The sequence below is a fragment of the Phoenix dactylifera genome, chromosome 17 (genome assembly GCF_051530095.1).
Source record: "Phoenix dactylifera cultivar Ajwa chromosome 17, Ajwa_hap1_PhDact_Kaust_v1.1, whole genome shotgun sequence".
Taxonomy (NCBI): Eukaryota; Viridiplantae; Streptophyta; class Magnoliopsida; order Arecales; family Arecaceae; genus Phoenix; species Phoenix dactylifera.
In genome coordinates, this window is record NC_143206.1 from 9,241,703 (window position 1) to 9,313,791 (window position 72,089).

Consider the following 72,089-nt stretch of genomic DNA (forward strand, 5'->3'; position numbering starts at 1 on the left):
CCATTTAGATCACATACATCTGAATGTATTAATTCTAATAAAGTTGAATTTCTATTTACTATTTTAAATGGTTTTCTAGGTTGTTTAGATTGAACACAAATTTGACACCTTTCCTTTTCATTTAATGAAACATTAGGCAATAAACCAGAGCTAATCATTCTTTTAATAGTATTATTATTCATATGTCCTAATCTAGCATGCCAAAGAGATGAAGAACATATTGAAAGCACAATTTTATTATTGAATTTCTATTTACTATTTTAAATGGTTTTTTAGGTTGTTTAGATTGAACACAAATTTGACACCTTTCCTTTTCATTTAATGAAACATTAGGCAATAAACCAGAGCTAATCATTCTTTTAATAGTATTATTATTCACATGTCCTAATCTAGCATGCCAAAGAGATGAAGAACATATTGAAAGCACAATTTTATTATTGTTATCAGAAGAAAAATCCAAAGATACATTATTTATTATATACAAGCCATCACACTCATAGCCTTTGCCTACAAATGTTCCATTCTTTGTTATAATCACTTTCTTAGATTGAAATAACAAAGAATAACCACTCCTATTTAGAAGAGATCCACTGATCAGATTTCTCCTTCCATCGGGCACATGGTACACATTAAATAGTGTAAGCACATTTCCAGACGTAAGCCTTAGAAGTACTTTTCCAGTTCCAAGCACTCGTGCCGAGGTGGAGTTCCCCATAGTTACTGTTAGGCCGCTCCGGACCTGATAAGTAGTAAAAAGGGTATGATCAGTACACATATGAACATTCGCACCTGTATCCACTAACCAATCGGTAGAGCAAATTGCCAAATTTAATTCTGGACTTAAAGTTACATACCGATCATCAGTACTAGTAGGACCAGTACTGGATAGCACCATGTTGGTTTGTGGATTTGCAGGTTGAGAAGGCGCATGTTCATAGTTCTGATACTTCTTCTTCTTCATCCGGCATACTCGAGCCATATGACCGAGTTTCCCACAATTGTAGCAAATCGGCTTCCGATCATTCTTATTGATATGGTGTTTTGGCTTCATAAGTTTTCTTTTGTTTCTAGGTCCACCCTTTTCAAATTTGGAGTTCTTGAACTTATGGGTCTTATTCTGGCCTTCTACAAAGTTCACCTTGGTTAGAAGCTCAGGATTCATGAGTTGCTCATTATCTTTCTCAAGGTGTTGTTCTTGGATCCTAATGGCAGACAATAGGGTTTTCATTGTCATATCCTCGGTTTTATGTTTCAGGGATAACCCAAAGTCTTTCCAAGAAGGTGGGAGCTTGTCAATGGTACAAGCAACTTGAAGGCTCTCAGTTATACCCATTCCCCTTAAGCCTAATTCATGATAAATTACTGTTAACTCGTGGGCTTGATCAACTACGGGCTTGGTGTCAACCATCTTATAAGACAGGAATTGACTAGCAGCATACTTGTCCATTCCGGCATCTTGGATACCATATTTCTTATTAAGATCATCCCAAATCTCCTTGGAGGTTTTAAAAGTGCAGTAGACATCAAAAAGGGGATCAGTAAGATAGGACAGAATCCTTCCCCTACACAGGTAGTCTTTCTTCTTAAATTCCTCCAAATTACAAGTTCTAGCTGGTTCATTCTCTTCCTCATTTGGAGGAGAGTCAAAGATTATGGAAAATAACCCAAGTGTGGTTAAGAAGATTTCCATCTTCTGTCTCCAACGTTTAAAGTTATTTCCATTAAATTTTTCAGGAGGAACCGGGTCACTTGCATTGGCCATTGGGGTAACTCTAAGTACTAGCCTATTATATGTAGGAAGAAATCTACTTCAAGAATGTTGGGAATATACTTTTCCACAAAATTTTAAATCTATAATACTCTACTTCAATAAATAATAGGCAGAAATAGGCTTAGAGAAAATAAATAGAGAAAGTGGAAAAATGGAATCCGAGATGCTGAGGCGTGGTATGTTGGTCACTTTCCTTGAAGTAGATTTCGCCGCCTTACAGTGCACTAGGCTTGGATGGCGTTCTACTCCTGAGATACAACAGCCTCTCGCACTGTTCCTTCTGCCTCAATGATTTGCACGGATCAAAGAAGCCTTCGAACCCAGAATCAGTATGCAGCAAGCCCGTTGATTGAAAGAAAAATAGCAAACAGGGAGAATAGTAGTTTTCTGCTTTCAAATTATATATGTCTCCTGTCTAATCCGAAGAGGTCTATTTATAGACGTCTTCCGGACAGACGCGACCCAAAACCGATCCAACGGTCAAAACCGGTAAGAAAGTTTGAAAGAACACTGGGAGTATGGCCAGCGGATGCGAGGTCGGTTGCGAAGAGGTGCTATCGAGGAAGCGACGTGGCTCCTCGTGCTAAGGGTGCGAAGCACGACTCATGCGCCTCTTGGCTCATCGCACCTGTTGTCCGACCTCGGCTCCTCTGGGCTCATTGCACCTGTGGTCCGACCTCAGCCTCGGCACCTCGGACGAGCACAGGCACAAGGAACCTCGGACGAGCAGGGCCGACGAGCAGAGGCACGAGCGCAAGGAAACTCGGACGAGCAGGGCACATGCGCAAAGAACCTCTGGTCGCACAGGCACAAGGAACCTTGGACGAGCAGGGCCTGTGAGGCGCAAGTAACCTCGGACGAGCAGGGCCGAGCGAGCACAGGCTCGAGCGCAAAGACCGTCGGGTCGGACGAGCACAGGCACAGAAGCGAGCCTTCACGTAAATAAATCCTCCATATGAGAGATTTAAAAAAGGAGGGAACAGAGATTCGAACCACCTACCTCAAGCACCTCAAGCGGGCACACCAACCATCCACACCACACTCACTTCTTAACATATATACATAATATATATGTTTTAAGTATGAAAACTTTTAATTATTATTTAATAAAAATCTAACATTAATAACCTATCAGATCAACGGCCGAGAATGGGCCTGAGCTCGGTGATGGAGGAAGACAAGGAGATGGGAAAGAGGAGGAGGAGAAACAATGCAGGATGGCCTGAGGGTTCGGCTCAAATCAACAATATGACTAAGTAGTGAGGTCTGACCACCATGCTAGCTCTAAGACAACCAAGTCTGCCGTCAAAAAGGCGTTCGACCAAAAAAACCAAGGATGCCCTATGTTGGAATAGGGCTCCTTGAGCTTGGCTCGAGATTAACTGCTAGCCAAGTGGCAGGACCTGGCGAGCACACTTTCGAGCAGCTCACATGGAGGATATAAGGGCTAGAGGAGAAATAAAGGCTAGAGAAAAGAGGAAAAATTACTTTGCTCGAACGAGGGCTCGATTCTTGAAACGAAGAAGGAAGGAAGGGGTTGATTCTGGCAAAGAGAAGGGCCAGTAATAATAATTGAGAGGTGCCACAATTAATTCATTGCTGGCGAGTCCGCCAGGCTAACTTGCCCAACTCAACTGAGTCGAGGTAGAGTTAAGAACTTGCCAGCACCTAGGCTTACCTTTCATCCAATCTAAATATTTCACTCTCCCATCTCGAAGCTTCTTCATGTCATTAGATAGTAAATATTCCATGGAAACAATGGAATAATATCTTTCAGTATAAATTGTCCATGAGATATCTCCTTGAAAAAGGCTTTGTACTCTATTCTTCTCTAAACTTTAGATGAATGGTATACTAAGTTTTTAGGGATGTTGCTATTACAGTAAAGGTTCTAACATCAAAAAAAAAATCTTTTCGACTAGCTTTATGCCCGTTTTGTAGTTGGCTAGGTAGCATGCGATGCATGTAAGATGATTAAGGACAAGATAGTACATCATCTCAAGAAACAAACCAAGCTGATTGATTTCATCAGGTTAGCTTGGTTGGTGTTTTAATATTAACTTGTTTAGTTTCAACTTTTGTTTGGAAAAAAAATTTATACGGTGACTTGACTTCGAGCAAAGAGGTTGTTCAACCAGATTAAACCCAAATCTTAGTGCTTTATATTATACAATATTCATCTAAAAAATTCAAAGTGCATAATTGTTGGGAAAAATTTAAATGCGCATGCGGCCCGAAATTTGGCCGCGTGCGCGTTTGAGAGAAAAAAAAAAGGGGTAACGCCCAGCGGGCGTTACGCTTTGGAAACGGCCGCGGCCGCGGCCGCGTGCTCGTTTGAAAACGAAAACGCCAACGGGCGTTTTCGTTTGCATTAAATGGGACGCGTGCGCCCGTTGGCGCACGTTGCGCGGACGCGTCCGCCGAAAAGACCATATTGCCTCCGATTAAATTCCTATATAAACCCCTCCATTTCATCTCTTTAGGAGTACGAAAAATTTCAGAAAAATAGTGAAAAAATTCTGAAAAAAATTCTTCTCCCTCTTAGCCACTTCCAAATTTTATTTTTACATTTTTATTCAGTTTATTTAATTATTTTCATTCCGTTCTTTGCTGGATCTGCAAGTTTGATCGGGTTCGCTTTGACTTCTTTCGAGACGTGCCGAAAAAGAAGTTGTAGGGTCGTCGTATCTCCGAGAAGGATTGCCGGGTGACCCGTACGTGGGGGCAAATACTTCTTTGGGACAGCGTCTACGCGCTTCGATCTGCCTTCAATCAGGCTACTTTCTTCTACTTTTATTTTTAATTTAATATTAGTAGATTTGTAGGATTTGAAATTCTATAATATAAATTTATTAAATGCATAGATTTATTTTGTGCTAGAATAGATTTATTTTGCATTAAAATAGAATTATTTGGATGCCGAATAATATGCATGTATATTATTCCCTTTAAGATTTTTTATTAATTGAATTTATAGATTTATTTATTTAGTTAGGAGATATATTGCTAACATTCCAAAGAAGTATATGTTTTTTGTTAGTAATATATAATTAATTAAATTCTTTATTACAATTGTGGCATATTAGATTTTAATTACAATAATTGTTTTTGCTAGCACATCATTAATAATAAATTATTCTAAAGAGTTAATAATTTGGTTAACCTCCAAGAGGTTTATTATACCTCCATTTGGACTCCTCAAGGAGTAATTTTCAGATCCCATTCAAACGGGAAATTCGGAAATTGGTTGATATATAATAATTAATCTATTGAATTGACTTATTAGATCTTAATCAATTATTCTAATAAAGAAATAAATCTTTTAATTCATCGAATTGACATCTTAATTACAATAATTGATTTGCTACAAAATTAGTAATTAATTATTCTAATAAGAAAATAAATCAATTCTACTATATATAATTTATTGAATTGATAAATTAGATTTCAATTACAATAATTGTTTTGCTAGAATTAAATTTAGTAATCAATTGTTACTAATTCGGAAAGGTCAAACAAAAAAAAAAAAATTCAAAAATTAGTTAATTCGTTTAAATTTGCATTTAGGTTATTTTAAATATTGAATTTGTGTGATTTCTAGTGATTATATCCACTAACTAATAGTGTCTAAGAAAAGCTTGTCAAAAAGGCATACGTGCCTAAGAAAGGCTGGTACTTAAGTGAGCCTAGTGCTCCACCACCGATCTGGAGCTGATCTGGCTATTAGTTTTTTGGATATATCAATTAGACATCCAAAGTTCAATATAAATATTAGTGCAATCTTTTGACATAGATTTTTTTTTTGCCTTCAATCAGGTTTCTGTCACTATTCTGTAACCCTGATCCTATGGCCTCAAACACTAGTGACCATCTTAGTGCCAAACCTGAAAAATTTGATGGCCATAACTTTAGGAGGTGGCAGAACCAAATGCGGTTCTGGCTCACCACATTAGGGTTAATCTCAGCCATAGGTGAAAGTACGACCGAAGTTGATAACGGGTCCAACCCAACTACCTCTTCCAACACTGAACATTCTGCCTCCACTAGCACACCCTCTAGGACACCTGATGAGATAGATTATCATTGTATCCATAGAATCCTAGGTGCTCTTTCTGAGAGGCTGTATGATATCTATTACACAGCCAAGAATGCCAAAGAACTCTGGGACACCCTAGATAGCAAATATGGTCTTGATGATGCTGGGGTAAAGAGGTTCAAGGCCTCCGATTTCAATAAGTTTAGGATGGTGGACTCAAAGCCTATGAATGACCAAATTCATGAATTTGAAACCCTGATCCACCAGCTTAGGGCTAATGGAACCAATTTGGATGAATCATTCCAGGTAGCCTGTTTGATAGATAAACTACCTACTTCCTGGTTTGATTTTGCTAAGACCCTGAGCCATACCCAAGGAATTCTCACCCTAACCCAAGTCTTAAACTCCATTAGGATTGAAGAGCAGCATAGGCTTAGAAATAATACCTCTACTGGACCTAAAAATAATGCATATAATGTAGAAGCTCCTCCTAAGAAAAATCAGAACCGACCCTTCCGTAAGAATTTCAAGAAGAAACCCTACAACCCTAGAAACCCTAACCACCACTACAATGGGAAGCCTATTCAATCCCAGGAGCAGAAGAAGAAGAAAGAGGAAGGTGGTGCTCGTTTCTGTTATGTGTGTGGTCGGACCAACCATTTGTCTCCACAGTGCTTCTATAAGAAGACTGCACCTCTTCAATCTAAGAAGAAGGGTCCACACACATCCAGTGCTCAAGTCAACATGGTGACTTCCGGCGCTGGCTCCTCTGAGACAGCTTTCAGGTCTGTTTCCTTCACTCCTGAAGTTAACATGACTTTACAATCACTAGATTGGTGGATTGATACCGGAGCTGGTATTCATATTTGTTCGGATCGTTCCTGGTTTTCTTCTTACCAGATCTCAAGTGGAGGAGCTGTGATCATGGCAAACAGCTCGGAGGCACGTGTGTTAGGAGTAGGACGTGTGGACTTAAAGCTTACCTCTGGAAAAGTCCTGTCACTGCACGGCGTCCAACATGTTCCAGTTGTTAGGAGAAACCTCATTAGTGGTTCTTTGCTTGTCCAGCAAGGCTTTCGTCTTGTTTTTGAGTCCAATAAGGTTGTAATTTCTCATGGTGTTATGTTTATTGGAAAAGGATTCCTTAGTGAAGGATTGTTCAAATTGAATGTAATAGCTCCTTCAATAAATGAAAATCCTTTGATTATGAATATAGAGCCTCCTTCTATTTGGCATGGTAGATTAGGTCATATAAATTATAATTCAATTAAGCAACTTATGAACCTAAATCTAATACCAAAAAGTGATCTCAAGAACCATGAGAAATGTCAAACTTGTGTAGAAGCCAAACTCCCTAGGAAGCCTTTTAAATCTGTTAATAGGGATTCTGATCTATTAGAGTTGATTCATAGTGATGTTTGTGACTCTGGTAGAACTTCTAGGGGAGGTAACAGATACTTTGTAACATTTATAGATGATCTATCGAAGTTCTGTTACATCTACCTAATTAAAACCAAGGATGAGGTGCTCAGCAAATTTAAAATTTTTAAGATTGAAGCTGAGAACCAACAGGAAAAGAAAATTAAAATTCTTAGATCAGATCGGGGAGGTGAATATACATCAAATGACATAACTCAATTCTGTGAAGATCATGGAATCATTCATGAAGTGACTGCACCCTATTCTCCCCAATCAAATGGAGTAGCAGAAAGGAAGAATAGGACTTTAATGGATATGGTGAACTCCATGCTTATAAGCTCAGGAGTGCCAGAAAATTTGTGGGGGGAAGCTCTTGTTTCAGCCTGTTATATCCTTAATAGGATTCCCTCTAAAAATAATGATCTAACCCCATATGAAGTTTGGAAACATAGAAAACCTAATCTTAGCTATTTAAGAGTATGGGGGTGCTTGGCAAAAGTAAAAATACCTGATTTTAAGAGAAAGAAAATAGGCCCTAAAACAGTGGATGCCATATTCATAGGTTATGCAGCCAATAGTAATGCCAATAGATTTCTGGTGATAAGTTCAGAAGTAAATGATATTAGTAACAACACTATCATAGAAGCTAGAGATGCAACATATTTTGAAGACACCTTTCCACTTAAGACTAGAGTAGATAGCGGTATAGCTAGTAGCTCTAGTAGAATAAGGACAAGAGAAATAGAAGTAGAAGCAGAACCTAGGAGGAGTAAAAGATCCAGGGTAGAGAAAACATTTGGAGATGATTTTTATACCTTCCTAATAGAAGACTCTCCAACTACCTTTGAGGACGCAATGAAATCTTTGGATTCACCTTTTTGGAGAGAAGCTGTGGACAATGAGATGCAATCAATTATCCAAAACCATACTTGGGAATTGACTGATCTTCCTCCTGGTTGTAAAACAATAGGATGCAAATGGATCTTTAAGAAAAAACTTAGGCCTGATGGCTCTGTAGATAAATTTAAGGCTAGATTAGTTGCCAAGGGTTTTACTCAGAGACCTGGTGTAGATTTCTTTGATGTTTATGCACCTGTAGCTAGGATTACTACTATTAGGGTCCTTATAGCATTAGCCTCCATTCATAAATTAGTGATTCATCAGATGGATGTTAAGACAGCTTTTCTAAATGGAGACTTAAATGAAGAAATTTATATGGACCAGCCAGAGGGATTTAAAATCCCAGGCCAAGAAAATAAAGTTTGCAGACTAGTCAGATCTCTTTATGGTCTTAAACAAGCACCCAAGCAATGGCACTTGAAATTTGATGAAACCATAATGACATTTGGATTTGAAATCAATAGCACAGACGAATGTGTATATCATAAGAGAGTTGGACACAAATTTGTGATCTTGTGCCTTTATGTAGATGATATACTGATCTTTGGGACAGATCTTCAGATAATTGATGAAGTAAAACAATTTTTAAGTAATAAGTTTGATATGAAAGACTTGGGACAAGCTGACTTAATTTTAAATACCAAAATAATTAGAAGTGCAAAAAGTATTGAGTTATCCCAAAGTCATTATGTTGACAAGATACTTAATAAATTTAATTATTCCGATTGTCAGCCTGTCTCTACTCCATTTGATCCCTCTACTCATCTTAAGAAGAACTTAGGAACTCCTGTCCTTCAAAGCCTATATGCTCAAATCATAGGCTCACTAGGATTCCTAACAAACTACACTAGGCCAGACATAGCATATGCTGTAAATAGACTTAGTAGATATACTGTTAATCCAAATAGAGATCATTGGACAGCATTAGAGAGAATTCTTAGGTATCTTAAGGGTACCAAGTCCTATAGTTTGCACTTTAGTGGGTTTCCTGCTGTTCTAGAAGGCTATAGTGATGCCAACTGGATCAGCGATACCTTAGATGTTAAATCCACCACAGGATACGTCTTTCTCCTAGGAGGTGCTGCTGTGTCTTGGAAATCCACCAAACAAACCTTAATATCTAGGAGTACCATGGAATCTGAACTGATAGCTTTAGACACTACTAGCACTAAGGCTGAGTGGCTCAGAGATCTACTTATAGACCTTCCTGTAGATGAGTCACCTTTACCACCTGTCTCCTTACATTGTGACTGTAAATCTGCAATAGATAAGTGCAACCAAGAAAATGCCAATGTAAAAATGAACAGGCACTTAAAAGTACGTCATAAATCATTGAGATATAAATTGAAAAATAATGTTATTGCCTTGAATTTTGTAAAATCAGAAAATAATTTGGCTGATCAGCTTACAAAAGGTTTATCTAGAACAGTGGTTCTAGAGTTGTCGAGGGGGATGGGGCTTAGCCCATAAAGATAGATCACCATGGTGGGAACCCAACCTTAAAAGGTTCAATGGGTAGAAACAAACCGAAGTGTGACTAAGAGGAGCACTATTTTATGTTGTCCTCATCCCTATGGCGCTAGTGCTCATAAAAGCAAGCGGTAGGATGAGTTCGTTTGTATAACTCTTAATGAGTCCGAGACCCAAGAGGCAGGAGCTTCCTTGCTAGCATCCTTATTAGGACTCACCTATATGTGCAGTCGTGAGGCCGCGATTATGGGAAATGGGTGATTCCCTAAAAAGCACATGAAAGATACCTGCGCATGGCCATAATAGCGCAACCCGCTTAGAACCTTGATCGGGCTATATTATGTGTGCTGTTGATTTAATCTGAGCCATGGACCGAGGTTCAAGGTTAAGACCACCTTGGCTCCACAGATGTAATCAATTGTCACTAAGTGAAGGTTCAAACCGAAAGGTACCTACACCTATTACATAATATAAGATATCCAGCATTTTATTTTGATTTTAAAATTATTTAAATTTTTGTGGGGGATTGTTGGGAAAAATTTAAATGCGCACGCGGCCCGAAATTTGGCCGCGTGCGCGTTTGAGAGAAAAAAAAAAGGGGTAACGCCCAGCGGGCGTTACGCTTTGGAAACGGCCGCGGCCGCGGCCGCGTGCTCGTTTGAAAACGAAAACGCCAATGGGCGTTTTCGTTTGCATTAAATGGGACGCGTGCGCCCGTTGGCGCACGTTGCGCGGACGCGTCCGCGGAAGGCGCGGACGCGTCTGCCGAAAAGACCATATTGCCCCCGATTAAATCCCTATATAAACCCCTCCATTTCATCTCTTTAGGAGTACGAAAAATTTCAGAAAAATAGTGAAAAAATTCTGAAAAAAATTCTTCTCCCTCTTAGCCACTTCCAAATTTTATTTTTACATTTTTATTCAGTTTATTTAATTATTTTCATTCCGTTCTTTGCTGGATCTGCAAGTTCGATCGGGTTCGCTTTGACTTCTTCCGAGACGTGCCGAAAAAGAAGTTGTAGGGTCGTCGTATCTCCGAGAAGGATTGCCGGGTGACCCGTACGTGGGGGCAAATACTTCTTTGGGACAGCGTCTACGCGCTTCGACCTGCCTTCAATCAGGCTACTTTCTTCTACTTTTATTTTTAATTTAATATTAGTAGATTTGTAGGATTTGAAATTCTATAATATAAATTTATTAAATGCATAGATTTATTTTGTGCTAGAATAGATTTATTTTGCATTAAAATAGAATTATTTGGATGCCGAATAATATGCATGTATATTATTCCCTTTAAGATTTTTTATTAATTGAATTTATAGATTTATTTATTTAGTTAGGAGATATATTGCTAACAATAATCTCATAATTTATTATTATACCATACACTAATGCTTATCTTAGTTTTAGTTTTGTCAAATAAAATATTAGATTTTCTTCTTTCGCTCTCTCTAATATGCTATGTCCAAAATCAACAATTTATATTTTGAAATTTATTATTATATACTTCTAGTGACTTGATATTCAAGTACAGTCTTGATGCATGCCCCGGCATGTAAAGTATTTTCTGGATTATTTTTTTTGAAATTCTTGTTATTTACACTTATTCTTAATATATTTTATTATGTCATCAAAAAAAAAATATTACATAAAATTAAAACATTATAATACTATAATTACTTTATAATTTTTAGATAATTAAAAAAATAAACTCACACCTTACTGTACTAAACCTGATGGTATGAAATGCACCGTATCATACCGATTCAATATCGACATATAGTACGGAAGGTTTATTGATCCTCAATACACTGAATCGACTTCATACCATACTGAGATAATGATAGTATGTAATTGATGGTATATCTTGGTCCCAAGCACTTTGATTTTGGTTGGGTTTTCTCAATTCAAAGTCAGCGCCGTTGCTTAAAATCTAATTCCAGAGGCTGAGAGAACCTACGGGAATCAGCTAGTGTTCGTCCTTCATCCCAGTCCACGTGGGGGGCGCGGAGCCTTTTGCGATTCTGTGACCAATTGATCCACCATTCTCAACGAACCCTCCCACGTGCTCCACGCTCGTGCATAACCGGGTTCGCGAAACTCGGATTCCATCGGTCTCTTATATCCAGCTGTCGTTATTTCCTGGATCTCAGAGATAGAGAGAAGAAAGGCGTGAAGTAAAGTGAAGAGGGAATGCGGGCGGCGTCGTGCCCGGCATCCTGCTGCGCGAGCTGCACCTGCGGCCTCTGCACCTCCGTCGCGTCCTCCATGTCCCGCCGCTCCGCCCGCCTCGCCTGCTGGGGCCTCTTCGCCCTCTCCCTCATCCTCGCCTGGATCCTCCGCGAGGAAGCCGCCCCCCTCCTCGAAAATATCCCCTGTAAGAAGCCCTTCCCCTTCCCCTTCCCCTTCCTCCTCTTCCTCCTCCTCCTCCTCCTCTAAATTTACTACTCCCCTTCCTCACTCTCTTCCTTAAAACCCCATACCTTCTTCCTTTCCTCCAAGATCTCGATAAATCTCTTCGATCTGCTCTTTGTTCCTCCCGAACTTGGAGTCATTTTACACCGTTTCCCAATCGCAATCGTATTCATTCACGATGGCATCTACTCTTCCGATGCTGATGATGAAACCGGCTGCACGCGTTCCGGACCGCGGCATCGCGGAGCTGATTCTTTTTTTTTTTTTTTTTTTTTTTTTTTTTTTTTTTTTTTGCTAAAACGGGGTATCATACCCGACGGAAACGGATACACCCAATAAGGTCAAAAAATAGGATACCTCGAAGTGCCAAAGGCAACTCCCCATCATCAATCCACAAGGTGCCTCCGGAGTGACAAGCTACATACGCAGCTACCCAATTCGCGGCGCCGTTACCTTCACGGTAAATATGCCTGGCCTGAAAGGCCCATCCATCCCTCGCCATAGCCCAAATGTCACGAAGCAAAGGATGATCACTACCACCACCCCTTGGACCCCTCTGGATCCAACTGATGACAGTGGCTGAGTCACCCTCCAGTATGATGGACCTAGCCTGTAAGACGCACCGGGCATGGCGAATATCCGCCCAGGCTGCTCTCAGCTCCGCACACGGAACCGAAGTGTCAAATAACTGACTGCCACCGGCAGCCACCACCCTGGCAGACGGGTCCCGAATAACAAAACCCGCGCCACCCCGTGTGCCACTATCCAGAACAGACCCATCAAAGTTGACCTTGAGGAAACTCGGAGCTGATTCCTTCGGTGCAAAAAAGATGTAGATATAGTGGAAAAGTTCCCATGAGTCTGCAGTTTGGATGTCTCTCAGTTTGGCTACCAATACCTTGGCCGTAGCGTTATACAATGTGGTACATAGACTAATCGGACGAAAGCAGCCCGGCTCCATAGCTTCTTGCCGCTTCGAAACTAAGGTAACACAAGTTTTCTTCCAGTTTATTGACATCACCCCTGAACTGAAGAACTACTGAATAGCCTCTATCACGTCCTGCCTGATGAGCATGCAATACCTCTTGAAAAATATCGGTTGAAAACCATCCGCCCCTGATGCCTTATCCTCCTTCAGGGACCACACTACCTCCTGGATATTCCTCTCCGATACTGGTCTAGTCAAAACTGCATTCTCCTCCTCATATACCACGACCGAAGGCGTCGGTAGGTCAAGAAGGCCCCCACACCCCGTCTGCTCCATCCATCTCGCTTTGAAAAACTGCTCTAATACTACCCTAATCATATCAAGGTTCTTCGAAATCTGACCCTTAGGCCCCTGATAGCTTTGATTCTGTTCGCTGCCTCTGAAATATCGTCGATTGATGAAAGAATTTGGTGTTACTGTCCTCCTTCAAATTCCACTGCACTCTTGACTTCTGTTGCCAAAAGGTCTCCTGCTGCCGAAGCAAGGAATCATGCATTGACAGAAGTAATCTGAGCTCCCCCATCTCTTCTGTCGATAAACCTCCCCTGCTAGCCTCCACAGGTTGTGAACTGGAAATGGCCTTCTCCATCTCCTCTATCCTCTTGAAGATGTTCTCTACCTCTTTTCGGTTCCATCTCTGCAACCATCTCCTAGTCAGCTCCAACCTAAGTGACACCCTGTACATGGCATCTTCCCTCACCGGTACACCTCATGCCTCTCGCATAATCTCCCAAGATCGAGGATACTGAAGCCAAAACTTCTCAAAATAGAAAGGGCATCGAACCAAAGTAGATGGAATAGTGCTTACCAGGATTGGGCTATGGTCTGACGCAAACCTGGGTAAATGCCTCACATGGTGATCTGAAAAACTCTGAATCCATCCTGCAGTAGCAAATGCTCTATCCAACCTCTCCCACACCCGGGCCTGTCCCTGTCGGTTATTACACCATGTAAACCTCGGGCCAGAGAACCTCAAGTCAATCAGCCCATTCATCATAATAAACTCTTGAAACTCTCTAACATTCCTCTTGTAAGTGAATGCCTTCCCTTCCATCTTTTCCTGCGGTCCATCTATGCAATTGAAATTTCCTGCCACCAGCATTGGATGTCCCTGGTTAACTAATTTGGACGCCTCTTCCCACAGAACTCTTCTCTCCCTGGAATCAGTACTGGCATACACCGCTGCTAAGACCCATGGGCTACCACTGCCCTCTGATATCACCATAACTATCTCCTAATTACAAACATTGAAGATGTCGAATTTGCAAGACTTCTGCTTCCAAGTTGCAATGATACCACCCGATAGTCCCTGAGATTCCACTGCATAAAACTTTCAGGATCTCGACACTGCCCTCTTAGCCTGCTGAAGACTCCCTCCAGAGAGCCTAGTCTCGAAAAGCACACAAATCTCCGAGTTATACTGCTACACCAACTTACAGAAACCCGAGATGAAAGAGGGCTTTCCAGCCCCTCGGCAGTTCCATAGGAGGATCTTCATGTATCCCTCAATGGATTGGTTCGGCCCTCTCCCTCGTAGCCGCCCCCCACAACTCCATTTGAGCTTCCATCATCCATAGACTCTCCTTGGTCAGCCCCCTTCCCTGCCTCCATCACTTTCTTAAGCAATTGAACATGGCTTATTTTACTATATTGGCGTGCCACTCACCACGCCTCATCCACTGAACCTCCTGTATCCCCAAAACCCATTTCACCACCATTCTGTACGGCCTCCTTAGGTACTCTGGCTTGAGATCCCGCTGAACAGGTCGTCGTTGGCATGATTCCGGCCATTGCCGCCGCTCCGGCCTTCATCAGGTCCCAGCCACCAACGCCGTGCGAGCCAGCCCACGCCGGGGCATCTCACCCTTCTCTTGCCGCTGGCCGGTCGGACCATCTTTTGCCCTCATCGCCGCCCCATCCTTGCGGTTGCGTGCCGCCCCCACTGTTCATTTCTTTCAATGCTAGTGCCCATCCGGAGAGCACCATCTTGCCCGAACAGTCAGAAGGAGTTGTTTGGCTTCGGTTGGTTGATACTTTTTTTTTTGCTAGGACGGGCGATTCATATTTGATGAGTACGAATACACTCGATAAAGTCAGAAAACAGAATATCTTGGAGTACCTGAGGCAGCTCCCCATCTCCAGCCCATATGGTACTACTGGCCACATAGGCGGCCACCTAATCTGCAGCCCCATTAGCTTTACGGAAGACATGCTTGGCCTGAAAAGCTACTCCATCCCTCGTTATGGCCCTGATGTCACGAAGCAGAGGGTGGTTGTCGCCCACACCCCTCGGACTCCTTTGAATCTATTTGATAACCGTGGCTGAGTCGTCCTCCAGGATGACCGAGCAAGCTCGCAAATCTAGCCGGGCATGTCAAAGGCCTAAACCACACGGCTCTCAACTCTGCACCAGGAATCGAAACATCGAATAGCTGACAGCCACCTACTGCCATCACCATGGCGTTCGGGTCTTTGATAACAAACCCCGCGCCACCTTGCATACCTTCGTCCGAGATAGATCCATCAAAATTGATCTTAAGGAAGCTCGAGGATGGAGGCTTTCAGGTGAAGAACACCGTACGGGATACTGCTGGAGCAGGATGGGAATCTCAGATATTCCGAGCTGTTAAAGGCCCTTCCGCTGATGTAATATGATTGATTTCTGCCACCTGCGCCCGGGCGCCCTCCACCACGAGCCTCGGCGACATGCAATACTTCCCGAACATTCGAGCATTTCTTGCCGTTCTTTTCAAGTGATACTTCCCTTCCAGGATTCTTTTCAAGTGATTCTGATCCCAATGTTCATCAGGCTGCAGGATTATCATCCTTTGAACTGAAGCCACACAGCTGTGTCTGATTTGCTACTAAGCGGCAGAATTTTGTTGATATTTCTATTCTCCTTGTCTATCTATATCTTGAACATCTCATCAAATAAGCATCTTTGTATCCTAATTTAGGATTTTGATTATAATAATATTTTTCATATCTTGTAATATGACCAGAAAGTTTATGTGTTCATTATTTTTCTGATTTTGTTTGTAATGTTTGTTAATATAGTCTTGTATGCCAAAAGAATGGCTCATTTTAATTTGTTGCTCATCTTCCCATGGGGTAGTCAGTAGGGCTGCAAATGGGTCAGGTCGGGTCGGGTCTTGAGTGACCCCGATTCGACTCGGTTTCTTTTTCGGTCCTAATTTTGGACCCAGACCCGATCCGGTTGAAAATCGGATCGGGTCGGATCCATGCCTACAAATTTTGACCCGACAGGTCATCCGGGTCGGGCCGGGTCAGATCCATGCCTACAAATTTTGACCATGATTAGATCTCAAGAAAAATATGCAAACTAGGTTAATTAAGAAGAATCACATATTGGTAGAAAATAAAACTAGTAGGTCTAAATGATGCTGTCACTCTCTAACTTCCGAGGCCCAAATGATGCTCCCCAAGTGTGGCACGTTGCTGAAAGGGGGAAGGGGGAGATCTACAGGGAACAGCGTCGTCACTCCTCACCATCGTCGTCCCCAAGGAGCTCATCCCTGCCAAGCCCAGAAATTTTGAGGCTCAAATGAGTCAAACGTCACCTCCTCGTCCTCTCCTCTTGGGTTTCTTCTTCTCCCGCTCCTCCTCCAAATCTCCCAGCTAACCCAGACAACCCCCACCTCTCCCTCTCCCTCTCCCTCAAGTCTGGCCTCATTGCCCTCTTACAAGATAAGCCCCCCTCGCCAGAACCTCCTCCCGGCCTATGCTAAAAAAACTCCGGAGGCGGAACATACCTTGGGACGTCGAAGAATAGGGAGAGGGAGATCTACAGAATGGGGAGCTGGAAGTCGGGAGATTTAGGGCACAAAAGCGGTCTTCTCTAGAAGTTCCTCCGCCGTAGCTCAAGATCTAGGGCACGGGAGCGAAAAAGGGATGAATCAGAAGTCGGAAGATATATAAAGCAGGCCATTTCCTTGTGGGCTGCGGGTCTAAAAAAAAAATCTGACCCCAAAAAAATGGCTTGGGTTGGGTTCGGGTCCGGGTCGAAATTGAGTGGATCCGATCCGATTCGAAAATAGAACGAATCCAAATTTAGAACTCGACCCGACCCTGCAGGTCTTAAAATTCGGGTCGGGTCGAGTCTTACGCAGGTCAGGTCAAGTCGGGTCAACCAGGTCAGGTCGGGTCATGGGGTTGACCCGATCCATTTGCAGCCCTAATAGTCACTGGCTGGTTGGCACTATTATCATGTTTATGCTTCAACATAAATGCTTTTAAAAATAAGAACTATCATAGTTTCAAGCATGGACAAAACACTTTTACCAAGCGGCTCCTGCAATATATATGAATGCCTTTCAACCTTCTCTTCTCTTCTCTTCTCTTCAAGGTGCTCATCTTACAATCAGATAAAAGTGAAAAGAACTCCCCACCCCCACCCCCACCCCCCCCCCCCCCCCCCCCCCCCCCCCCCCCCCCACCAAAACCAAAAAAAAAAAAAGAAAAGAAAAAAAAAGGAGGCAATAAGCAACCGTACGATAATTCATTGTTTGGCAAATCAGCCAGATCTCCATACCTCAGTTTATTAGCCATAGTGAAGATAACTGCAGATGTGGATCACTTGCAAGTGTACAACCAAAGTTTGCCGCACATAAGGCACGTAAGAATTGTGGTCCCTGCAACAAAATAATTGTTGCGATTCTTGTCGACGCGTAAATTGGAATTTTAAAGAGACGAGTTATCATGACAGCGTCAAGGCAAGAGTCACAAGAAGCACGAAGATTTTTTTTTTTATATACAAACAAATGCAAAAAGTTGGCGGGACCAAAAGACCACGAAGCAATATTTTTGCTTCAGATTTTTTTTAAAAAAAATATTATTATTATTATTTTAACAGAAGTGCACACACAATAGATATAAATGTGCCCAATAAAATAAAAAAAAAAGAAGACTATACAAAAATTCAGATGATAATACGTAATCATGAATGATACTAAGGATGGCGGTTAGACAAAAGCTCAAGCAATGACGCGTGATTATAAATGACACCAAAAATAGCTAAAAAAAGCTACTAGAAAGTTATTCTCCATAGTAAGCGGCGGCAAGAAGCGTTAACTATGGATGACAACAAAGACACATTGGATTCACGATTCAAAATAAAATGAGAATTAAAATTAAAATTAAAATAAACTAAAATAAAAATTAAAATAAATATATTTTTTGATATTATTGCGATTCTTATCGACGCGTAGGTTGGAATTTCAAGGAAAGGATCTATCATGACAGTGCCAAAGGAAGTTTCCCAGAAATTTCGTAGGGACGTGCGACTTCCGTTTTCCTTTTTCTTTTTTTTTTGGGATGGAAGCATCTTTCATCTTGTTGGATGATGAATAAATCCAACGGCGGCCCGCTGCCACTCCAGTGACATGTGGTTAGATCGCCTTTCTGGGCAGCTCTTTTGGCCGTTTTCGGACTATTGCCGGTGGTGGTGCCATGTCTTGTCACCTTCGCTTAAACAACATGGCAAGAATCGTGCTAAGAAGCACATTTTTTTTTTTTTTAATACAAACGAACGTGAAGACTTGACGGGAGAAAAAGACACCACCAAGAAATATTCTTCCTAGTTGGCGAGGGGAAGAAGAGTAATCATGCTCACACAAAATACATTTGGTTCGCAATCAAAAATAAAACTAGAATTAAAATCAAAATAAACTAAAATAAAAATTAAAATAAATATATTTTTCGACATATTTACTTCATCATTGAAATCAAAATTAAAAAAAATATTAGATTGAATATCAAAAAATCTAAGATTATATTTTGAAAAATTAAGATATTTTTATTTCTTTTTAAAACTGGAATAAAATTAAAATTTTCTCCAACGAAATAATAAAAATAAGAGCCATCTATTTCCGTTCCTATCAAATCTCTCAGCCAAACATCTTCCGATTATCTTTTCTAAAATACGTGATAGCAATTTAGTTTGGTAAGATAAGACTGAAATAATGGGTGGTTGTAATACTGTAGACTATATGCAGAGCAGTTGATTAAACAAGCAGGAAAGGAAAAAGCACAAACAAGAAAAGCTTCCAGAGCACCTACAGATCTAGCGGAAAGAGGGAGAGCATTTCCACTGGGTCACGTTCTTTGCCATTCGTCAACTCTTCTTCCCAAATCAATCGGAGAGACTCTTTGCAGCCTGGAGTAATGGCTGGCGTGCTTCTCTCACCCTTGCTATCGGTGGTGCTTGGGAAGGCGACCGACCATGTTGGAGAACAGTTTGGACGGATGTGGGGCATCCATGAGAAGCTAGAAAAGCTGAAAAGAACGCTGCTGGCAATCCAGTACAAACTTGGAGATGCAGAGGAGCGCCAAGTCAAGGATGCGGCTGTGAAGAGCTGGCTGGCTGCACTGAAGGATGCAGCCTACGAAGCAGACGACATACTGGATGAGTTCAATGTCGAAGCAATGCGGCGGAAGGCAGAGATTCAGATCGATATGACAAAAAAGGTGCGCAGCTTCTTTTCTCTTGGCAATCCAGTTTGGTTTCGCCTTAAGATGGGGCGAGAGTTGCATGCTAGTGCTGAAAAAATAGAGAAACTAGTAGACGAGGGAAATAAATTTGGTTTCGAGGTCAAAACCCAACCCCAAAACAGGGACAGGCCACAAACCCACTCTTATGTTGATGAATCAGAGGTCATTGGTAGGGAGGAAGATAAAGAAAAAATAGTGAAGTTGTTACTGGATCATGATAACATTAACCAGAATGTTGCAGTCCTTCCCATAGTTGGGATGGGAGGTTTGGGTAAGACCACACTGGCCCAATTGATTTACAAAGATGAGAGGGTGGAGAAACATTTCCAGCCGCTGCTCATATGGGTCTGTGTGTCGGATGAGTTCGATGTTGCAAAACTTGCTCAAGCAATAATAGCTTCAGCCACAGGGAAAGAGTGCGAGCTATCGACCATGGAGTTGTTACAACGCGGCCTTCGAGAAGTTGTAAGTGGGAAGAGGTACTTGCTTGTATTAGATGATATTTGGAACGAGGATCAGGCAAAGTGGGATCAGCTAAAAACTATACTAGCAACTGGTGGAGAAGGGAGTAGGATTGTTGTGACTACACGAAGTAAGCGGGCATCGTCGATAATGGGTACCCTCGGCACTTATCACCTACCGACTTTGACTGAGGATGATTCTTGGGCATTGTTTAGGAAGAGAGCATTTGAAGGGGGAGCAGAAGAGCCTCAAAATCTCGTAAGCATCGGCAAGGAGATTGTCAAGAAATGTGGTGGGTTGCCTCTGGCAGTGAAGACACTGGGGGGATTAATGCATTTCAAGAGCCAGGAAAGGGAATGGTTGTCCGTGAGGGATAGCGAGATTTGGGATCTGCAGGTCGGTGAAGATGAGATCTTACCAGCACTAAGGTTGAGCTACAGTCATTTGCCTTCCGATTTAAAACAGTGCTTTCCTTTTTGTGCCATATTTCCGCAGGATTATGTGATGGAAAAGGATCTGTTAATTCAACTATGGATGGCAAACGGATTCATTCCATCCGATGGAAGAAAGGAGTTGGAGGACAAAGGGCATGAGATTTTTAATGAGTTGGCTTGGAGATCTTTCTTTCAGGATAACAAAGATGCTGAGGAGCACAGTGCTCGCTCATACAGGCATGAACTTTATTATAGAACAACATGCAAGATGCATGACCTCATGCACGATCTGGCACGATCCATTATGGGGAACGAATGCCTTAGCATACTGGACCCTGCCAGGTGGGAAGATGTACCTCAGAAAACCCGTCACTTGTGTACACATGAGGAGTTTCGATCGTACATTCATAGGACCTTGAATAATTATCCAAATATTCGCACTCTCCTGTCCTCCGTACCAAAGAGACTCTATACTGATATCACAGTGACTGCGGGTTCGTCAAAGCCGAAGCCCTTGAGAGCATTGGATCTACATGGTACTATTATCACACGACTACCTATTGCAATTGCATATTTGAAACATCTGAGATACCTCGACCTTTCTGATACTCCTATTGAAATATTACCGGATGCCACCAGCACACTTTTCAATCTACAAACTCTGAAACTCTCTTACTGCCGGAATCTGCGTAAGCTGCCCAAAGACATGAGAAATATGAGTAGCCTGAGGCATCTCTACATTGACAGATGTGGTAATCTGAAGCAGCTGCCAGCAGGTATGGGGCAATTGAGCAGCCTGCGAACATTGACCAAATACATCGTAGGCAATGATGCTGGAAGGCGTATAGGTGAGTTGAATAGCTTAAATCTCAGTGGCCTTCTAGAGCTGTATAACCTGAGGAATGTGAGGGATGCAGCAGATGCTAAACAAGCTAATATTTGTTCCAAGCTAAACCTTTGCTTATTAATATTATGTTGGGATTTGATTCAGTGGTATCCCCCTCAGTGCTATGCAGAAAGTGCCCATAAATATTTTGAAGAAGATGTTTTGCCAGTAGAAAATGCTGAAGAGGTGTTGGAAGCCCTTAGACCTCATGATGGCTTAAATCTGCTGACAGTATGGCATTACGGGGGCGGTAGCTTTCCAATGTGGATGATGGACTCTCCATTGCTACAAAATTTAGTTGAGATCCATTTGGGATTTTGCACAGGATGCCAACATCTCCCGCCTTTGTGGCAGCTACCTTTTCTTAAATTTCTCTATATGATTAAGATGGATAGGATCAAGCATATTTGTAGCAGCACCATCTATGGCAATGCAAGTAATGGCATAGTGCGAGCATTCCCCTCACTGAAGAGACTGGTGTTGCATACGATGCATAGCTTGGAGAAGTGGTCAGAGTTTGAAGGAACTGCAGAGGTCACGTTAGTTTTTCCTCACCTTGCTAAGCTTGAGATCATTAATTGCCCAAATTTGATGACCATGCCAGAGCTTCCATCTCTCAAAAGTTTTAAAATGAAAGGAACTACTAATAAGCAGTTGGGCTTGATCTGTAGTCTGACGACACTCTCTTCCCTTAGCATTCATGTCTATAAAACAAGCGATGGTACAGAGTCGCCTCCTGTTGCTGATCAGAAGAAAATGTCTTTCAGCTATTTCAGATCTCTTGAAAAGTTAGCTATTACCGCATTGGAGGATCTAGCACCATTGCTGGAGGAGGAGGAGGATATGAGAGGGCTGAGCACATCCCTGCATCATTTGGAGATTAAATCCTGCAATTGGATTTTTTCACCACCACTGCAATCATCACCACCTTTGGCATTTTAGAAGAACCTTACTTCTCTCCAATATTTGAGCATGCATTCTTGTGATGATCTGCTCTACTGGCCGGAGGCAGAGTTCCGTGGCTTGAAATCACTGAAGACGATATATATCTGGCATTGCAATAAGTTGGTTGGCACGTCACCTTTGCCATTATCCTCGTCATCATCAAGGGATGGAGAGCTCCTACCAAACCTGAAAGAGCTGACTATTGATCATTGTGATGGTCTGCTGGAATTGCCCAAGTTACCTGCTTTCCTCAAAGAACTCTATGTTGGCTGGTGCCCCAAACTAAATTCCTTGACAGAAGGCCTGCGACATGCCACTTCTCTTAAGGATGTCCGTATTGTCGGTTGCCCAAGTCTGACTTCTCTACCGGTAGATCTGGGGCACCAAACAGCGCTCGAGATTCTGGTCATTAACAGTTGCAGCAAATTGCCATCTCTGCCAGAAAGGATGCAGGGCCACACTGCCCTTTGGTATCTGTCTATTGGGCAATGCCCTCTGCTTTCATCACTCCCAGAAGGTATGCAGGGCCTCACTGCCCTTCAGCGTTTGTCTATTACGCAATGCCCTCTGCTTTCATCACTCCCAGAAGGTCTACAACAACGACTCCCCGGCCTTCAGTATCTTGAGATTGAAGGGTGCCCCGACCTGGAGAGACTGTGTAAGAGAGGAGGACCGTATTGGGACCTCATCTCACACATCCCCAGGACTGAAATATTATCTGAGAGGAGGAGCAACTTCAGCACATTCCTTCCTTCCATTTCTTGCTTTAGAAGACCATCTACAGTTTAATGTCATCCCAATCCTTTCGAGGTACAGTCCCATCTCTCTCTCTCAAATGAAATGGAAATTAGCGAGTACAATTATTTATGTTCCTTCACATGCTTGTTCCTGCTGAGGGAATCTAGTGGCAAGTTTTAGATCAGTTTGTTCATGCTCGCCTAAGCAGTTCCTAAAGGGAATCAATGGCATCTTCCTGAGATGGTAGCCACACTACACTGTTCACATAAACTATTATGAACTAATTCATGATTCTCACAAGTATTTTGCAGGGATAAGAGGTCAAGTGGGAGCTGGAGGGATACATATTGGAATATTTTATTCAGCTTTTCTCATCTTATTTTTCTCTTGCTATGTTAGATGAGCAGCAAATTTAGCTTCAGGATGAATCAAGAGCATTCATGGTACAAGCAGCTTTCTTGTCGATCATTTCAGCATTGAACTTCTTTCTATTCTAAATCCAGTAACAGAAGAAACAACATACTATGCTTTGGATAAACTTTTCAAAGATTTCCAGACATTCAATGATCAAGTAGCTTCATGTGAATCTTCTTGATAGATTTGCTTTTGCTGTTGAAGGGACGCTAGGAAGAGAGAAGCTTAATTCCCTTTCAGAAGATGTTATTTGGCGTTTAATGTTATGCTGATTGTTTACTCTGAACCTTATTTCATTTCATGTCCTTCAATATATAAATATTGTATTTGAAGATTTTGGACAGTACTTCTGCTTTATGAACCAAAAATAAGTGAAAGATAGTGATGTTCATTAATTATTTGAACATCCACTTTGGTTTCTCTAAACATTTTTAAGTAGCATCATACAACAGCTATTTGATTGAGAAAACTACTGTCACTAGCATGTTTTTCTAGTTTGCTTTTATGAGAAAATGTTTGGTGATGTTTTCTTACAAGCTTCGGCACTTCTCTGGTTGATCTGGAAGGAGGAAAAAGAGTGGCGTTAAAAGAGTATTTTCTTGGAAGAGGGCTGCCATGGAGGCATTGATGTTTTCTTGCCACTCTTTGTTGTTTTTTGTTGGGCAGTGAATTGGTAAGGTTCAAGAGAAAGAGAAACTGAAGTCCTTGTTTCTGATTGTGGGCATAGATACTGGATAGAGGATCCTAGAGGAGAGGTAAAATCTAGAGTGTAGATTGCATGACAATTCCTCTCTTTTTTGTGTCCTTTATGGGCTCGTTTGGTTCGCGGGAAGTATTTTCCCTCATAGAACTATGATTCCTGGGAATCAGATTCCTGGGAAGAGGATACCTAGGAAAGTACTTTTGACATGTTTGGTTAACCATGGGAAAGTGACTAATTTCCAAAGTGCTTATGTTTGGTTGACCATCCACTTTCCTAGGAAAGTTATGTATAATTCCTATTATGCCCTTAATAAAAATTAGGTCTTTAATGCCTCTTTAATGCTTCTTTAATGCTGAAGGGTCTTTTTGGGAAAAAATAAAAAAGGAGTGATTCCCACCTCATGGGAAAGTAACTTTCCCATGTTTCTCATGGGAAAGACTTTCCCATGAAATGTGGGAATCATATTCCCATGGGAATACAACTTTCCCATCTCTCTCCTTTGAAAACTCCAACCAAACAAGAGGCATTTTATTACTTTCCCGTTGACCACACTTTTCCCCCTCGTTTTCCTGCGAACCAAACGAGCCCTATATATTCCAGGAGATCTAGCTTCACTGCTCCCTAGGAGTTTTTGTTATTTATTCTATTTTTTTTAGGCGTTGTTTCTATGCCTACACCTCTGTTGCATATAATTCAAATACAGATTGCAATTAGAAATGCTGCAATTAAAGTTGCATTTGAAAATTGTAAATACAATTGCGGCTATTGGGTTGTATAATGCTGAAAGTGTTATGGTATTCCTGCAAATGATTGACTGAAGTTGGAAACAATGAACTGCTTTTCTACTATTATACTATAATAATTATCATACTATTTTTATAATTATAATAAAAATGTAATGATATTATTAAATTGTTATTAAATATTATTAAATTATTATAACAATAATTACTATATTATTTTTATCACTATGAAATAATTTGTTCTTATAAATTAGAAATATTATTACAATAATAAACAATATTCATAATATATCTTATTATACTAACTAATAATTATTAGTAAAAATGTATTTTTGTATAATGAAATTTTAGTGTACTAGCAATCCGGTCGGTAAAATTCAGCTCGTAGATATTTGGTCAAAAAGATTAAGAAATCATGCAAAATTCCGAAGTCAGACAGACGAAGCGCAACGTTGTCTGTCCTTTAGTGCCATGTAAGTATGTAACTGCACGTAATTTTTAAATTTGCTGAAGTAGCAAATTAAGAATTAAAATAATATTTTCTACCTAATAAATTAATTAAAAAATTAATTGATTCCTGCAAAGAGAATGGCCAGCAATAAAAATTGAGAGGTGCCACATAATTAATTCATTGTTGGCGAGTCTGCTAGCCTAACTCGCCCAACTCAACTGAGTTGAGGTAGAGTTTGGAACTGGGTTAGGGGGTAAGGCAAGTCCGGTGCTACATAATCCTTCAAGTTGCTCTTCCATATTTAATGTTAAAAAAATTATTCATTGTATTTTCCAAGCCTGATCTATTTTTTCTAGGTTTGCATTGATGCTTGATCTAATTTAATAGGTTTTGACTCAAATATCAAATTGATTTTTTGAGGAATACTAAATTTATTCATCTTTTATTTAGTTGGTTTTAATTATGCCAAATTTATACATGATCCAAATAAAATTACATCAATCTTGTATTTACACATAATTGATGTTTTCATACAACGTTGGCTCTAATGTATTTTTGTCCAAAATACCAATTCAACTATCTCCCACATTGTTTCTTATTTGACATTAAGAATGTATTTACCTGCAAGACTTTAGATTCATCAATTTCCCTTCTTTGCCACGCAAGCCATTTCCACCAACCCGCTTCAGCCACTTACATGCACCATAAATTTTGTCAATCTATCCTATAGAAGACTCTAAAAGAATCAGTTTTATCCAATAAATCAGCTCCCCAAACTTTGTAAATACCTCCTTACCTCATGCACATGAAAAGAAATGAAAGGAAAGATTGAAAATTTAGTGAAGATTCTAGTCAAATGAAGACTTCTGTTCTTCTTCTTCTTCATCATCATCAGATCTTAATGAGAAGAACAATTGAAAGCTTAGCTAAGACTGGAGTCATTCCCTTCTTCTTCCTCTCTCCATCAGACCTTTCAGAACCTATTTCCACCATTCGAGCACCCTTCAGTGTCTAGATTCAACATGCTATATGCTTCCACACACCCTTTCTCTAAACCATTACAAGCCATCCATCAAGGAGATCAGGAAGGACCAAGAAGGATTTGCTCCCCTATGCTTTACTTGAGAGATGTCTACTATAGCTCCAAAGGAGATCTCATTTGAGCAGGGGAAGCACTTGGAGGAACCAGCTTTCCTTATTTTATAGTAGCACATGAGGATGCCGGGCTGAAATGGAGGTGACAAAAATTAGGAGGAGGAAATTCTTTTATATAGCTCATAGGTCTTGTGATGCAGGAAAAACAATCAGATTAAGAGGAGGAAATCTTCCAAATTAATTTCCTTTTATATAGGTGATGGCCTTCGCAAGAAAGAAAAATGGGGTACTTTTCAACTGAGGTCAGATTTTATTAGACTAAGTTAAGTTCCATTCTTTTAAATGGGAAGAGAAGTTATAATAATATAGCGCGAACATCTTAAAGTTTGTTAGGTATGTATATCTAGAAGCTATTGCAGAGACCTACAAATAAAACATCAATGTTGGTTATGTGAAATTTAGAATGTTATGAAGTTAAATATACATATAAATGTGAGTAATCAAATCACCAAGTTCAAATCTCGGCATGGTGTTTATATGGCGATAATGAAAAATTATAGTGTGCATCGACCTTTTAGATATGCTTCTATATATGATTACTGGAAAACTATTTGTGACAAATGTTTTTTATTAGGCTTAAATTAGCCAAATAAGCAATCATCAATCTGATAGGTGTATGTAAACATGCATATTTGTACTAAGAAAACATCTATTATCAAAACATGCATGATATGTGGTCATTCAAAATTTTACATTTCTTATTTCATATATATATATCTTGCAAATGGTTCCTTCTATTTGAGCGATATATATTGGCTCATGCATGTTGTACTAACAAAAGCATCCATACTCAACACATGCATGATATGCGGGTGTTGAAAATTTTACATTTTTTAATTCTCAAAAAAAAATACATATCTTGCAAATGGTTCATTCTATTTGCAAGATATATATTAGATTTGTATAATTTTTGAGTACCAGACCTCCAAGAGGCTCTTAGGAGTAAGTTGCTACCCAACTGTGCTAACAATTCTTAACTATGATGCTCTAGAAGTAACTGGACTATTTTTTTTTTTTTTTGAGAAAAAATCAGGCAATTTGATGGACAAGGGTAGTAAGTAGGCAATAATCTCAGTCTCGATCATGCACCTAGGCTTACCTTTCATCCAATTTAAATATTTCACTCTCCCACCTCGAGGCTTCTTTGTGTCATTAGATAGTATATATGCTATGGAAACAATGGAATAATATCTTTCAGTATAAATTGTCCATGAGATATCTCCATGAAAAAGGCTTCGTGCTCTATTCTTCTCTAAACTTTAGATGAATGGTATACTAAGTTTTTAGGGATGTTGCTGTCACACCCTCGCTTGCGCAGGGCACGTGAGGCACCCAGTGCCCACATGGGAGCCACATAAGGAGGGAACACGGAGCTCCCCTGCTAGATATTGTTTGATTTGGGGCCCGTGCGCACGCGCACGCTGCTCAGACCTCTCCCCGATTTTGTTTTTCATCCAAAACACGTCTGCAGGATTTAGAAACACTCGCATCATATGCTCAGCCTCTGAAACGAGTCTAGCCGATGTGGGATCTTTCATTCACCCACCCTCGGACTAGAGTCGTCCTCAGCTCTGATACCAAATATCACGCCTCCGCCTGTACGGGGCATGTGAGGCTAGGGTTGTTAATGAGCCCGAGCAGCTCACGAGCCCAAACGAGTTCTAGTCTTCCACTGAAAAATTTTATTTCAGCAGCATAATTCATAAAAAATTGACCACATAGAGAAAAATAGCCTGATATCGAGCCCGAGCTCGGGCTCGTTCTGGAGCTCGTAATTGAAACAAGCTTTACAAGCTCATGCCCGAGCCTTTGCTTTGCCAAACAAGCCCGAGCTTGAGCCCAATACAGAGCTCGTTACCGAGCCCGAGCTTCTATGAAACGAGTCGAGCCGAGCTCTCCCAGGCTCGGGCTCGGCTCGGCTCGTTAACAGCCCTATGTGAGGCACCCAGTGCCCACGTGGAGGCCATATGAGAGGGGAACACGGGGCTCCCCTGCCAGATATTGTCCGGTTTCGAGGCCCACACCCGCGCGCACGCGCTGCTCAGACCCCGCCTCGATTTTGTTTTCCACCCAAAATGCGTCTGCAGAATTTGGAGACACCCGCTTCATATGCCCAAGCTCTGAAACGAGTCTAGCTGATGTGGGATCTTTCATTCACCCACCCTCAGACTAGAGCCGTCTTCGGCTCTGATACCAAATATCATACCCCCGCCTGCGCGGGGCACGTAAGGCACCCAGTGCCCACATGGGGGCCACATGAGGGGGGAACACGGGGCTCCCCTGCCAGAGATATTGTCCGGTTTCAGGGACCGCACGCATGCACATGCGCCGCTCATACCTCTCTCCGATTTTGTTTTCCACCTAAAACGCGTCTGTAGGATTTGGAGACACCTGCCTCATACGCCCAGGCTCTGAAACGAGTCTAGCCGATGTAGGATCTTTCAATTGTTACTGTAGTAATGGTTCTAACATTAAAAAAACATTATGTTCGACCAGTTTTATGCCGGTTTCGTAGTTGGCTAGGTAGCATGCAACGCGTGCAAGATGATTCAGGACAAGATAGTACATCATCTCAAGAACCAAACCTACCTGATTGATTTCATCAGGTTAGCTTGGTTGGTGTTTTAATATTAAGTTGTTTAGTTGCAACTTTTGTTTGGAAAAAAAAATCTTATTCGCTGACTTGACTTCGAGGGAAGAGGATGTTCCACCAAATTAAACCCAAATCTTCGTGATTTATATTGTACAATATTCATCTAAAATTTTCGAAGTAAAGTGCATAATCTCATAATTTATTATTATACCATACACTAATGCTTATCTTAGTTTTAGTTTTGTCAAATAAAATCTTAGATTTTCTTCTCTCTTTGTCTCTCTCTCTCTCTCTCTAATATCCTATGTCCAAAATCAACAATTTATATTTTAAATTTTATTATTATATACTCCGATGACTAGATTATCTTATTATATACTTCCCAACATGTAAAGTATTTTCTGGATTAATTTTTTTTTAAAATTCGTGTTGTTTACTCTTATTCTTAATATATTTTATTATGTCATAAAAAATTATTAAATAAAATTAATACATTATAATACTATAATTATTTTGTACTTTTTAGATAATTAAAAAAATGATTTCAAATATGATACATCGTACTGTACCAAATTTGATCGTAATATTGGCACGTAATACGAAAAGCAGCTCCATAGTGTACTTAGACAATGATAGCATGGCACATGTACAAAATGGATGGTGTATCTCAAGCAATTTGATTTTGGTTGGATTCAGCATCATTACTTAAATTCTAATTTCATAAGCTTGGAGAACCTACCGGAATCAGTTCTTGTTCATCCTTTATCCCAATCCACGTGGGGGGCGCAGAGCCGCGTGCGATTTTGGAACCAATTGATCCACCATTCCCAACGACCCGTCCCACGGGCTCCACGCTCTTGTATAACCGGGTTCGCGACCCAAACTCGGATTCCATTGCTCTCTTATTCTCGTTATTTACACTCATTCTTAATATATTTTATTATATCATCAAAAATATTTTATTGCATAAAATTAATATATTATAATACTATAATTATTTTGCAATTTTTAGATAATTAAAAAATGATCTCAAATATGATACACGATGCTGCAATTCTCACCGTATAAAATGTACGGTAAAATACTGATTCAATGTCGGGCGCATGGTGTGGTATGAAAGATTTATTAATGTATTGAAACAATTTCATACCATACTGAGACAATGATAGTTTGAAATTGATGGTGTATTTTGATCTAAAGCAATTTGATTTTGGTTGGATTCACTTAATTTAAAGTCAGCATCATTGCTTAAATTCTAATTCCAGAAGCTGAGAGAACCTATCGGAATCAGTTCTTGCTCTTTAGCGAAAAAAAAAACAAAATCAGTTCTTGTTCGTCCTTTGTCCCAGTCCACGTGGGGGATCGAAGCCGCGTGCGATTCTGTGACCAATTGATCCACCATTCTCAACGACCCGTCCCACGTGCTCCACGCTCGTGTATAACCGGGTTCGCGACCCAAACTCGGATTCCACCGCTCTTTTCTCCAGCTGTCGTTATTTCCTGGATCTCTCTGTGGTCGAGGAGCAGAGAGAGAGAAAAAAAAGTAGGAAGCGGACAGCGCCGTGAAAGAACGGAGATAGAGAGAAGAAAGGCGTGAAGTGAAGTGAAGAGGGGATGTGGGCGGCGTCGTGCCTGGCATCCTGCTGCGCGAGCTGCACCTGCGGCCTCTGCACCTCCGTCGCGTCCTCCATGTCCCGCCGCTCCGCCCGCCTCGCCTACTGTGGCCTCTTCGCCCTCTCCCTCATCCTTGCCTGGATCCTCCGCGAGGTCGCCGCCCCCCTCCTCGAAAAAATCCCATGTAAGAAGCCCTTCCCCTTCCCCTTCCTCCTCCTTCTCCTCCTCCTCCTCTAAATTTACTACTCCCCTTCCCTACTCTCTTCCTTCAAAACCCCATACCTTCTTTCTTTCCTCCAAGATCTCGATAAATCTCTTCGATCTGCTCTTTGTTCCTCCCGAATTTGGAGTGATTTTACACCGTTTCCCAATCGCAATCGTATTCATTCATGATGGCATCTACTCTTTCGATGCTGATGATGAAACCGGCTGCACGCGTTGCGGACCGCGGCATCGCGGAGCTGATTCCTTCAGTCCAAAAAAGATGCAGATATAGTGGAAAAGTTCCCATGAGTTTGCATACTTCTCGTAGTTCTCATGAGTTAATAGTCTGTGCGATGTCGCAGAGTTCTGTCGAACAGCTAGCTCCTGATTTGGGAGTGAGTGATTCCACTCAAGAGTTGCAGAAGCCGTTTTCTTATATGTTTAGGACTGAAATCGGCGGGCTCGTGAAGGTATTGGTGGGGACGAAGAGTATGAGGTATGCTGTTCGTGTTGAAGTTTCGTCCTTGCCTCGGGCTGTTGGTGAGGATGGGTTGGTTATGAATTGGGGTATATTCAGGTCGGATTCTTCTCAATTGTTAGTTCAGGATTCGCAGGTGGCGTTTGTCCGGAACTCGTTAGGAGGATATATGGTGGAGTTGGAGTTTGATTCTGCTCGGATCCCATTCTATCTATCGTTTTTAGTGTCCTCGCCGGCGTCCGTCTCCGACATAAGAACTCATAGGAAGACAAAATTTTGTGTTCCTGTTGGTTTGGGTCCTGGATGGCCTATGCCCTTGGGTGTTTCTATTTCTGATGATGGAGCCGTCAATTTTTCTCTATTCTCGAGGAATGCGGAGGGTGTTGTTCTGTGTCTGTTTGATGGGAAAACAAGGGAACCATCATTAGAAATGGATTTGGATCCATATGTTAATCGCACGGGCGATATATGGCATGTTTCTATGGAGAGTATGGGGAACTTTGTCAGCTATGGATATCGCTGCAAGGGATCGGGGCTTTGGGATAAGGAGGACAGATTTCATGCGCATCATGTCTTGTTGGATCCATATGCCAAGGTGCTTGGAGATTTCGTTCCGGATCGAGGTGAATCGGTGTCCTTAGCGAAGTGTCTTGGCTCTCTAGGCTTTGAGCATAGCTTTGATTGGAGTGGTGATGTCCATCCACGGCTGCCGATGGAGAAACTTGTTGTTTATCGACTGAACGTGGGGCAGTTTACAAAGAACAAGACCAGCGGCCTGCCTGAAAACGTTTCTGGGACTTTTGCTGGTCTGATTGAGAAAGTAGAACATTTCAGAACTCTTGGTGTTAACGCAGTTTTGTTAGAGCCAATATTTTCCTTTGATGAGCATAAAGGCCCCTACTTTCCATATCATTTCTTTTCACCGATGCACTCATATGGGCATGCATCTGATGGTGTTTCAGCTATTAATTCAATGAAAGAGATGGTTAAGATGCTGCATGCCCATGGCATAGAGGTTCTTTTGGAGGTTGCTTTCACTCAGACGGGTGTGGAGGGGGATGCAGCCTGTCAGACAATATCATTTCGGGGAATTGATAATTCATCTTATTATATTGTTGACGGGGACTTGGGGTCTGGGGCCTATAATGTATTGAAATGTAGTAATCCTGTTGTTCAGCAACTGATTTTGGACAGCCTCCGGCATTGGGTAGTAGAATTTCACGTTGATGGCTTTTGCTTTATTAATTCTTCGTTTCTGGCTCGAGGCCTAAATGGTGATTATTTATCTCGTCCCCCTTTAGTTGAAGCTATAGCATTTGATCCAATACTATCCAAGACAAAGATCATTGCGGACTGCTGGTCCCCACTTGACAATTCGTACATGGAAATCCAATTTCCTCATTGGAAAAGGTGGGCAGAAATGAACACAAGGTTTTGCAGTGATGTAAGGAACTTTTTGAGGGGTGAAGGACTACTCAGAGACCTTGCTACCCGACTTTGTGGCAGTGGGGATCTCTTCTCTTCCAGGGGTCCAGCATTCTCTTTCAACTATATTACAAAGAACTTTGGACTAACTCTTGTTGATTTGGTCAGCTTCAGTAATGGTGACCTGGCTTCAGAATTAAGTTGGAATTGTGGTGAAGAAGGTTCCACAAACAATAATACTGTGCTTGATATCCGGCTTAAACAGATACGCAATTTTTTGTTTGTCCTGTTTGTTTCACTTGGCGTTCCTGTTCTTAATATGGGAGATGAGTGTGGCTACTCAACAGGTGGTTCACCATCTTACATTGGCAGGCAGCCTATTGGCTGGAATGGCCTACAAACAGTCTTTGGCAGGCAAATTACCCAATTCATTGCATTTATGAGTTCACTTAGAATGCGTAGAGGAGATATTTTTCAGAGAAGGAACTTTCTGGAATTAGAAAATATTGACTGGCATGGAAGCAGTCAATCGCGGCCAAATTGGGGAAAGCCATCATGCAAGTTCCTTGCCATGACATTGAGGGCAGAGATGGATGACAAGCTGTCAAATTCAGATGATGGTGACTTGTTCATTTCTTTCAATGCTAGTGCCCATCCGGAGAGCACTGTCTTGCCTGAACAGTCAGAAGGAGTTGTTTGGCTTCGGTTGGTTGATACTTCCCTTCCATTTCCGGGATTCTTTTCAAGTGATTCTGATCCCAGTGTTCATCAGGCTGCAGGATTATCATCCTATGAACTGAAACCGCACAGCTGTGTCTTATTTGAAGCAAAAAGGAGCACCCACTGAACTGGAGCACTAGTGCAGCTGCTCTTATGTCTGATTTTCTACTAAGTGGCAGAATTTTGTTGATATTTCTATTCTCCTTGTCTCATCAAATAAGCATCCTTGTATCCTAATTTAGGAATTTGATTATAATAATATTTTGCATATCTTGTAATATGACCAGAAAGTTTGTGTTCATTATTTTTCTGATTTTGTTTGTAATGTGTGTTAATATAGTCTCGTATGCCAAAAGAATGGCTCATTTTAATTTGTCGCTCATGTTCCCATAGGGTAGTCACTGGACTAGTTGGCGCTATTATCATGTTTATGCTTCAACAGGGATTTTACTTGATTAGTTACTTGGACCATTCTTCTTTGCAGGGATAAATACTTTCTCCCACACACCATCAAAAGAATGGTTTCAAACCGATGCAGTCCTCCGTGTCAGTTTAGGAAATTTCTTGTTTTTCGCGATATTTGCCCTGATGATGATCGGTGTCAAGGACCAGAATGACAAACGATATTCATGGCATCATGGTGGATGGATTGCCAAAATTGTCGTTTGGGCGGTGCTCATTATCCTTATGTTCTTCCTCCCAAATATAGTCATTACAATCTACGGTGAGTTGCTTTTAGTTTAGAAAATTAGGCATTAATAGAAACTAAACGGCCTCAATTAATTGTTCTATTTATTAAACATGTCTATTTCTTGATTTTATCACTAAATTTCTATTGTCATGTTCTCATCATTGTTTCCATTTTTAGGGAACATTGCTAAATGTCAACATTCTATCTATGTCCAAATGTCAATGTACCATCTTTGTCCTTACCTTGTTATGATTATCTTCTGTATAACTAGTGTGGGTACATAACTTAGTGCCTATTTTTTCTTTCTTTACTTTTCTTTATCTTTTGCCAGCAATAATAGCTATAATATTTCTTCACATTCTGTTTATTCTGTCTGGTCAGCACATATTGCAGCCAAATAATTGTGGAATTAGAAGATTTGATATTTTTGGATTAATCTATTGACCTTGATTTCTTTGATTTTCTTTTATCTCAAGCAACCTTGAGGATAAAGTTTCTCTATGGTTGTAAAGAACAAGGAGAAAGGGACAAAAGGAGAGAAAATGCCTGTCTTAGATTATCATGCTTTTTTTTTATTAATTTCAAGCTAGCTTTTAAAAATGGTGCTTAAAGAAGTGGAGTATTAAAATGGCCTGCTTCATTGAGTGAAACAAAACAATCACTAGATTAGATGATATTCATTATGTGACTTAAATGACAAATTTGATAGAGGAACATCTTTTACTTAAATCAAAATCAACCATAAGAGACTTCTTAATGAGTTTGATATCGAATAAATTGCATAAATAAAATAATAAGTGAACTAAAATAGCAAAGTTTCAAATTCTTCTTATTGTTGGGTTTCTAAGTTTAAACTAAAAAAAAAAAAAAAAATCATGAATGTGGAAATGCCATTTTCCATCACCACTTTGTTATTGTTAAGTTATCTTAAATTTATTCCTTTCTCTTTCGTACTTTATACATTTAATTGTTTGACATGTGTCCCCACCTAACTCATCTCTTTCCCCTTCTTGCCCCCCAACTCCTCAGCTGCAATTTGAAATCATTCTGATATACAACGATGCATCATGGGGAAAATCTCAAAGTCTGGAACATTTTGACTGATTCATTTGCCCATGACACCTACTAACAAACCTCTTTGCCGTTACTAGGAAACCATCAAGGCTTACACCTCTCTTCCCATGACAACCAAAATTCTACCACTCTACCCATTATAGCACCCTAATCACCTTATATGTCTCACCTACTCACTCTCTTCTCTGTCCATAACTAACCTCAAACTTCTCTCCACAATGTTTGCAATGGCTACATTTATTACCAGTGTTACCTAGACACTTTGCAGGGACAAATATAATATATCCGAAAGTGTCTAAGTGCCTTCAAGTGTCAAATATCCGAAAGTCTAGGCACACGAACATGACATATAATATATATAATTTATCACTTACATACGTGTATGTGGTTGTGTTTTAGTGCTTATTCCAAAAAAAGAAGAGAGAGAAACTTAGAACTATAGATGCTATCTAACAAGTAAATTAATGGAATAGCTATGAATTTTCAATTAGTTTAATTTGTTCGCTAGGCTTATTTAAAGTTATTTAAGATTTTGTGAGATCCTTAAATTGATAATTAACCATGATACTTTGATATTTAAGACATAATTATATTTTGCTTAAAGTATATGTAAATTATGAAAACTTTGGATTAAAACATAGTGACACTTTACTTAAGATATTTTACTTGGAGTGTCCACAAAACCTTAATGATACTTTGCTCTAAGTGTCCAATACAAACTAAGAATCCCTTGGCTGATATTCTAGAACCAAAGTGCCTAGTGTTGGGCACTTTCTGTTGACATCCGTAAGACACTTCAAAGTAGAGTGTCCAACCTTGTCATATCATGGCATGCCATGTCCAAGTATCCAAAAGTATCATCACTTACGAACAAATTAAATATGGAGTGTCCACTAGCTTTATTCTCGTTTTAGGAACACGATGCTTGTTCAAGTGAATGAGCTACAAGTTTTAATATCTAGTTGCTTGCCAAGATTTTTTCTTCTCCTTTCACCCTCCCCCCGCCCCTAAAAAAAAGAAAAACCACACACACAAAAGCCATCTGAATTTGAGTTAGCCCACATGCTCTATCTTCGCTCTTGATGGTAACCCTGTAGCTGCCCATTCCACTCACTGTTCCGCCCTTGCATTTGAATTTGAGCTTGCCCATGATCCATGATGTCACCTTTATATTGAGAAGAATGTGTCGCTGTTGCCTTTATCTCTCACACCCCTATTTGAAAGTTTCTGCATTAGTGTTAAGGGAGGAAGCTTGGTGCTACTTAGGGATGGAAATAGGGTAGGTTGGGTTGGGTTGGAGGTCATCCGAGGCTGAACCTAAGACCTTGAGACATCTACTGAGAACCTGACCCAACCCAACCCTTAACCCAAGCTTCTCAACCCAAACCAAACCTAACCTCAATTTTTTGAGCTCAAGTTCAAGATCAGGTTGCATTAAGTTTTGTCGGGTTGGGTTGGGTTGGTTAGATCAGTTTAGCCAAATCACCTATAGATGCTCCCAAGCCATATGAATAATATCTAAAAGAAAGCCAAAATGAACTAGGGAGGCCATGTGTGAGTATAATGTGGATCTGAATTTCAAACAGTTAAACCAACACTTGTGAGATCTTGGAAAATAAAGATGCATCCAATATATGTATATTATATATATATATATATATATATATATATATATATATATATATATATATATATATATATATATATGTATATATGGGTTTGAGTTCGGGTTGGGTTGGTTTAATATCTCAGCCCAAATCCAACCTAAATTTGAGTAGGGTCAAGAATTTCAACCCAGGTCCAACTCGGCCATGCCAAACCCACCCAAGCCTAGTCCACTTTTGCATTGGGCTCAGGATGGGTTTGTGTTGACCAACCCATTACCACCTCTAGTGCTACTTCATCAGTTATAGGAATGGGAGTGTCCATTTTTTAACGTTAGGCAAAGGAAGCCGGTTGGCTTAATCATCAATATTAGATTTGATTTTACATCAGCATGGCAAGTGGACACCTAGTGGCTATACTAATGTCAATTTTAGAATGAAGGGTTCATGATTAAAATTCAATGCTACCAAAAACCTAAAATCAACATAGGGCAGGACGACTATGCTGGCATAAAAGCTTGTCATAAATATAGTTCTTTTAGCTGCTATGTGCGTCATGAGGTGACTACCACCTAATTATCGACAATCCCCATTCACCGTTGTATCCGGAGAGGGACTGACCATCTGATTCCAAGATGAAACATGTATCTCCAACTAGATGCAAAGGCTGATCTATGCACAGCTGGATGACCCTTCTATAAAACTTGGCTAATTTGCCAAAGTATGGTGTGCCCATGGATGTGCACTAGCTTTATATTGGCTAAGGATACTAATTGCCAGGTAATAGAAGTACTAAGATAATTATTAACGCAATATGACTTATCAGGCACCCAACATGCCCCAGCCATGTGACTGAATATTCTGACAAATCTTGTTAAGCTTTATTTAATAAGTTTAATTCTTGAGACTATTGCTTGTATGATGCTGGCAATTTGAGGCTCCGAATTTTGATGTCCTATAACACTCTAATGTGCATTCTTCTTGGGAATTTGGTCTACTGCAGAAACCCTATCAAAATTTGGCTCTGGGTTCTTTCTTTTAGTTCAAGTGATCTTATTGCTAGACTTCACGTACACATGGAATGATGCATGGGTTGAAAAAGATGAGCAGAAATGGTTAGTTAATCTACTGAATTATTTTTTAAAAAAGAGACTTTTTGGAATTGAATATCACCGTCATTTCATTTCTTGGCATCTTAATGTTGCAGGTACATTGCTTTACTGTCGGTGTCAGTGGTATGCTACCTTGCTACATACTCTTTCTCAGGAGTGCTCTTCATGTGGTTCAATCCCTCAGGCCATGACTGCGGTCTTAATGTTTTCTTCATTGTCATGACCATGATTCTTGCTTTTGTCTTTGCTGTTGTTGCACTACACCCACAGGTAATTGGAATCACTGACATAAGCTTTGACATTTTTCGTTTAAAATTAGCACAAATAAGAATTTATGTTCGTAAATGCAGATTGTATGGATGATTGATAAGTATTTTGTTATTTATTTTTAAAATTCAGAAGCTGGGGAAAGAATTTTTATGATATTAATACTATTTGTAATTATGAAGCACTTAATCAATATTATGGAGGCATACAGAAGTCACTGTAAATCTCTTGATCTTATCTTTCTAGTGTAAACTTTTGAAGTTTTTGGCAAAACTAGTGACCTAAATGTATTTTCAAGTATTCCTAACCACTGTCATTGAAAACATGGCATACAAGAGCTCTTTGGAGTCCATCTTACAACTATTTATCAAGTTTAAGCTCCATTTTTCATCTCAACTTATAAGTGAGTCAAGCTTTGAACTTAGCCAGCTTTCAAAAATTAAACCCCAAGCTACAAATGAGACCTGGCTTTCTTGTATGGCTCACTAGCCATTTTTTATTGCTGCATTTCATATAGGCAATAGAGTTTATTTATAGAACAAAAGAATAGAGGTAAGCACAAAGGTCTAGAAGATTCATTTTCTTGTATATGCTCCAATTTTCTTCTCTTGCATGCATTGATCATGTGTGTATAGCGAGTGCAGTAGCCAAGTTGCGTGTCATACTCTTAGTGGTGGAGATGTCCATAAGAGTTTGCATTAGAATATATGTCTGGAGATGCTGCTTGATAGAAATTATCAAAATTTGTGCAGTATGCCAGCGTCTTGCAAGTATTCATGGATAGATATTGTGAATGCGATGCTTTAAAGTTGAGGCAGATTCTAGAATATTATAACCATTGTTACCACTCTGAAATGCATTAAAGCGGTGTAGTTGGTACAAGAAAAACTGAGGGCAAAGGGAAACCTAATCCAACTGTTATTATAGGGAAGCCCATTTTCTGGTTCTGCTACCTTAACAAAACTATTCACTGCTGATAAAAGCTCCATATGGCCTCTCTCTGTATCATTTTTGGAAAAAGCCTCATTCTCCTTGGTACTTTCTTTTCCTTCAACCTACATTGTCTCAGAAGTTACAAATGATCTCTCTGTTTTTTTGTTTTTTTTGGTGGTGATCCGAACAGGTGAATGGCAGCTTGTTGCCTGCTTCTGTAATCTCAGTTTACTGTGCATATCTGTGCTACAGTGGGCTCTCGAGTGAACCTAGAGATTATGCATGCAATGGTCTCCATAAACATTCCAAACAAGTATCTACAGGCACGCTTGTTCTTGGGTTGCTCACAACAGTTATCTCGGTTGTATATTCTGCTGTTCGGACTGGATCATCCACATCATTTCTGTCACCCCCATCCTCCCCTAAGTCAGGTATTTTATACCATAGATGAACCATTTAACATGTTAATTGTCATGTCAATGTCTTTATTCCAGATATCTTTGATTGTCCTGTGAGTTGAAAGTAGTTCTCTGAATTGCTGAACTTGTTCTATGGTTGTCATTGGATTTGAATATGATAATGTGTCAACAAGTTGCCACTTTATATTGTCCTCTTTAGTGGCCAGTGGTCAAGGATAATTTCTGAAATCCACTTGACTGCTGTTTCGCTCTCTTCACATTCGTGTGTTGTAGGTTCAACAAAGCCACTGCTTGAAGATGGTGAGTTGGAGTCAGGAAAAGATGATAAGAAAGAAGGCGAAGCACGACCTGTCAGCTACTCGTACACATTCTTCCATCTTATATTTGCTCTTGCTAGCATGTATTCAGCTATGGTTCTTACTGGGTGGACCAGCTCCACTTCAGACAGCTCAGAGCTGATTGATGTTGGTTGGACGTCAGTTTGGGTGCGGATCTGCACTGAGTGGGCCACTGCAGCACTCTATATCTGGACCCTTGTAGCTCCTCTGATCCTCCCTGATCGTGAATTTTGATGGATCTCTAGTTTCCTAGATATGCTACAGTGGATGTTGTGCATGGTCAAGATGGTTTTCTTTAGTGTACCAGTCTGGTTAAAACACATTTGCTGTTGATATATACCCTATAAGTATGTGACATATGACATAGTATTGTTAAAATATAGCTAGGGAATACCCAGTAGTGTATGTGCTCTGTAATTATTTCTGTTGATGGAAATCATAGATGTCTTTTGGTGTGATCCTCTGCTTATGAGTCACACTAATATAATGTCTTATATTATTCCCAGTTGCTTCTCACGATTAGTGCCAGAAACAATGAAGTATTCTGAATTCCTTGTTAAGATCATAATATTAAGGATCTGTTCCTTGCTACCATGGATGTGTTCATGGATACCTATGAATTTGTTTCTCAGAAAATATGCTGGTATTTAATATTTTGCTTCCTATATAATTAATTGTTGTGAGGCAAAAAAATAATATACAAGATCTATTGAACAGATTAGTTATGCAGCTGCTTTCCCCATAATTTGTTGGAAAAAAATGTATTCTGGCAAAGGATCTGCCAATCAGCAAGATGAAGAATATGTAAACTTGTGATCTTGTGCTACGCATTCTTCTGGTGGCATTGCGTAACCTATTGTTGGTACGCCATCTGTTGTACTGCAGGCTGAAAGGGCTTATTAACACCAGTCATACATTTAAAAGCTAGTTTGAATTGCCTGCTCTAGCTTAATCTTGTGGCAATTATTAGCCTCAGATAATAGAATTGATGGCTGCATCTCTACTTGCCTCTATTCAAAGTAAGATCAAAGGAGACCAATGCGACTATTAGTTGGCTTCACAGATCGGTTGCTATCGAAACTTATTTTTATTAGATCAGGGGAGTCCCCAGCTAACCACCGAGCCAATTCTCATCACCTAAATAAAGTCCTGTTCGCCAGTATGGCTCTTAGTAATGACCCTGAGGTTACCAGCCTTCAACAATAAAATAAACCAAATGCTCAAGCATCTGTTGCTAATTTCAGCAGTCTTTATGATTGATCAATATTCTCAGTGCAGAAGACGCTCCAAATAGCCAAGTCTGCACCCTCTGTATGTCGAACTTTTGGATATGAATGGATCATCACGTCAGCGTACACTACCATCAACTCATATCTGGATAAATGGCATTGATGTGATCCCTACTAACTGTGAATTTGGAAATTGGTTGTTGCAGTATAGACCATATCAAGACAGATGAAGTTAATCAAATGTCATATCTCGCACTATGGGAAGGCAATCATGCAATGGACTACCAATAGTAGAGCAAATCTTTTAAAGAGTAACAAGATAACTTCAAATACTAATATAGACAACAGCAGCCCAACTGTCCAATCTCCTACTCATGTTATGAAGGCAATAACAAAATAATCTTGCTATCTCTTTGGTTGCCAAAAACATCATGCCTTTGGCTGCTATTGATGTACGAGACCAAGCTTAATGAATTCTCAAGTATGGATTACTCATCATTGTCGAAATTGCCAAGTGGGAGAGAAATTGGGATGCAGCCAGCCATCCAACTGTTTGATAGAATACCATCTAAAGGTGATCAGAATGATTTGTGTATTTCACATGATTGACCTATGGCAACAAGCATATTAATAAAGAACCAGCTGAGTGTGGTATTTAGTTATTTACACTGAAGGATGCGATGGCCACGATTTTTAGCACTTGCTACTGCTGCTTGAATTGTTGGTATCCATAATGGAGAAATGCATGAGCTGGATCTATCTTCTACCTCCATGTTTGCAAGACAAAGCATATGACAAAGACTAGCCCTCTGATGACATATAAAAACAGCTGCCAGGGTTAGATCACAGTTATCACCAATTCAATGAGATTGCCAGCTCTAGAAGAGCCTCTACTTGATGAATGGTCTGCTGCTTCTCCTGCTGCTTCAACCGGGTTGCAACTGATTCAGGATCAAGTCCCTGTGGAGACTGGATGTTGCCTTGTTCTGCTCGGACATCGCACAGCAGCGCATCAACCTCTCTGACAAAATCAACCCTTAGGAGAACATCATCATCATCCATGGGTGGCAACCCAATTCGGCCTTGGTGCTGTTAAAACAGAAACATCAACGATTCAATGCAGTGAATTCTAATAAATTTACCCTGATAAGAATGCAGATTTCAATCAGTAACACTGAATAGACTTGAGTACGTATAGAACATTTCAGTTTTGGTCTCACGAAAAATAGATAAGTACAAGTTGACCAAATCAATACAAGGGAGACCAAGCACTGTTGTGATATAATTTGCGTTATCATGTAAACACTGAAGAGCCACATAAAGGAGGGCAAATACTCAAAGATTTGACAAATTGTTACAAATCGCTGATTTCCTGCCCCAGATACCATTTATTGTTAAGCAATGGCTGACAGAACCAAAAGCAAGAGGCCATATATGAAGGTTAAGGCCTAGTTCAGACTATCACCAGTTGTCAACACTTAAGATCAATTCTAAACAAAATGTAGTATAACTTATTTAGAGCCAAAGAATGGGCTGTGAATGCTCAGGAATGTTTAAACTATCAATAATTGTTGATTTTACATGCTAAGAGCCTGCAATAAATAAGTAATGGCTAACACCACCATATGCAGGAGGTCCTCATGAAGGTCAAGACCCAACTTACAACACTTCCTCTCACCACGCCATCACAAAAGAAACATTTTGCATATGAATTTAACAACTTCTAGGAACAATTTTATCCAATATGTTTTGCAACTGGTAGGAGATACTAGAGTATGTCATTATACATTCAACAGCTAAGAGACTACAAAACTAATAAGTGCACATAACCAGAAACATTCATATTCTCATTGGATGTAATGCAAATTTTTACAAAGTTTTTTAAACTTTCAGTAGAGTATAAAGGAGGGGGAATTGAGTCAATAAGGCTCCACAGAAGCATAATTGAAACAAGTAAATAGGCAAGTATCTGGTTGAAATATGGTATGTTAGTTGAAAGAGTGTTTGTCAGAGTACGTTCCTTAAAGCTATACATCATTCTTGAAATTATCAACTGTTGCCATGGCTATCTCATGATTTTTTTCCTTAGAATTTTCAGAAAAATTTCACAGATTCTGATTGTTCAATTGACTAATGGCTCGGTTTCAGGGTAAATTACAGGATGGACAGTTTTATGTTCCCACTAGAAATCTATGAACTATATGAGAGGCTGAATCATTGCATTCAGATGGTTGCCTTGGTGGTCAATGTCCAGGCACCCGTGATTATCACCTCCCCCACCATTTAATCATAATAAGAACATTTTGACCATAAATAACTGCAAAATGCTTATGAATATACTCTAACCACTCCAACCATTCTATACTTGTCCTTTGGCCTAACAACTTGTATTGGCACTTAGTATGGCCTATAAATGTGCAAACATGCCCTGCATTGAACATCATTAAGAGTGAACTGATCCCCTTACTACAACCTTTTCAACTTGGAGTTATTCACAAGTCCTCACCACCTCAAGAAAAATCAGAACCTAACTAGTTACTAGGTGACCCAACTAACACCCTATGTGGAGACTAGTTACCTGAGCTTAATCAAGCCCCATATCACCATATTAAACCCTATCTGAATAAACATATATCTATAGTCATGAGTTATGCTACTAATTCTACATTCCAAGTGAGTCTGGCATACCCTATCAGACTCAAACACAACAAAACCACAAAACATATCATATGCTTTGTCTCTGCTAGAGACAAAACCTATAACAAGCCACATGTGGGGAGATATTGTCTTGCAATCCTTTCCCCATACATATCTCACTACACAAGCATGCCACCTCAACCACATCAACACTGGATCCTATTCCTGCAAGGGCCTAGGTGTAGGCCTAGGCCTTGAGGGAATCAAGAGATTAACAATGATGTAAGAATCAAATCGATCTATGTGGTTTTGGGGAGATTTCATCCCTCTCTTAAGAAATAACAGTATAGAGGTCAAAGGTTGGGATGAGTCCCAGGTCCTGCTGATCTGTAACTCATCTAGAAATCTGGATAGCATTATCTACAAGGTCATAATCAAAGAAACATAGTATCATACATAGAATAATCAAAATGGTTCAAGTAGTCGTATTGGTCCCTGTATCGGTACCTCACCTATACGATATGGCACGATATTGACATCAGGTATGCCTCTTGCCGCTGAAACAGCAAAGTCACTTACTGAGGGGAATATCGATACCAATGCCCTACCCATACAGGTTCTTTATGGCTGGTATGCACATATTAGCACTGGTATTTCTATCCTTGATCGACATTACTAGTAAACAAAGACAAATGGATAATCATTTCAGTTGTATGCTTGTATCAATAAATATTCAAAAGTTATACAATGATTTGAAAGGTGGATTCCTAGCACTAGAGCATTACAAACTTAGTTATACACCAGAAGTACAAATACTTCATTTGGTTTCCTTTGCATGTTTTTACGCTCTCCAGTGAAGTGGGTTTCATCATAGACACCAGCCTTCTTTAAACATAAAGGACATTGTACCATATAAAGTAGAACGTTGTTAGAGTTGAAGACTGCATGCGCAAAAAGGTAATGCAACAAATACTACAAAGCTAATGTAAAATAGGTGCAAAAAGGTATCGACATAGTAAGCATACAAGGTCATCATGCTTGTAGATAGAATGATCTGATGATTCAAGCATAATGCAAAACTACACCAAGAACAAAGCATCTTGTATGAAGGTGTTGATCATAATCTAATTGCTGGGAACTCATAATAAAAATATATGTCATGCACCAAGAATTATGCTCTAACCTAACTACCAGTATCTTTTATATTCATTGAATATAATAAATTCCACGATAGATTTAACAAATTTTAAGATGAAAAAACGTTCCTGCATTAACAGTTTCTGAAAAAGCTATCCACAATGTAAATGAGTACTTGACTATTTATATGATAATGCTCTTCATTGATTTGGTTACTAATCTACATCAAGCAAATAGGATTCTAAAAGTTGATGTCCAAGTTTATTTAAAAAGGACGTACTTTTTCAATGTCAAACCCAGCAGGAACAAGCATACTGAGAGGGTCTTCTCGAGGAAAGGTGTCTATCATGCACTTTCTACACTTCTTCAGCCACCCCTCATCATCAAATCCATCATGGAGGTTCAAAAGGTCATTGAGCAATCTCATGGCAGGTGTAGATTCCCTCTTCAAAATTTCTGTCTAGAAGTGGTTGATATTTTGACATCCCAGAAACAAGTGTTTGGAGGAGTTAAGATAATCAGAATGCTAAAATATGGACCACAAACACAAGCTTTGTTGATTGGAGTAACGTATTGAAACCTAAAAATGTCACTTAGCTATGGAGGTATCTAACAGGAACATAATCTTTGAATGAAATAACATACCTCTATCCTTCTATATAGGAGATCTAGGCTTCTAATGACATCCTTTTCTTCCTGGTTATGGAAACAAACGAAAAAAAACACTTGATTAGGTGACATTGTAATTCAGGTGAAACAGAAATGCATTTCCATAAGAGCCAAGATATCATCATGATGAAAAAAAGCAGAAAATTAATAAAATAGTGTTAGGAAAATGAACAGCAGCTGGAAAGAAAGTGTACTAATGGTCTAATCATCTTCTAGATCTATCAAACTATCTATCACCTCCCAGAAGGCTAACATGTGTGTTTTACTCATTCAACAAGAAGTGTTATTATGTCAAACCTCCAAAATGACCTCCATAAAGTAAAGTTGGATGTAATTTTTCCTCAAAAGTTGACTGTAGTTTGAGTGCAGCCTGGATTTGCTCAGCTCCATTCAAGTGTATTTGACCATGCCTACTTGCGAGGTCATTTTTCCATAGGATTTACATGGCTGAGATAAGATAAGCTGGATTTTGGCTGGGTAAAGCTAAATGTACTTACGTAAGTGATCATATAGTGCTTTGTATGTACATGGATATAGGGGTATAATCAAGAACTTTGCAAATAGTATAACAAGATAATGTGGTGGCAACTACCAAAACCCAAACTTAGACACTATATCCAGTTTAACTTGGTCACTGGTGGAAACAGATTCAAACCTGCTGACAGGCATCTTTGCCTGAAGCCACGACATTCTAGATGCAAACTAATTACGGAGAACTAGCCCTTGTGCATTACTAGCATTAGTCTGTAACAAATTTATCAAGTTAAACGACAGAGGTAGCGTAACAACTCAAAACCTCACCCAAAAGGCTAGCTGAAAGGTGTCTTTTTAGGTCTCTTGGCCCTACATAAGCCCCCAAGAACTACCTAGAGCATGGCCGATGTGGGACTAACTATATGCCCGTACGAAACCTCACATACTCTCCCCATTCAAGCCTTGGCACCCTCTCCAAGCTAAGGGTCCAAATCAAGTCAAATCCAATCACAAACACCATGATTAGTCTACAGTCAACCCTAACAGGCTTGGGCTGCATTGTCCCTTAGTCTACATAGGCCATGAGTTGGGTCCGCTCTGATACTATTTATAACAACCTATGACCTCACGTAAGAAAGCAAGATGAAAGGTGTTATTTGGCTTTCTATCCAAGATCTACTCGGTGTATAGTTGATATGGGACTAGACACATGCTCGCACAGGTCCTCACAGGTAGTTTTTAAGAAAATTCTGTACACTGCATTCTCTCGATATTGTTGAACATTGATAGTAGTTTGACCTCCCAAAGTTTAATCCACTGCAAACAGTTGCAGAGAACTAGAAATCAAAACAGGTAAAAAATATACCTTAAGCAATTTTGGAGGCAACAAAAAGAATTAAAAGTTCTGCAATACAACCCAGTCCAAGGATGAAGTATTATAATAATAAGAAGCATTAAAGTAAAAAAGAATCATTCAACAAATAAAGAAACAGAAAAGAGCTGCACATACATCACGTCGAGCAAGATCAAGACGATTCCAAATGACCATTAGAACAAGTTCATTAAGTTCGCCTTTCTCAGCGGCCTCCTCAATTTTCTGCACATAGTAAAGCAAGTTTAATACAGCCATGGAAACAAATTCAGTTTGTTTATATTTTTCACAAAACTCCTAGAATACTACTACAAATGAAAACACAGATAAAGAAGAAATGCTTCATATAAGCTCAGCATCAGAGCATAAACACATCAAGAAAAGGAATACTTGCTGATACTTCCTAAAGCATTGACACTCTGGTTGCCATACTGGTGTCAGAAAAACAGATCGTCCCACTTCTGATCTCAAGATGAGATTGTTCTCCATGTACGGCTGCCTACATTTCACAAAGAATATGATCCTCATGAAACCCACTTGATTATATCTAAAGACCAAAAGATGATACTAGATCTTTTCAGCCATGAAAAGCCTTGCAATGTGAGGATGGAAATTATGGTTCCCTAAGGACATCAAGAAAGAGCAGTTGATCACTCAAACTGATGCAGCTCAATAATGGAGAAAGATAAGGCAGTGGAACAGTGCCAGTAGCAGAACTAGCAGTCTCCATTGCCTCTTTAAAGGATGACAAAGAAACAAGAAGTAGAGCATGCTGAAGTTTAGAGCCATCAAGATGACCCAATAAATCACATTTGACAAGGTGCTTAAACGGTAACAGATAATGAAGGATCATGATAAAAGTGACTAGTCGTGAAGGGAATGAAATTCATGTTTTGAAAGTTCAAAAAAGAAGAGCAAGTTAGCTGTCAAGAGTGAAAGAAAGAGGATAAAGAGGAAAAGACTTAAATAACAAATTAAATGACTCAATGGGCCAGGGCCAAGGTTATAAGAAGACTCTTCAGAGAAAAACCCATAGAAAAAGATCAGACAGAAATATAATGAAGTAACATTAATTAAAGGAAGGAGAAAAAGTAGGAGATGAGGAAGAAGAGGAAGAAGAAGAAGAAGAGAGAAATGCTTCAAAAACTAACAGAAATTCTCAGTGAAGGATTCAGGAGCACTGGAGGATGCAAAGGCGCATCACAAGATTCTTAAAGGAGAGAAGAGATCAAGGATGAACTGAACCCCCAAAATAGTATAACCTTAGCTGGCCAAACCCAAAAAGTCATGACCACGGCCTCAGGAATGCATGTATTCATCCTACCAGTAACTTATCAACAAGACAGAAAGTCTAGAAGGTAGAACTTGAATATGAAGCTTCCAGAAGTTGTTCATTCCATTCTGATTGTCATATGAGCAAGGATAACCAAAATAGCGTGTTCATGTAACATACACTAATCAGTTGTCTTGCCATTTGAATAGCCAGTTTCAGCAATACCATGACAACACAAGGCCAAATTGATTATAAAAATAGCCAGTCTAGCAAAACTATGATAATCCAACACCAGATCGATGATCTATCTTCAAAAGCCAGCTCATGTCCCTACAGTCTAAACCTAATTGATAGGCATGGAAACCCTGAAAAAATTGACAGCTAGATTCTGATTTCAGTATGACAACTATAACTGATGAGCAACATCCCCATTGCCCATCATGCTCTCAAGGTAAGTAATGCTTCCACCAGTCATGATCGCATAATTGTGAGCCAGCTTATGAAGCTCTTGCAGTAATCCTACGCAAATGAATCTTGGCTGATCAGGAGAAAGGTTGACTAATGCTGAAATGCATCACTATGTTTAGGCAACTGCTTGATATATACAACTAACCTAGGTAAAACCCGTTATACACGGATGCAAAGACTATACAAAAGTACATGTAAAACACTTTTGGCATCCAAGATAACATAAAATTGCAAGCCAAGATTTTTTCTGATGGGTCTATGAAAATTTTATGGAAAAATTTTGTTTGACTCCTCAAAGATACATAAAATGAAGAAAATGTAAAATATTTTAAATATAAGCACCAGAATGTCAGTCTATAAGAATAAAGGTGGAGCACAAAATTGCACCAACTAGCATGGCCTTTGAGGCATATCTGGTAACAAACTTCTAAGAAAAAGGGCATTTTATGATGAAATAAACAATTATGTCTCCAAAGCAATCCATTTGGTTCAAGATGTAAAGAAGAGCTAGTTTAAACAAAAACTAGTTGAAATATGTAAAGGATGAGAAAAAACATAAACCTGATTAACATCAATATGGAGAAACGGCGAAAGATGATATGGATGAAAAAGTTTGTGGGTGTTAAGGAAACAGTGTGATCCACAGATATATTAGAATAATAATATGAACGAAAAGCATTGATAAGTATTATAATATTTGTTAAGAGACAAGGTGATTTTCAGTTTGCGGAAAAGTCTACACCAGGGTCCATTTAGTAGAAATTTTCTGGATCAACAATAATTATATTACAAGGGAACTCTTTAATATATATCCATGATGTAAAATTTGTAGAATATATTTGAACCAGAATGTATCACCTGAATAAAAGATAAATTCACAGAAAGATATGGATTTCAATGACCTAGCTTTATGAAGTATAAATGTGGTGTAAAAATGTATGGAGATAACCCCAATAAAGATAACTTACAAAATGTCGCTATTGTTAGTTGATTGTCAGTATACTGACCTTATTATGAGTTTACTATGAAGATAGCATTGTGAACAAGACAGCATCCGGAATTGCAAAAGAACATGTGATAAATTATAGAAAAAGGAAATTATATTACATAATATGAAAAGTGCTCTAAGGAGGTCTCTAATCAACATTGCATCTCCCAAACAATTCAGAAATGAGGCTGGACGCATTAACAGGAGTCAACACTCAGCATATAGATTCCATTGCAGGAGTAGCAGTTGAACAAACATATTAAGTTGCAAAAAGGGCGCCAAAAAATGGCTATTTTATAAGTAAAAATTTAATATACAAAGGACTGCATTAAATATAATGGTATGCAAATTCAAATAATTTCTACCATAGCACACTTATTTATTTGCACTTTGTAGTGTTCATAATACACAAACAAAATGGTACCAATCACCATTCTAAAATATATTTCACATGGCATTATAAATTTGGCCAAATAAATAAGCTTACATCCATCTCTCTATGTCACCACTCTATGCAATTTTTTCTTCGCAACCATTACCATAGCACACTTATTTTGCACTTTGTAGTGTTCATAATACACAAACAAAATGGTACCAATCACCATTCTAAAATATATTTCACATGGCATTATAAATTTGGCCAAATAAATAAGCTTACATCCATCTCTCTATGTCACCACTCTATGCAATTTTTTCGTGGCAACCATTACATCTGTCATCAGCACGGTACTTAAGTACCATGACACATGAAAAAGGGACGGAAAAATGTTCGGGAAATTACCTCTTCAACTTCTTCAGCAGATCTTATAAAACTTGAAACTAATTTCCTTGCTTTGCGAACTTCTTCCTCAGGGTATCCCTTTAAGCGCATGCCTATCTCTCGATATTCATCTATCTTTCTATTCTCCTTTGCTTCCTCCTTCTGGCGATAATCTTCCCACTCCTTAGCTTTCTCTTGCTGGCATGTTTGCCACTCCTAGAATGGACAAAGTCAATGAAGAGCAAAGAAAAGCATGGAAAAACTTATCTCAAATAAAAAAATGAACTAGACATTGTAGTTGATAATTAATTCTAGAGCTAAGAAATCCCAACAAATCATCACTAAGATGAATAATTTTGTCCAAGCTTTTACTCAAGTAAAAGACTAAATTAAACCAAATATGCCCTCTTCCCTTACTTAAGATGATGTAGAAGAAAAAAAAAACTTGAAAGGAAAGATGGGCAGGAATTACATAAATAATGAAGGAGACATTTCCTAGCAAGTTCACAGAGAATTAAGAAAGAAAGAACAAAGAAACATACTTGCAAGAATATAAAGAGATTGCCTTCTGCATTTTAAATATAAAGAGAGGGTAAATCAGGAAAAAAATTACTTTCATCTTAGAAGATATGACATTGGACATGTACAACACATTGGGGCAATTGGAATGGCACGAAAAACAATATTCTTTTAGACTAATTTACGATGTAAAGCAACCAAGGATCACTACACTGCTTTATCTTGTTAAAATTATCACAGTAACTTCTTATCAGAGCATGTATATGACCATGAATAAGCTAATTAATTAATACATGAAATGTTTAGTCATTTGTATAGGGACTAAGAAGCTTAAGTACTTGTGAAATGGAGCTTAATTCGGTCCATTCACAAGGTCCTCTAGCAATGATTTTTAATGGTTCACCACTTTTTATGACTTTATTAACGCAAGGATCGATCTTTGTTATAGTTTTTATGATACAGATTGATAATGCAACTCTATTGTCAATGTGAATGCCTTGAGCCTCAGCCAGTGAGACCCTCTTTTAGAAACACTATTGGTATTATTCTTGCTTTGGTTCTGACTTAAGTAGGGTATAACTTGTGGGCCCCACATCTTCTATACTACACAGCATACACACATCTTTAAGACACAGGACTGCTACAGTTCTCTCTCTCCCCCTCTCTCTCTCCCCCCCCCCTCTCTCTCTCTCTCTCTCTCCCCCCCCCCTTTTCGAAGAAAGAGTCACGCATCAAAATTCAAGATATATTTATCATTTAAGAAAAACTAGTAGAAATCTTTAATTCTACAGGGAATCATGGCTATCCATGCTTCCTCTTGTGATCATTGCACATGCATAACACTGGTATCTTTATAATGCATGCATATACTATAGTGACCATGCACTATAGTTGGATATACTTGTAAAATAGTCTTATTTGGAACAATTCTATAAGGTGGAGGCCGCATGTGTTTTCCTTTATTAGAATTTTTTCTTTATTTTGAGAATGATACGTTGTAAATGGATTTGAGGCTAAGCACAATAGTCTACAATGATACAGACTTGTCTCATCAATTGAGGTTTGTTCCGGAGCCAACCAAAGACACAGCTCCACCATTACATTGAGAAGCATTGTATGAACAGATATCAATCTGATCTCAACATTTCAACCTAGAGTAGTCAGCGGAGATCAATTGGAGAGAGGAGAGGTGGAAGAATGGTGAGAAAAATATGAAAGGAAAACTGGATAATAACAAAGGCAACAATTAATCTAAGAGTAAAGATAAGTGTATGTTATAAACACCTCAAATAAAAATGGAGCTTGCATGTATAATTAAATCATGGTAGAATTTGTTTCCCCATTTACATTGTTTTGTGCCAACTTGAAAAGATATTGTTTTGTGCCAATTTGACAAGGTATGTTTGGTGCTAACATTCAGGTTTTCCAACAAAGATGCATCTCAGTTTACAATGTTTTAGCCCTGCCTCTTCATATCCTTTGATCAACAACATTGAGTATATGACATCCTCGATGCAGTTAATAGCTTTCTGTTTAACTCTATTAACAAATTGTGATAAAATTTAAGCATTTCACTTGTTGAAATATTTCATGATTCAGTTTAGGAAAACAAATGATCCGTTGATTCTGACTCTTGAGATTTATGCATGTCGAGTGTTCATACAAATGCTGGTGTACTATAACCTTTAACTAACTAATCGCATTTACAATCTTCCTAAGTTTAATTAAGTCAACTTGACAAGTCCTTGAAAATTTCTTTGAACAAAGCTGAAATAAGGTTGGTTGATTCAGTTGAACTCCGTGGAAACCTAAGCAACCATAGACATGCGCAATCATCTATCTAATCTTAAGATCCTACAAAGGAAAGCATCATGGTACATATCGAGTGCATGCTTTTTGAGTAGTGCAATCTCAAACTACTCACCACTCATCATCTCCTGAGAAAGAGATGCTCAAGAAAATAAACAGGTCCCTAAGAAATTCCAGTGCATATATAACATCTATTTTTGTGCACACGAGAGCAACTAGAACAATCTATCACTACTGGAATTACCATGAAAAAAAAAATGAGATTAGAGCTACAAGCACCAAGTGGGAAAAAACTGAACTAAAAAAAAAAGTCATAACTAGAATTCTGTGATCATTCGCATTATCTTTAAACATCGTTCCACTACTCAATGACCATATTGAACCATTTTTCTCATGAAAGCACCTTCCACGATGTCTTTCATGTTCATGTAATGATGTTAGAAAGCATAAAGGAACGAGTCGGGTTTCTGGTGAGCAGCGATCTGAAAGTAAAGCATACAAAACTTGATTGAAGGCTCCCCAAATCACCCAAAGAACTTTATCTCATGCACTATCCAAAATAAAAACTGAAGCAACAAAACAATTAAAAAAATAAAAATGAATTTAATTAAAAGAAAATAATCAATCACCCAGGAAACTTAACAAGCTAACAATCGGCTACAACCTATACGACAAAATGCCCAGCAGAAAAAAAACGAGTGACATTGAAGAGCGGAAGCCCAACTAATCGACAGCACGATTCCAAACATAAGGTTGATCTCGCTCCAGTGCTAAAATTACGGCGAGAGATAGAAATAAAGAGAAGGCAAATTCAGGAGTGACATACATCGTCATAGAATTCTTTCGGCAGCCCGCCGTAGTCCTCGTCATCTTCAACACCGAATTCGTCCTTGCTCTTCTTCACAGCTGCGGGGTTATAAAGAAAACAAGCTCGTTGGCAGAAGAGGAAAGGAGGTGATTTGGCTTTAGAGAGAGAGAGAGAGAGAGAGAGAGCAGGAACCTCGGAGAAGTGGAGGAGACTTGGCTCCGAGAACGGGTTGATATGGGGGAAGTTGGACACGTCGGAGCGTTGGATTCGGCGACGGAGGCCGAAGGTAATTGAAGGGTAGCGGCAGGGCGAAGGCGTTTGCTTGCATTTCTCAGCGGCAGAGGGAGGGAGGGAGGCGAGCGATGAGAGTTGGATGGTAAAACTTTCGGGCTGCGTCCGCTCCCCAAAGCATAACGGTCGCCCTAACGGCTACGAGCCTACGAAAAACATAGGGGGGCGGATGAACTAATAGCAAATACAAAACCATCACCCATAAATTTGGCCTATTTAAGCCGATTTAGGAGCTGTTGGCAATAGTGCTTTTCGAAGTAGAATTTTTTGAAATAAAATTTTTATAAAAACCTATTTACTGTTTGGTAACTATATTTCTAAAGTGTTGTGGTACTTTAACATATATGTGGTAAACAAAATGAGAAAGTACTTTTGTACGACAGAATTACCATAAAAGATATTGTATAGTATTATACAACAGAGCATAATAAAATATAATATATATTAATATATAAATATATGATATAGTATAATATTACTATAATGTAATATAATATTATTATAATATAGTAATATAACATTGTATACTATAGCATAATAATTTAATATAATATTAAATTATTTAACATAACATATCAATATATTATGATATAATATAATAATAAAGATATAAAATATTATAATTATTAACGTACATTAATTTTTCATAATATAATATAATATTAAATTATTTAACATAACATATTAATGTATATGATATAATGTAATATAATATTATATCTATAGTATAATACAATGATAAAGGTATAGAATATTATAATTATTAGCGTAAATTAATTTTTCATAATATAACATAATATTAAATTATTTAACATAACACATTAATATATTATGATATAATATAATAATATATTATATTTATAGTATAATACAATAATAAAGGTATAAAATAATAATAGGAAACAAGAATATCTTTTCTTGCATGGAAGGGAGTCTGATTCACGGCTAGCCGAGCTAGGATTCTTTGTTAGGGTTCCAACAGCTTTTTAGGTTTATAAAGGGACAAAATATGTAATTATTATATTTTATTATGGATATTTTGGTTAAAAAAAAGCTTTCCGACAAAGCTCAAAATAGCTTTTTCAGAAAACTCCAAAATGGAGCTTATCCTAAAAAATCTATTTTTAGCTTTTTGGAAAAGTTAAAACAGCTTTTTGAAATTTTTACCAAGCATTCTTTTTCATCTAAAAGGACTTTTGGATGGCTCGAAAGTACTTTTTGACCCTCCAAAAGCTTCCCAAAACGGAGCCTATTCATAAACTAATCTAATTTGTAAAGCTTGATATCTTTCCATCTCAACCTATCTCACTCAATCTACACTTCTTAACTTTTTTTGCAAGATAAATTAAATAATTAATATTAAAAAATAATTATTTATGCGATAAATATAGAAAAATACCTAAATTCTAAATAAAAAAAGATCATTGTTTTGACCAAGAAAAGTGGGGAAAATCAAAATTTGAAAATAAATACGAGGAAACAACGACCCCAAAAACAAAAACAAAAAAAATGAGGAAATGCCTTTAAACAGAATAAAAATCTAAAATTAAGCATTCAAATTAATCCAGCAAATCCTTGTTGTCCAAAATCTAAAATTTAAAACATTGGACAAAAAAGAAAGGCTCAAAAGAAGATGGATAAACCAAGACTTAGATCTTGAGAAAGCTATTGCTTTCACTGTGGATTGGGCTTTCCCTGCTTTCAATTTCGCAGATAGGCTTATTTGATGGGCAATAAAACATATAAAGAAAACATCAAAAACAAATTTTTTTAATAGTTGAAGAGACATAAAGTAGATTCCGTTTTGATTCGATTCTATCTATATCAATTTGATCAAGAATTTTTGTCCTTCTCATCTTGCTTAAATTTTTTAAGATGGCATCGAGGACCACCCTTTGGTCTTAGTAGCTTGAGATTGCTAGTGCGAAATAGGGAAGAGAATTTTAAATTGATCTTAGTTAAGAAGAATAATAATAAGTTAAGAAATAGTGAATTTTCTTTTTTAACCAACATCAATCCTTTTCCACTTATATTTATTTGAAAAATTCTTAATAGATTGGTAATTTTAAATTTCAAAATTTCACTCTTAAAATAGAAAATAATGAGGTCTTCGATGGCAGTATAATATTTTTTTATATTTTTTAAAATTTTAATAAATCTCTAGAGAGAGGAGGAGTGTCTCTCTCCCATAGGTTTAATAGCTATAGGGATACTCATCAATCCATCAAGAATTGCCTCAAATTAGAATTCAAATTCATTTTCTTACATCTCAACAATTGCATATGTAATCCAATAATTAGCGGTTGTTGGAGCCGGATACAAACCTCTCCTTTTCTTTCCACGTGCTCCCTCCCACCCACACTGACCAAAGTCAAAAAAATCAACGTAAAAAAAAAGTAAGCGATGAAAAAGCTAAAGAAAGAAGAGACATTGTGAGACCCTGGAACTGGGCCTGGTCCACTTGATCGGCCTAGTCCCAAGCCTTAGCCTCACGTGCAATGCACGTGAGGCAACGGGATGAATTCCTTCCATCCCGAAGAAAAAGAAAGCCCTGTTTTTAGGGCTTCTTCTCCTTCTCTTTGAGGCCACCCGAGGTAGCCGCTTTCTTCTTCGTATTGCCGCCGAAAGAGAGAGGGAGATAGAGAGCTTTGGGTCGGTCTTCTTCGGTACGAGGGGTCTTCTTCTTCCTTAGCGCCGGAGAGGAAGAAAGTCGCCGGACTTCGTCGGGGTAGAGGTAAGAATCCTTAACCTTCCTCTCCTCTTCTCTCAATGCTTGGCCATGACGTGTTGTGGGTTGGAACCGGCCAATCGCCGGATTTGAGTCTAAAACGGCTTGCTCTAGCCGTCGGCGTGTTCACCGCCGCCAGTCGCCGGGGGTGGCCGGGTTTGCTCCGCCACCTCCTGCCGCTGTCAAGGCCGGCCACCACGGCCGCCCTTGGGTTCGATCGAGAGGAAAGAAGAGGGGGCAGTGGGGGGGGTCACGGATCCCCTGTTTCGCCGAAGGAGAAGAGGGGAGTCGGGAGAGAAAAGAAGAAAGAAGAAAAAGAAAAGAAGAAAAAAAGAAAAGAAAAGAAAAAATAATAATAATAATAAAGAGAGAGGGTGGTTTACGGGTATGAACTCAAACTCGGGGTGCTAGGCACTCCTGCAGGGCCAGCCATGGGAAGATATTAAAATTTAAGTCTTTGTATACATATATTGTGATGAATTTTAAAAGAAGAATACGATTTTTGAATATTAGGTTCTGCGAGAGATTTGCGGAATTAATTGAATTTGTTGTGGATCGCGTTCGCAAGATAAATTATGTAACCTCTTTTCTAGATTTATCGGCAAACTATATATATGTTTTACGAATCGAATTATTCGTGATTTTGAATTTGATGCATTGATTATATGTATATTTTTAGAATATTGTATGACTCTGATTGAATGTATTTGCTTCTGATTTGAATTGTATTTTATTGCTCTGACATTGTGCCTTTTGGCCTGGAACACTGAACATAATGCAAGAAAAGATAATGACTTGAAATAGATTCAGACTTGCAGTCGGGCTATGTTGAGGACCCTGCTAATGGAGGCTAATACATTGGTACTGCAAGAAGAATAGTCGGTGATATGACCTTGCCACAGGGAACATGTGGTCATAGTTCCTAGCTGTTGAGTTGAATCTGATAAATTGAAAAAAATTAAGATATGAACGATATTTGGTTTTAACACTGCATGTTTTCATGACTGAAATATGAAATAGAGAACTAATTGAACTTCGACCTGGCTATGTTGAGGACCCCGCCAATGGGGGCAGATACGTTGGCAATTGACTGTCCTGAAGGACTCACCGCAAGAAGATTAGTCGGTGTTGATGACCCTGCCACAGGGAACATGTGGTCATAGTCCAGGATCGACAAGATGAATTGAATATGTGAAAGAATCTCGAAACCGTAAAAAGAATCTTAAGAATTTAAGAAATATTTGACTTGTACCTTGGAACTGCATATATATTTATTTTCTTCATATTGTTGCCTGATTTATCTAGCTAGAGTGTTCATTACTTACTGGGCTGTTTAGTTCATTATACAATTTCTTATTGTTTTACAGATTGCGAGAACTAGTCTATTTGGATTCTAAAATGGAAAAGCGACTAGAAGGATTGTGACGCAAACTATCTTAGATTAGGGTTATTTAAGTTGAAATGTTATCTTGGACATTCATTATGATTGTTAGACATTGCAAGGTTTTGTTATTTTAAGAACTAAGTTTTGCCTGTTGGTAAATTATTGTTCCGCTGCATATTTAGAATTGTGAGCCTTTATGACTTGAGTTAGTTAATAGAATAAGATCATATTTATTCAGTTGAATTATTTGAGATCTATATAATTGAGATGTTGGTTAAGATGCCTGGCATGCTCGTGGGGAGAGTTTCCTACGGGTGTGCGGCGGTTGGCGCGACCCTCGGCTCGCGATCTCGGGCCGGGGACATGACAGACATGTACGGTGTTTTTCACCTGAAAGTCTCCACCTCCAAGTTTTTTCAAGATCAACTTTGATGGGTCAGTCCTGAACGGTGGTATGAGGGACGGTGCGGGTTTTGTTATTTGAAACTTGTCTGCTAGAGCTATGGCTGTTGGGGGCAGTCAGTGTTGACCCCCTAATGGATTTTGATGGATACAAAACACTAGAGTATAATTTCATTTATCTTAACAATTTAATTGAGGAATTCATGTGCTTTATTAAGAATATTGTTAAGAAATGTCTAGGCAAGTTCCCATAATTTTTATGAATTTATTAAAGAAGTTTTGAGATGAAGAAAACAGATCAGGGAAAGCCGAGACGTCTCCTGATAGTCTCAGAGACGTCTCTGGCACAAACAGGAAGAACTGGCACGTTGGGAGACGTCCCCGGCACCTGCCGAGTAGTCCCCGCGATAGCGGAGTCGACTCTCTCAGTAGCGGAGTCGACTCTCTCAGTGGCGGCAGAAAGACAGTTTTTCAAGAGATATGCGCGAGACGTCCCCACCGTACGCGGAGTCGTCCCCGCAAGTAAAAAGCAGACTTCCCGAGTTGTCCCCAAGATAGCGGAGACGGCTCTCTCAGGGTTTTCCAGAGAATGATTTTTTCGGTGATAAGGCAGCGGAGACGTCCCCTGAAAGAGCGGAGTCGACTCTCTCAGGGAATTCCAGAAGACATGTTTTTCTGAGATAAAGAAGCGGAGTCGTCCCCGAGAGAGAGGAGTCGTCCCCATGCAGAAAGTGCAAACAAGCCGAGACGTCCCCGTAAAGCGCCGAGTCGACCCCAAACAACGTAAAAAGTAAAATCTTGTAGCCGAGACGTCTCTCGTTGAAGCGGAGACGTCTCCGGAGCGCCTGGGACGCGACTGACAACTTTTTGCAGGTTGTTTTGAATTTCAAATCTCTCTAACTTTATCTCTAACGGCTATATTTGCTTTTTGGTCTATAAAAGGGACCACGTAAGTGCTTCTCAACAACTCTTCAAAAACCCAAAAGCTAGATCATTTAAGAGAGAAGCAAGAGAGAGAAGTTCAAGGAAGTGAGTGCATTCAAGTGAAGAAGTCAAGTGCTTTCAAGCTTCCCAAGCGATTTCAAGCTCAACTACTCTCGCGCGCTCGAGATTCAAAGCTCACACTCAAACCTACGCGATCCACATCGGAAGAATCACCATTTCCTACGCTTCCAACGGCAAAAGGATTCTTCCGGGTTCTATTGTTCATCATTGTCTTATTTGCTTATTTAGAGCTTTTTTAATCCTTTGTAAAATCTTCTATTGTGGTGCTTGTTCCAGTCAAGGGACTTGGAACAAGGGAAAGGCGTCCCAAGCCTAAGTGTAATTGGGGGTTTTAGGGTTTGTTGTTAGCCCGGTGTAAAACAACGAGTTGGGTAGTGAACTCGCAAAACTACCGTACTGTAATCGTGGATTATAGTGGAAATTCCCAACGGTGCTTTGGGGAGTGGATGTAGGAGCGGTGGAGGCTCCGAACCACTATAAAAGCTTGTGTTTGCGATTGCTTGTCTTCATAGCTTTATTTTTGTTTAGCTCATACATTTGTGAGTTCTATTTTTTTTAAACAGTCAAAAGTTTTTAAAACACCCAATTCACCCCCCCTCTTGGGTGACCATCTCTGGGCAACAAGTGGTATCAGAGCGGGTGCTCTGTGTATTTCTTAAAAGACCTAACCGTCTTAGCCAAAGATCTAGATGGCAACACCCTTTAACAATGTTCCTGCCGAGGGGCAAGCAACCAATAGACCTCCACTCTTCAATGGGACAAATTATACCTATTGGAAGACTAGAATGAGAATCTTCATTCAAGCACAAGACTATGCCTTGTGGAGGGTTATAGTCAAGGGACCACAAGAACCATCACACGTAGTTAATGGCATTCGAGTTCCCAAACCTGAGGAGGATTGGGATGAGAATGATGATAGGATGGCTCAACTCAATTCTAGAGCCATGAACTCATTATTTTGTTCTTTAGATGTAAATGAGTTCAATAGAGTCTCTACATGTAGTTCCGCTAAGAAAATATGGGATAGGCTTGAAGTTACCCACGAGGGTATAAATCAAGTCAAAGAGTCCAAAGTGAACATTCTAGTTCACAAATATGAGTTGTTTAAGATGGAACCCAATGAAACCATCACATGCATGTTTACACGCTTTACCGATATAATTAATGGTCTAAAGAGTTTGGGTAAATCTTATACTAACCCGGAGCTTGTGAGTAAAATTCTCAGGTCTTTGCCAAAAGCATGGGAAGCAAAGGTCACGGCGATCGTAGAAGCCAAAGACCTCAACACCTTGGGGCTAGAACAACTTTTGGGCTTATTAATGACGCATGAGCTCACGATGAAGCAACATGAAGATGATTTGCCAAAGAAGAAGACAATTGCACTCAAGGCTGCTTCGAGTGCGTGTGAAGAAGAAAGTAGTGAGAGTGAGGAAGAAAGTGAGGACGAGGACTTGGGTTTGATAGTTAGAAAGTTTAAAAAATTCATGAGAAAAAAGAAACCCTTCCCTAAGAAAAAGTTTGGAGGGAGAAATGATTGGGAAAAAGAAAAAGAAAAAGAAAGAGACCCAATCATATGCTATGACTGCAAGAGACCGGGACACATTCGTTCCGAATGCCCTCAACAAAAGAAGTATTTTGGAAAGAAGAAGAAGAAGGCATTGAAGGCAACATGGGATGATAGTGACACATCATCCTCCGAGGAAGAGAAGGAAGAGACCGCCAATTTATGCTTCATGGCGTTCGAAGACGACGAGGTATGTGAAAACCCAACTATAAATTTTACTTTAGAAGAATTATATGAAGCTTTTCAAGAACTTATGGGTGATTATAGTATGTTAGGAGCAAAAAATAAAGAATTAAAAGCCTCCAATCAAAAACTGAAGGAAGATATTGAAAACCTATTAATTGAAAAGGAGAGCGTTAAAAATATTAACACTACTAACCTAGAAATCAAAAATTCAAAACTTAGCATTGAAAATGAAAAGGCAAAAATACTAATTAAGGAATTAAATCTAAAAATAAAATCCCTACTCGATAATAATACCTCACTTGCACAAAATGTTGAATCTCTTAAAAAAGATAAGGAAGAACTAGTTAAAGAAAATTTGAATCTTAAGAATGAGGTACATAAGTACAAACCAATTGTTGAAAGATTCACACAAAGCTCTGAAAAATTAAATCTTATTCTTTCAAATCAAAGAGCTGTTTTCAATAAAGCCGGATTAGGATATAAAACTAACAAACAACAAAAATATCTAAAGAATTTCTTTGTAAAAGCAAAAAATGTAAAAACTGAAAAACCTACATGCTTTCATTGTGGAAAGAATGGACATAAAGCCTACTCTTGTATTCAAAGAAAGATCCAAACTAACAAGAGTACATTTGTGAAAGCTAAAAACATAACTAAAGTATGGGTGCCTAAGGGAACCAACCACACTAACCAAGAAGGACCCAAGAAAACTTGGGTACCTAAGAGCTTCACATGATCATTTTGCAGGTATGCCTTGCAGCCGGAAATAAAAAGAGAATGTGGTATCTTGATAGTGGTTGCTCAAGGCATATGACCGGTGACAAGAGTCTCTTCGTCACCTTGGAATCAAAAGAAGGAGGAGTAGTCACATTTGGAGATAATGCTAAAGGCCGAATCATTGGTGTTGGTAAAATCTCCATATCACCCTCCTCATTTATTGATAATGTATTGTTAGTTAACGGGCTAAAACATAACTTATTAAGTATAAGTCAATTTTGTGACAAGGGCTTTAAAGTGTCATTTGAATCATCACTATGCATAATTAGTAGTCCAATTGACAATGAGATCATACTCACAGGACATAGGCATGGAAATGTTTACATGGTAGATCTTGATGATCTCACCATGAAGGATGGCCAATGTCTTGTAGCCATGAATCCCAAAGTCAATGAAATTAGTTGGTTATGGCATCGTAGGTTAGGGCATGCTAGCATGGATCTAATCTCTAAATTAATTACAAAGGATCTAGTTAAAGGACTACCAAAAATAGACTTTGAAAAGAATAAAATTTGTGCTGCATGTCAATTAGGGAAACAAACAAGAAACTCTTTCAAGTCTAAGAACATAGTCTCAACAACAAAACCCTTGGAACTAATTCACATGGACTTGTTTGGACCCACTAGAACTGCTAGTCTAGGGGGTAAGAAATTTGGTCTTGTAATTGTTGATGATTTTTCACGTTTTACATGGATTTCATTTCTTGCACATAAAGATGAGTCCTTTCCCGCTTTTATCAAGTTTCATAATAGAGTTTCGAATGAACTCAATCTTAAACTAAAAGCAATTAGGAGTGATCATGGTACCGAGTTTGAAAATCAGCACTTTGAAAAGTTTTGTGACGAAAATGGTATCAATCATAATTTCTCGGCACCTAGGACACCCCAACAAAATGGGATGGTAGAGAGGAAGAATCGCACACTAGCAGATATGGCTCGTACCATGTTGTGCGAATCGGATCTACCAAAATATTTCTGGGCTGAAGCAATAAATACTGCATGTCACATTTTGAACCGTGCATTAGTTAGGTCCATCTTGAAGAAAACACCTTATGAGTTAATAAAAGGTAAGAAACCAAATATAAGCTATTTTCATGTTTTCGGTTGTCGATGCTTTATTTTAAATAATGGAAAGGACAATCTAAGCAAATTTAGTGCTAAATCAGATGAGGGGATCTTCTTAGGTTATTCCTCATCTAGTAGAGCATACAGGGTCTTCAACAAGAAAACTCTCGTTGTTGAAGAATCCATTCATGTTGTTTTTGATGAAGCTAATGGAGATTCTTCTAGAAAAGAAGAAGATGGTGATGCAGGTATACTTGAAGACCGAATGAAGAAATTCTCCATACAAGACAAACAACATGAGGATGAGATCAAAGAAGATACAAATCAACAAGATGAAGAAGATCAACCTCCATCAAGAAATCAAGATCTTCCTAAGGAATGGAGGTATGCACATGGTCATCCAAAGGATCTAATCCTTGGTGATCCTTCACAAGGTATAAGAACTAGATCCTCTCTAAGAAATACTAGTAATTATCTTGCTTTCGTTTCACAAATAGAGCCTAAATCACTAGAAGAAGCTGAAAAAGATGATAATTGGATGAATGCTATGCAAGAGGAATTAAACCAATTTGAAAGAAATGAAGTTTGGACTTTAATGAAAAGACCCCCTAATGTTTCAATTATAGGCACCAAGTGGGTGTATAGAAATAAACTAGATGAAGATGGAATAGTAATAAGAAACAAAGCTAGGCTAGTGGCCAAAGGATATAATCAGGAGGAAGGAATAGATTTTGATGAAACTTTTGCTCCTGTTGCTAGGTTAGAGGCTATTAGACTACTTTTGGCATATGCATGCTTCATGGATTTTAAACTCTATCAAATGGATGTAAAAAGTGCTTTTTTAAATGGCTATATAATGGAGGAAGTTTATGTAGGACAACCTCCAGGTTTTGAAAATCACTTACATCCAGATTATGTGTATAAATTGCATAAAGCATTGTATGGACTTAAGCAAGCCCCTAGGGCATGGTATGAAAGATTAAGTAATTTCCTAATTGAAAACAAATTTAAGAGAGGAAATGTAGACAAAACCCTCTTTATTAAAAGAAAAGGAAATGACTTATTGCTTGTACAAATTTATGTGGATGATATAATTTTTGGTGCTACTAATGATAGTCTTTGTCAAGAGTTTGCCAAACTTATGCAGGGAGAATTTGAAATGAGCATGATGGGTGAGCTCAACTTCTTCCTTGGGCTACAAATAAAACAATCAGAGGAAGGCATCTTCATCAGTCAGTCCAAATACATCAAGGAAATGTTGGAAAAATTCAAGATGAAGGATGCAAAGGAAATCAGCACACCCATGGGCTCAAGTTGCAAGCTTGACAAAGATGAAAAAGGTAAAAGTATAGACTGCAAATTGTACAGAGGTATGATAGGCTCTCTACTTTACCTTACTGCTAGTAGACCAGATATATTATTCAGTGTTTGTATGCGTGCTAGATACCAAGCATGTCCTAAGGAATCACACTTGCAAGCTGTTAAAAGAATTTTTAGATATCTAGTAGGGACATCTAATGTAGGCTTATGGTATTCTAAACAATCTGACATAAATTTAATTGCTTATTCCGATGCTGATTTTGCCGGGTGCAAACTCGACAGAAAAAGCACAAGTGGCACATGTCAATTTTTGGGTGCTAATTTGGTTTCTTGGTTTAGCAAGAAACAAAATTCAGTTGCCTTGTCCACAGCTGAGGCTGAGTACATAGCAGCTGGAAGCTATTGTGCCCAAGTTCTTTGGATTAAGCAACAACTTGAAGACTTCGGTATCAAAATGGATAATATACCAATTAAGTGTGATAATACAAGTGCAATTAATTTAACAAAAAATCCTGTTCAACACTCTAAGTCAAAGCATATAGAGATTAGGCATCATTTTATTAGGGATCATGTGCTGAAAAATGATGTGATGATTGAATATATATGCACTGAAAATCAATTGGCCGATATCTTTACAAAGCCCCTTTGTAAAGATAGATTCAACTTCTTAAGGAATGCCTTGAGCTTGTATGATCCTAGCAAATGAATTGAACTTGTATTGCATTGCTCTGCTACTCAAACTAGTAATCCACCTCAAGGTGAACATAAGTGAAAAACATGAATTCACCTAAGCTAAATGACGAACTGTTTGACTTTCCGGAGGATGGTTACCCTCCCTTGGACTCTTCATGGAGATATTTTCAGAGCCTATTTCATAGGTATTCGAAATTTGGTCAAACATTCCTCATTTCAATATTAATAATTCAAAAATCATTATCAAATTATTATAAGATGTATTATTAAGGGGGAGGATCACAAACAAATTCACTCTGAGTTTGTCAAAAGAGATCATGTTGATTAGGATGATTAAACAAAAATTGGGAAAAGATAGAATTCAGTCTGAAATTTTTCAGTGCCGGAGACGTCTCTGGCAAATCGCAGAGACGTCCCCCCAGGCGAGACGTCTCGCCTTAGTCGCGGAGACGTCTCGGGGACCGAACTAGGTCTTTTAAAATAAGTGAAACAGCTCGAGCCGACCCGAGCTATCTTCTCTCATCCCCGACCAAAACCAAAAACCCTAGCCTCCGCTTGTTCTCCATCACAAACCCTAGCCTCCTTCTCCACATTTTCCTAGGATTTCCACTCAATGGCACCCAAAAGAGCTAGGAGGACCGGTGGAAGGCGACCTAGGGCAGCGGCCGACGGTGAGGAACGGAGGGAAGAACCTTCCGCGCCGTCTCCTCCGGTTGCTCCGCCAACCACGACCATCTCCTGTGCAAATCGCACAGTCACGACCGGTAGGTACATAGATTTTGCCTTTTTAGATAATGAGGGGTTCTCTATTGGAGAGAGACTCCGAGCCCAAGGGTGGGAGCACCTTGGCACCCTCAATACCTCGACCTACCCCGGCCTAGTTAGAGAACTTTTTAACAATATGGCATTAGGGGACTTAGGGTACACTGCATATGTCCGGGGGACATTAGTAGAAATCAATGAGGATGTCCTATCCACTGTTTTACAAATCCCTAAGGACGGTGAGGCTCCAACCTCACATCCCCAAAGGAAAATAGCCCTAAATTTAATTTTAGGAAGAGAGGACTGCGGCCCTCTTGATGTTGTCAATTCCCAAGACCTAAATGCAGAGATGAGATTACTTCTAAGTATTGTCAACAGGGTCTTGTTTCCTAAAACCGGCCGCTTCGATTTTGTTTCGGAGCGAGACCTAGTTGTTATGCATCATATCCTACTAGGGATTCCTCTAAACCTCCCTAGACTTATGTTAAACTATATTGCACTATGTCATAGGTATTCTAGGTTTAGTATACCCTATGGCATGATCTTTACCTTAGTATTCAAACACTTTAAGGTTCACATTCCCGAAAATGAACCTGCAAAGCCCTTGAGAAACACCGACTATTACAATGAGGGCACAATGAGAAGAATGGAGTTTCATAAGATAGATGGATCTTGGGTCAAAGTTCCAAAAAGAAATGCACAAACCCTAGAGCCTGAGATCCCACATCACGAGTCTGACCACCACTCTCCTCCACCTAGCCACATGGATATCCCTGATATACCCTCCAGCTCAGCTGGACCTTCCACATCCATGCCACCACCTCCTCCAGTCAGTGGGCCTTCCTTCCTATCAGAGGATCAGATGCGCACCTTAGCATCTGTCATTTGCCAGCAGATGAGGGAGGAGATGAGATCCATGATCTCCACTGAATTGGCCCCCATCAGAGCTTCACATGAAGGGCTTCTACAAGAGCTGAAGGAAGTTAGAGCTCAAATTGAAGCTACAACGCAAGAAATAATTGGTGTGGGTGCCACCCAAACCTGCAGGACAATTGAGCTCAAAGACAGCTTGAAGACCATTTCCAAGAGTCTCAAAGAGTTGACAAGCCTAGGAGGCAACGTGGGCACCTTGGTTGCCCAACTCAGAGGAAGAATTGAAATGGCAACCATAGAATTTGAAGCACTTGTGGCAGCCTTCCACAAGTTACAGGGAGATCAATTTAAGACCCTAATGGATTCCATCAATGCATTCATAGATGCAGCTTGTAGGGTTTACGAGCAACGTCGCCGATGAGGGACATCTTGTAGGATCTTCTTTTTGTAAACCCTAGGCTATTTTGAAACACTTCTTGTATTAAGAAATCAATACTTGTAATGATTTCTTCTCTTGACTATGTACTGACTTCAAAGGTTCACAATGATACATGAATACAATCTCTTTTGAAAACTTTGTGTACATTGCCAACTCTGTGTATATGTTTCTGTGATTGTGTATGTGATTTTGTGATGTGCCATAAAAATCTTATCACATACCTTGAGTGTTCAAATTTGATACAAAGAAACAATGCACATAAAACAGGGGGAGCACATCTTGTGATAACAACGTTAAACAAAAAGATGAGTCTAAAATGAATTCCAAAACTAAGGGGGAGTGATATGAATGACTGAATTCATTAATAGAAATGACTTGGACAGGGGGAGCACAACTTGAATATCCTTGAGTGGTTCATGGAAATATGCTGAATCTTACTAGGAAGTATGCTTTAAGCACCTACAGATAATTTGTCCCCTTCATTGTTGATGACAAAAAGGGGGAGTAGATATATAGATAAGGGGAGTAGAACCATAGAACCAATATGGATAAGGGGAGTAGAACCAATATGGATACATTGGAATGCAAAATACAAAATTCATGATTAAAAGTTGAATTAGAAGAGATAAAATTGAAGAATATTAGCTTTAAGATAATTGCCCTTCTGGAAAAGAAAGGGGGAGTCAAAAAGAACTTAGCTTTCAATTATCTTTAGCATCAATATTTCATTTCACATTGTATCTAGTTCTAATCAAAACATTATACCTGTACATCTGAGCAAATACTGTGTATATGTTTAAATTTCGAATTTTGCATATACTCAGTGTTTTGTCATCATCAAAAAGGGGGAGATTGTTGACCCCCTAATGGATTTTGATGGATACAAAACACTAGAGTATAATTTCATTTATCTTAACAATTTAATTGAGGAATTCATGTGCTTTATTAAGAATATTGTTAAGAAATGTCTAGGCAAGTTTCCATAATTTTTATGAATTTATTAAAGAAGTTTTGAGATGAAGAAAACAGATCAGGGAAAGCCGAGACGTCTCCTGATAGTCTCAGAGACGTCTCTGGCACAAACAGGAAGAACTGGCACGTTGGGAGACGTCCCCGGCACCTGCCGAGTAGTCCCCGCGATAGCGGAGTCGACTCTCTCAGTAGCGGAGTCGACTCTCTCAGTGGCGGCAGAAAGACAGTTTTTCAAGAGATATGCGCGAGACGTCCCCACCGTACGCGGAGTCGTCCCCGCAAGTAAAAAGCAGACTTCCCGAGTCGTCCCCAAGATAGCGGAGACGGCTCTCTCAGGGTTTTCCAGAGAATGATTTTTTCGGTGATAAGGCAGCGGAGACGTCCCCTGAAAGAGCGGAGTCGACTCTCTCAGGGAATTCCAGAAGACATGTTTTTCTGAGATAAAGAAGCGGAGTCGTCCCCGAGGGAGAGGAGTCGTCCCCATGCAGAAAGTGCAAACAAGCCGAGACGTCCCCGTAAAGCGCCGAGTCGACCCCAAACAACGTAAAAAGTAAAATCTTGTAGCCGAGACGTCTCTCGTTGAAGCGGAGACGTCTCCGGAGCGCCTGGGACGCGACTGACAACTTTTTGCAGGTTGTTTTGAATTTCAAATCTCTCTAACTTTATCTCTAACGGCTATATTTGCTTTTTGGTCTATAAAAGGGACCACGTAAGTGCTTCTCAACAACTCTTCAAAAACCCAAAAGCTAGATCATTTAAGAGAGAAGCAAGAGAGAGAAGTTCAAGGAAGTGAGTGCATTCAAGTGAAGAAGTCAAGTGCTTTCAAGCTTCCCAAGCGATTTCAAGCTCAACCACTCTCGCGCGCTCGGGATTCAAAGCTCACACTCAAACCTACGCGATCCACATCGGAAGAATCACCATTTCCTACGCTTCCAACGGCAAAAGGATTCTTCCGGGTTCTATTGTTCATCATTGTCTTATTTGCTTATTTAGAGCTTTTTTAATCCTTTGTAAAATCTTCTATTGTGGTGCTTGTTCCAGTCAAGGGACTTGGAACAAGGGAAAGGCGTCCCAAGCCTAAGTGTAATTGGGGGTTTTAGGGTTTGTTGTTAGCTCGGTGTAAAACAACGAGTTGGGTAGTGAACTCGCAAAACTACCGTACTGTAATCGTGGATTATAGTGGAAATTCCCAACGGTGCTTTGGGGAGTGGATGTAGGAGCGGTGGAGGCTCCGAACCACTATAAAAGCTTGTGTTTGCGATTGCTTGTCTTCATAGCTTTATTTTTGTTTAGCTCATACATTTGTGAGTTCTATTTTTTTTAAACAGTCAAAAGTTTTTAAAACACCCAATTCACCCCCCTCTTGGGTGACCATCTCTGGGCAACAAGTGGTATCAGAGCGGGTGCTCTGTGTATTTCTTAAAAGACCTAACCGTCTTAGCCAAAGATCTAGATGGCAACACCCTTTAACAATGTTCCTGCCGAGGGGCAAGCAACCAATAGACCTCCACTCTTCAATGGGACAAATTATACCTATTGGAAGACTAGAATGAGAATCTTCATTCAAGCACAAGACTATGCCTTGTGGAGGGTTATAGTCAAGGGACCACAAGAACCATCACACGTGGTTAATGGCATTCGAGTTCCCAAACCTGAGGAGGATTGGGATGAGAATGATGATAGGATGGCTCAACTCAATTCTAGAGTCATGAACTCATTATTTTGTTCTTTAGATGTAAATGAGTTCAATAGAGTCTCTACATGTAGTTCCGCTAAGGAAATATGGGATAGGCTTGAAGTTACCCACGAGGGTACAAATCAAGTCAAAGAGTCCAAAGTGAACATTCTAGTTCACAAATATGAGTTGTTTAAGATGGAACCCAATGAAACCATCACATGCATGTTTACACGCTTTACCGATATAATTAATGGTCTAAAGAGTTTGGGTAAATCTTATACTAACCCGGAGCTTGTGAGTAAAATTCTCAGGTCTTTGCCAAAAGCATGGGAAGCAAAGGTCACGGCGATCGTAGAAGCCAAAGACCTCAACATCTTGGGGCTAGAACAACTTTTGGGCTCATTAATGACGCATGAGCTCACGATGAAGCAACATGAAGATGATTTGCCAAAGAAGAAGACAATTGCACTCAAGGCTGCTTCGAGTGCGTGTGAAGAAGAAAGTAGTGAGAGTGAGGAAGAAAGTGAGGACGAGGACTTGGGTTTGATAGTTAGAAAGTTTAAAAAATTCATGAGGAAAAAGAAACCCTTCCCTAAGAAAAAGTTTGGAGGGAGAAATGATTGGGAAAAAGAAAAAGAAAAAGAAAGAGACCCAATCATATGCTATGACTGCAAGAGACCGGGACACATTCGTTCTGAATGCCCTCAACAAAAGAAGTATTTTGGAAAGAAGAAGAAGAAGGCATTGAAGGCAACATGGGATGATAGTGACACATCATCCTCCGAGGAAGAGAAGGAAGAGACCGCCAATTTATGCTTCATGGCGTTCGAAGACGACGAGGTATGTCAAAACCCAACTATAAATTTTACTTTAGAAGAATTATATGAAGCTTTTCAAGAACTTATGGGTGATTGTAGTATGTTAGGAGCAAAAAATAAAGAATTAAAAGCCTCCAATCAAAAACTGAAGGAAGATATTGAAAACCTATTAATTGAAAAGGAGAGCGTTAAAAATATTAACACTACTAACCTAGAAATCAAAAATTCAAAACTTAGCATTGAAAATGAAAAGGCAAAAACACTAATTAAGGAATTAAATCTAAAAATAAAATCTCTACTCGATAATAATACCTCACTTGCACAAAATGTTGAATCTCTTAAAAAAGATAAGGAAGAACTAGTTAAAGAAAATTTGAATCTTAAGAATGAGGTACATAAGTACAAACCAATTGTTGAAAGATTCACACAAAGCTCTGAAAAATTAAATCTTATTCTTTCAAATCAAAGAGCTGTTTTCAATAAAGCCGGATTAGGATATAAAACTAACAAACAACAAAAATATCTAAAGAATTTCTTTGTAAAAGCAAAAAATGTAAAAACTGAAAAACCTACATGCTTTCATTGTGAAAAGAATGGACATAAAGCCTACTCTTGTATTCAAAGAAAGATCCAAACTAACAAGAGTACATTTGTGAAAGCTAAAAACATAACTAAAGTATGGGTGCCTAAGGGAACCAACCACACTAACCAAGAAGGACCCAAGAAAACTTGGGTACCTAAGAGCTTCACATGATCATTTTGCAGGTATGCCTTGCAGCCGGAAATAAAAAGAGAATGTTGTATCTTGATAGTGGTTGCTCAAGGCATATGACCGGTGACAAGAGTCTCTTCGTCACCTTGGAATCAAAAGAAGGAGGAGTAGTCACATTTGGAGATAATGCTAAAGGCCGAATCATTGGTGTTGGTAAAATCTCCATATCACCCTCCTCATTTATTGATAATGTATTGTTAGTTAACGGGCTAAAACATAACTTATTAAGTATAAGTCAATTTTGTGACAAGGGCTTTAAAGTGTCATTTGAATCATCACTATGCATAATTAGTAGTCCAATTGACAATGAGATCATACTCACAGGACATAGGCATGGAAATGTTTACATGGTAGATCTTGATGATCTCACCATGAAGGATGGCCAATGTCTTGTAGCCATGAATCCCAAAGTCAATGAAATTAGTTGGTTATGGCATCGTAGGTTAGGGCATGCTAGCATGGATCTAATCTCTAAATTAATTACAAAGGATCTAGTTAAAGGACTATCAAAAATAGACTTTGAAAAGAATAAAATTTGTGCTGCATGTCAATTAGGGAAACAAACAAGAAACTCTTTCAAGTCTAAGAACATAGTCTCAACAACAAAATCCTTGGAACTAATTCACATGGACTTGTTTGGACCCACTAGAACTGCTAGTCTAGGGGGTAAGAAATTTGGTCTTGTAATTGTTGATGATTTTTCACGTTTTACATGGGTTTCATTTCTTGCACATAAAGATGAGTCCTTTTCCGCTTTTATCAAGTTTCATAATAGAGTTTCGAATGAACTCAATCTTAAACTAAAAG

At 39.3% G+C, this 72,089-nt stretch overlaps 3 protein-coding genes and 1 pseudogene across 4 annotated transcripts; 3 read left to right on the top strand and 1 right to left on the bottom strand.

Annotated features, from left to right (window-relative positions):
• Window positions 1-19,026: 19,026 nt before the first annotated feature.
• On the top strand, window positions 19,027-23,486 carry LOC149751033 (putative disease resistance protein RGA4; annotated as a pseudogene). The gene is made up of 2 exons (XR_016398901.1): window positions 19,027-23,046; window positions 23,374-23,486. The product of XR_016398901.1 is annotated as a putative disease resistance protein RGA4 (transcript).
• Window positions 23,487-30,364: 6,878 nt separating this feature from the next.
• On the top strand, window positions 30,365-40,503 carry LOC103713863 (uncharacterized). Its single transcript, XM_008800912.6, has 6 exons — window positions 30,365-30,831; window positions 33,959-34,198; window positions 37,847-37,958; window positions 38,051-38,225; window positions 39,346-39,586; window positions 39,848-40,503. The coding sequence occupies exons 1-6, from the start codon at window positions 30,648-30,650 to the stop codon at window positions 40,144-40,146; spliced, it is 1,251 nt and encodes a 416-aa protein (XP_008799134.4). The 5' UTR covers window positions 30,365-30,647; the 3' UTR covers window positions 40,147-40,503.
• Window positions 30,886-33,764, top strand: DBE1 (debranching enzyme 1). Its single transcript, XM_008800911.6, has one exon. It carries the CDS (start codon window positions 31,037-31,039, stop codon window positions 33,599-33,601), a length of 2,565 nt encoding a protein of 854 aa, XP_008799133.4. The 5' UTR covers window positions 30,886-31,036; the 3' UTR covers window positions 33,602-33,764.
• Window positions 40,504-41,607: 1,104 nt separating the features above from the next.
• On the bottom strand, window positions 41,608-54,033 carry PAC (pale cress protein (PAC)). The gene is made up of 7 exons (XM_039132836.3): window positions 53,747-54,033; window positions 53,573-53,652; window positions 50,440-50,634; window positions 47,068-47,154; window positions 45,561-45,611; window positions 45,196-45,375; window positions 41,608-42,230 (listed from the first exon to the last, which is right to left on the bottom strand). The coding sequence occupies exons 1-7, from the start codon at window positions 53,880-53,882 to the stop codon at window positions 41,994-41,996; spliced, it is 966 nt and encodes a 321-aa protein (XP_038988764.3). The 5' UTR covers window positions 53,883-54,033; the 3' UTR covers window positions 41,608-41,993.
• Window positions 54,034-72,089: the final 18,056 nt, after the last annotated feature.

Coding starts and splice junctions, on each gene's coding strand:
- DBE1 (XM_008800911.6), top strand. CDS start 31,037: ATGATGGCATCTACTCTTTCGATGCTGATGATGAAACCGGCTGCACGC.
- LOC103713863 (XM_008800912.6), top strand. CDS start 30,648: ATGTGGGCGGCGTCGTGCCTGGCATCCTGCTGCGCGAGCTGCACCTGC. Junction 34,199..37,846: donor TATAGTCATTACAATCTACG/GTGAGTTGCTTT, acceptor GGTCTACTGCAG/AAACCCTATCAAAATTTGGC. Junction 37,959..38,050: donor GAAAAAGATGAGCAGAAATG/GTTAGTTAATCT, acceptor TTAATGTTGCAG/GTACATTGCTTTACTGTCGG.
- PAC (XM_039132836.3), bottom strand. CDS start 53,882: ATGCAAGCAAACGCCTTCGCCCTGCCGCTACCCTTCAATTACCTTCGG. Junction 53,653..53,746: donor GTCTCCTCCACTTCTCCGAG/GTTCCTGCTCTC, acceptor ATAACCCCGCAG/CTGTGAAGAAGAGCAAGGAC. Junction 42,231..45,195: donor CTGGGTTTGACATTGAAAAA/GTACGTCCTTTT, acceptor CTGTTTTAACAG/CACCAAGGCCGAATTGGGTT.